The sequence below is a fragment of the Uloborus diversus genome, chromosome 5 (assembly GCF_026930045.1).
Source record: "Uloborus diversus isolate 005 chromosome 5, Udiv.v.3.1, whole genome shotgun sequence".
NCBI lineage: Eukaryota > Metazoa > Arthropoda > Arachnida > Araneae > Uloboridae > Uloborus > Uloborus diversus.
This window is the reverse complement of record NC_072735.1, coordinates 167717828-167789916: the sequence shown is the minus strand read 5'-3', so window position 1 is coordinate 167789916 and position 72089 is coordinate 167717828.

Sequence of the window (72089 nt, the reverse complement as noted above, 5' to 3'; positions counted from 1 at the left end):
AGCACATTATTGGGTATTAATTTCAGCAAAGCTAATGCATTCCTTAAAGATTGAGATTGAAAAATAAAATGCTTAGTTATGAGAAAACTGAAATATTTTCAGTTTTCGAAACTCGGTTAAAAGTTAACTGTATGAACTTTGAAAATTTTACTGATATCAGATTAATTACCCTACTCCATAGATTGCAACAACATATAACTTTTATGTTTTAATTAAATAGTTAATAAGATACAAGCCTTCAAAAATGCAACATTTAGCATTAATAAGAATGCTGTTCAATTTGACCAATTTTCAATCGCATGTAACTATTCAAATAAAAAATATTAAGCAAAAATATTTTAGATATTTTTATGTAGGCATAAAAGGAACCTGTATACCAAATTTCATAAAAATCTGTTACCATGCGACCACCACTTTTTTGTGAATTTTGCTCATTTCGTATGAAATGACCCATAACAAAATAATTTGTCTTTTTCTACTTAGGTCAACAAAGAAAAATATTGTTTTTGTTACATTTTATTAAATAATTAAAGTTAATAAAGATATGTATATACAAATAGAAAATCACAATATCAAGTGGCAAAAAATATTAAATTTAATTAATAAATTAATATTTCAAAAAACTGTATTGACATCAAGTGTCATCTACTACACGTTTAAAATGATGAAAAACACGTTGATGAAATAAAAGTATTTTATTAACGATTAAAAATTTGAACAAGGTTTATAAATATACTAGCAAAAATACCCGGCGTTGCCTGGGTCAGTAATAAATATGAGAAACAATCGTTTCTTGCCCTTGTTTTCTGTTTTAAGCGAAAGAATTTAAAACATACCTTTTTGACGTGATTAAAAATCGAGCTTCTTCCTTACTCATTAAACTAAAAAAACTATAAGTATAAAGAACAAAATAGTATTCAATTAGAAACGAAAGCACGACATTTAAGCATATACAAATTTGAAGAATTTCCGAAACATGAAATTAAACTTTACATGTTTAAAAAGATTTATCTGTTAGTACTTTTTTTTTAAATCTAAAACCTTCTCTGTATGGCTATTGATGTTCGAACTGTTTTTAAAAATGTAGCCGCCCTTACACTTGCTTTAGTTATTTTGGGAAATTTCAATTTTTGTGAGCACTTGGTGCGGTTTAAAATCTTACCAAATTTGCGAGAATCATTTTGGGACACTTACGATAATACTCCTCCTCTTTACTAATTTTTATTATAGAAATATTGTTGCCAGATGCTGAGATACTTTTGGTCAAAAAAAAAATGGCGCTAAACGGTTTCATCCGAAATGTTTCTAAAATAAGTAGTAAAATTTGGCGATTGTTTGAAATCGTGCAAAAAGAAAAATTAATGGAAGTTTTTGTGCGGTTTATGGATTTGCCTAATTTAGTTGTTGAATTATTTTACACAGTATTTTTTTTTTTAAGTATCTTTTATTGGCGATATTTTGTTTATATGGTGAAAGCTGAGAAACATTATTACGTAGTCTTTGGGCTCAGAAACAGCGACAGTGGAAAAAAACTGCCAAATGCATCAGCTACTGAAATCTTTCTGAAAAAATGGCGATATTTCTGCTGGTTGGTTGGATATAGTGAGCAAGTGTCCAATCAGCATAAATAATAATAATAAACCATTAATTGCATAAGTTCCGTTTAAAAGTAAAATGATCAGCCAAATCCATTTATTTTTAGCCAATCTTGTGGAAAAACGTTACTTTAAGATTTGACTTGAGAAAAGCCTCAAAAAGTCAGACGAAACGCAAAAATATTCGACAATACAACAATTCTTGGGAGTTGAGATGACACACTAAATAATGACTTGGGTTGATGAAAGCCTTCGAACAGGGAACAAAAAAGCTCATAACTCGTTTTTTATACAACTTAGAAACTTCGAACAGATGCTATCTTCAGCAGAAAAATTGGCGCTTTCGATGGACATATAATGTTAATATGTGCACGTTTTTTTCCACCCCCATACTATTGCATTTATGCAAAAATTGGGACTAAAATGGGAATAAAAAGGGAACTATCAATCGGATTTTTTTCGAACTGGTCTACAAACCTCCCCAGTACCAAAAAGAACAAACGGTGAAAGTTTCAGCCGAATCTGCCGGGTAGTTTCTGAGATCTTAGGGAACAAATTTACCAAAGTCCATTTTTATATATATAGATATAGATGAGTGCAAGCTAACAGTAGGAATTGGGTTATTTCTGAAACTTAAAAAGTATTTTTTTCCAAAAGAGCATGCTTAAAAACATAGGACTTCCCCATTTTTAAAATAATTTGACAAAGATTAATATTTTTTAACAATTATTTTAATCGGTGCGCAGATTCAGTTTCATTTTTTACGCTTCTGCACATGATATCAAAAGTGATAAAATGCCATTCACTGGTGCAATTAGTGCAGAGCACAATATTTTGGCATTAGATAAAAAATAATTATTGGCATTAGAAAAAGATAAAAATAATATAGCGCAATGTTAGTAATAAATTGTATGTTTGCTTCAGAAAAGCCTTGTTTAAAATTATCATTATGGTTGCTATTGATATTACTGTTTAATAGAATTTTTTTAACAATGCGTTAACATTCAGCGGGCCAATGGAGTAGCGCGCCAAAGTACATCACTTGTGACTTCATTCAAATCACGCCCAAATTTCCAAATTTGGACATAAAAAATGAATAAAAAGTAACTGTTGAGAAAATAAAAGTTCTTTCTGGCTCCATGTTTTTTTATTTGTTTATTCTATTAATTTTAGTGACTATTAGTAGTACTTTTGACTAAAGGAAACAACCGCATTGAAAAAGAGGTAGAGATTTACGTACGCGTGCTACATGAATGAAGAGGCTATGCTAAAACCTCAAAAACGAATTGTACCTTGAAATATTATACGAAACAGGCACGATAACTTTTCCGGGATGTATGTCAAGTTTCAATGTAAACATCGAAGTTTGCTGAAGAGAAAGTCAATTTTTACCTTTGCGGTTATGACAGAAATCCCATTTTTCAACCTCCATGTATGAAGCGATAAAAATCTGTTAAGAGCTGTATCGTTCCAACGACAAATTACAAATGATCGAGAGATTAGGTTTGTTCCATTCAGATAAAATAGACGGAATCCTACACCTTCTAAGCTAACTTACGAGGCTTCGTTACAATTTCGATCACGGGGAAACAAGTTCCACCGAGAATTCTTAGATCGTCTGATGAGAAGATCGTTTTTCATTGCTGCCCGTAAATGTCATTCCCCAGAATTAAAAGTGTTCGTGGTTGAAGCGCGTCAAGGAGGTCAAATCAATCTAAATTTGCCAAACAAGATTTGGCAGTTACATGCATCTAAATACTTCCGGGTATGCATATCTAATTTTTTGCAGCTAATATGTCTTTGTGTCTTTTTTTTAACAATAGCATAGCATAAACCACTGCTTCTTAATTTCATTTACTAGCGAAACCTTTTTCAATGCCCAGGTTTCTCTGGGAACCTTTGGTTTCTCTTCAGCTGTCAAGTTGAATGAAATCTGAAAATGGTTTACGTACGATAAAACCAAAATTTATCTTCAGAATATAACTCTAAGAAATCGCACAACATTTCTTAAAATAACTTTAAACAATTGGTACAAGCAAGATTTTAAGATCTGAATTTTAGTGAGATTACTTTTTCTTATTTTACTATCGTAAACATACTTAATGTAAGCTTTTGAAGGGAAGTAAAATTTTAATGTAAAGCTTAGCATATCAAGTCTATTGCGGTGATTATTTTTGTCAACACATAAGTAGGGAATCCTGTTTTTTACATACAATAGTTACAAAAGGTAAAAGTGCCAACACAGCTTTTCGTAACAGTTGAGAATATGCATCTTTTAAATTACATCAAAACTCCAGTAATGACATTACTTTTTAATTTCTGTTGCAAAGATAAATCAGATATTCATTAAAAGTTTCATTTTTGTACCGACATAATCGAATTTTGTAATCACCAACAATAAATTGGTTTTTAGTCTAAAAATCATTTAGATTTTTTCTGATGTTTAGTGGGGTGATATTAATTTAAAACTTCATTCAAATCTTATTTCTACTGATTTTTTTTAGGAAATAATATGAAATAAAAGTGAAAAAAGTTTCGTGGAACCCTTCAGTGATCTTTATAGAGCCCTGGGATTTCGTGGAACAGAATTTAAGAAACGCTGAAATGGCATATATTGTTTAATGTTCAATGCGACTTTTAACAGTTCGAAATGTTCTATCGAACTTTTCGAACAAATTCAGTAAAAAAAAAAAAAAGGACAGTCGCTGAACTGATTGATAGCAGTGCCTGATTACCGCACAGGTAGACTAAGGCCCCATCTTCCTAAGGGGCTCCAAATTGCTTAAAGAGATATGCATTGCAACTATACTAAAAATACATGTATTTTTGAACTTATAATAAAAATTATGACTTGCTAATTAGAAAAAAAAAATCCTGTAAGGAAAATTTTATTAATTCTGCAAGTAATGCATTAACCGTGTCACAATTGTGAGGGGACCCGAGGGGAATTCATTAATGTACATGATAAATGATTTATATATAAGTTCTGTGATAGACAAGGATGCCCCCCAAAAAAGCATTCTGGCGGGCCCCGATCCTGTAAATCAACCACTGCATTCACTTTTAGTTAGTCGGGATAGAAGTTATGCTTTTACTAAGAGTCATTGAATAACATACGGATAATAGCAGCTGATAATCTCAGTGCATTTCATTACAAAAAGAAGAGGAAAGACTCCAACACTTTTCTATAACTCTGGAAATCCAGAAGATTAGTTTTCTTTTTAAAGCTCTTAATTTGTTTTTCCAAATGAGCACGGAAATTGATTTTCCTCACAGGGAACAAGCGAATTCGTTCGAGTTAAAAAAAAAAAAAAATATCAGCAGGATCAATAAATTCCGTAAGTCACTGGGAATTGTGCAAAGCGCTGAAAATGGCTACGGATGTTGACATACTTTGCGCTCCAGTTGAAAAATCTTCAATTGTTCTGGAAGTTCATATTGCCTGGTTAAATTGCTACAGATCAAGATTAGCGGTTGGTACTTACCACGTGGCGACTGAGTAAAAAAGTGGCGACTCAAAACATTACTTTCATTTCAAACTCAGTCGCCACTCTCCCCAACCCCACCTGTGTTATTATTACTTCCTTTAACTCTAGAAATTTCAATTCAATAACATATTTTCATCACGAGAAGCATACTACATATTTATGATATACGGCATGATTGTCAGAGCTAGAAGGTCAAAAACTGTGAATAACAATTTTAAGTTGTAAAAAAAAAAATTTTTTTTTGAAATGAAACACCTGTTTGCATAATGAACGTGAATATGCAATAAAGTTTAACTAGAGGACCTGTGCGAAGCATTCGCGCTAAAAATTAATAGTCCTGCTATAAAAATACCATGTGAAATGTCATATACTCTTTACCGTATTAAAATGAATGTTTTATTATTTCCCTATTTGAAAAATAATGGAAATGTAGAAAATAATCTTCTGCAGTTAGTTTTCTCTAGATGTTGACCGAAAATTTGGAGTGAAATTCTGATGAAGAAATTAAGTCTTGAAAGGACATTTCTTGATCCCTGGATTCGAGCCGATGATATTCACGAATATCAGCATGACGCTCTAACGACCAACGAGCTTCCATTCCAGGAAGTAATGCATGAAAGCATTGCGTAACAAAAAACGAAATAAATCGATTTTTTAGGAAAAACACACAAAATGCAAATTGTTTATTCCACCGAAAGCGGGTGAAAATATCTTCAAAATAATTCCTTACTTGAGAAGTTTGATGAGATATTAAGGAAGTTATATAGCGTCCTCACTAAGGTGGTTCAAAAATACATGTAAAAAAAAGTTTATCCTAAATAACGGGACACCCCTCAATATTTTTAGACTTGTTGATAGTTGGAAGAATTTTAGCTTCATATTTCAAGTGAAAGAGGGTGCTCAACCCGCCCCCCACTTTATAGGTATGGGGAGGGGAGGTTGAAAAATACATTGAACTGAAAAAACACAAATTATAATATACACCAGTAATATGCATATAAATTGCAATAAAATAATTATTTACAAAAAAAAAAAAAAAAAAAAAAAAAACAGCTGGGGAAATTAAATGTTTCTATATTTGTGGAAATTTCTATGTTACGACTAATGTTAAGTTAAACAAAGGGGTCATTGAGCACCCTCTTAAAATTTGAGTAAGAAGCTAAAAATTTTACATCATAATACTATTAGTAAGTCTTAAAAAAAAATTAAAAAAAAAAATAAACGGGGGTTGTCCTGGACTCTAGCTGAAAAAAAAGTTTTTTTTGAACCACCCTAGTTCCCACAAAAGAACACTTTTGAGAAATAATACATATGATGACATTAAGTAGTTAGATTAACCCTTCCTTTAAACTGATTTTTTAAAAAATGTTTTAATTATAATTTAAAGCTTGTTTGTTGTTTTGTTATTTTTTGATTAACAAAAAAAGTGCAACTAAAAAAGAGTGGCGACTTATAAATTTGCTCTTACTCTCAACTGGCGCGATCAGAAAAATTAACATAACTTGATCTTTATAAAACGCTTCCTGTGGAGAGTCGTCAAAATTTTAGTGTAGAAGGAAAGAGAGATTTATGTTGACACCTCATTCCCTCACACATAAATCTTTTCTTACGATCGTCACGTCCAACCGGGACGAAGCTTGACAAATTCGACCAATTTTATAGTTTCATTAATATTATTTTATAGTCTGATCGTATTTTTTTTTTTTTTTTTTTTTTTTGCCACAAGAATATACTAATAAGTTTTTTCCCTTCTCACAGCTGCGCAATTTTACTCGTCAGAGTCGAATTGAAATTGGTTGAGAGAAAAAAAAATTAAGGTGTGTGTGCCAGAAAAAGTCATGTAAACCAATATGACTATCTATGGAGAATAGCAAAAAAATTGCTAGATGTTGATTTTACCGTCAACAGAAAGCCGAACTGATGATAAAGTGTTGACAACACTTATTTGAAAGAGAACCTTCTATAGGGGGGAGGGTGATCAAAAAATATTTTTCTGGAGGGTTTTTTTGCATCAAAATACATTCTGGAGGAGGGGGGGGGGTTGATGAAAAATATCTTCTGAATGATTTTTAAAAAAAATCAAAACAGCCCTTTCATGTGCATACACTACAATATTAGAATTTGCATTTATGTTAAAACCAATGGCTCTGGGGGGTGTTTTCACCCCCCCCTCGTTGTTCCACTGATCAACAAACCATTAGTAATCAACAGACAAAGTTGAAGCAACCGTTATTACAAAAGCGTCTTGTCAAAATTCCCTGATCTTATTTTACAGTAAATTTTCCTTCTTCATAGCTCACTTCATTGTAGTTTGCTATTATAAAACGAGCTGATGTGTGCCTCACATGACTTCCTTTTACTCCAATTTAATGTCATTTTCCCATTATTCGTAATTTTAAATGTGATTCAATAGTTTACTCTCTAAATATCACCAAAAGTGATTAAATTAAAACCAGGGTTTAAAAAAAATCGCCAAATTTGTCGCCAAGTTGGCGCCAAAACTTGGCGACCAAAATACTAAAGATATAACGCCAAGTGTCCGCCAAATTGTAACACCACTTGAGTTTATATCGAAATTAAGAATGATTCCCCTCCCCCCCAAAAAAGGGGCACAAGACCGCTTAAAAACACCCGAATGCAACCAAAAGGAGAGGTGCACAACTAGACCCCACTAGGAGTCTACGTACCAAATTTCAACTTTCTAGGACATACCGTTCTTGAGTTATGCGACATACCTACACACATCCGCATATCCGCACATACATACATACGTACATACAGACGTCACGAGAAAACTCGTTGTAAACTAACTAGAGAATCAAAATGGATATTTCGCGTGTCTATACGTTCTTAGGCACTTATCCACGTGTGGTCGAGTCGAAAAAAAAAAAAAAATTCAACATTCATTCGGGGGTGAGGAAAATGAAAATTAAGGTCGATTTTTGAATGAAAATTTTTTTGCGAATACAATACTTCCTTTTTTGTAAAAGGAAGTAAAAAGGTATTAAAGCAACCAGCTATTATTACCAAAAAACAAAATTAACAACTTATCAGAGCCTTAAATGCAGCGATTTATTTTCTACTTTCCATTGAAGTAAATATGGAATTTTTGATAATGTCTTGGAGTTTATCAAGTGTTGTTTAATAAGCTTTTATACAGCTCAGTCATTTCCAGCCGAGGACTGCAGTTTCGTGCTTTTTAGCACTCATCAGCCCGGCATAGGAAAGTTACTGAGCTGGAGATGGAAAACCTCTTAAGAAAGTCAAGAGTGCCAAACAAACTGGTAGCTAATATAGAATTAGCACAGACCAGACGAGTGACCGAAGCAGTGGTTCGGTTCAACTCGAAGATTGAAGGCAAGGCATGGTATATTCAGTAAATTACCGCCCATTAGCTAGGGCTAAAGCAGAAATACATGAAATACACCGCCAGCTCAGTCATTTCCAGCCGAGGACTGCAGTTTTGTGCTTTTTAGCACTCATCAGGTCGGCATAGGAAAGGGACTGAGCTGGAGGAAGCGAAGAAATGACTGAGCTGGCGGTGTATTTCACGTATTTCTGCTTTAGCCCTGGCTAATGGGCTGTAAGTTATTGAATATAGAAGTATCTTATTTGAAAATACGTAATAATACGTACATTTGTTTTCCATCATGTAAAGAAGAAAGAATACTTTGGTGTAAAAACTAGAATTTATACAAACTGTATTTTACGATAATTGATTGTTTAAATTTTTTATCAGTTTTAGATGATTTTTAACTCGAGGACCACACTTTTTATGAATTTAGTTTGCAATCATACTCGGGCTCTCTTCAAACAAATGATTAAATCAGTATGAAATTTTGCACGATTTTTTTTTTCAATTATGACACGCAGGTCCAAGCTATAATTAGAAACTGTTCAATTAATATTCATCGTAATGATCTAATTAACGACTCAGCATTAAAACCTTTATCACTCCTTTAAAAATAATCTTATTAATCAGCATCACTTTTATAGGATTTCAGGTTTTATATTTTTTTTTCTTTTCAGAGATCACATTGCAAGCAATGTCGTACAGAAATATTTATTATTTTTTTCGGAACTATAGGAAAAAACAAAAACTTGACGTTATCCTTAAAAGATTGACTGATAAAATCGAAGCAACTCAAGCGAGCGACGATGATTTACGGATGCTGTTTTGAAACCCAAAGTACTCCCCCATCTCATCTCGTACATCTTTATTCTCTAAAAATAGCACAAAAGCTAAAAATTGTTCACCTGAAAAACTCTGAAAAAGGACATGACAAACTGATTTACGTAGAAAATCTTTAAAAGTGATCTATAAACCAATTACGATCAGAGGAGAGTAATGTACATCCACTTAAAAAAAAAAAATACTGAATGATATCTGAAGAAATATGTAACATTGTGTATTCCTGGCATTTAGTATTCTTGCGGAGAAATAGTTTTAAACAATTATCGGGCAGATCACATCGTTCGATAACTAAGAGTATTATTCTCTTTTCAAAAGGTTCAAACGGTGTTTCTTGGAAAGCTAATACGTGAGTTTTTTTGCGTGTAGCATATTGGAAGAAACTTGTCCTTCGAAGAAAAAAGAAAAAAAAAGTAGGGAAAATTCTTGGCGTGCTTTCACACAAAAGATTTCCTTGTAAGAATTTTCCAGATTACATTAAATTTTACAAATTCGTTGTGCTATGGAAATACTCTGTGTGAAAAGAAAAGAGAAACAGTTTTTTTTTGCATGTTGCACTATAAATATAAATGGACAACTTTTTGCAACTAAAGAGAATTTTTTCTGTAGGAAAAAAAATATATTGCAAATCAGGATATTTTTCTTAGATGACTTTTTTTTTCGTATTTAATTTCTATTTTATTCTGAGATTTTTTTTTTTTTGTTAAAAAAGACATTTAACGTTCTGACATAGATATTTACTGAAGCGAGATTATTTGCTGAAAATTCTCTACACCTTGTCCAGCCAAAAATGAAAAATCTGTTTCAACTATACACGCTAAATTCTGTATGTATTTTTTTATATATCGTTGCCTCAGAGCAACAGTAAGATATCTTATTAGCGTTATTTCTGGGATTAGATATCTTACTGTTGGCGACGATATGATCAAGAAATAGTCATGATTTGCATCCCTGCTTGCCCTGATTATATAAGGTCGGTGAACTAAATAAAGAAGTATAGTACAATAAAGCCACCCCTCTCGCTCTTCCCCAAATTTTTATGCTGGGGAATGTGGGGCAAAGTGAAATATTTAAGATAACTTGCCTTTTTTTCAAAATGAAAAAAATAAAAAAAAATTCTGAAAATTACGGTACATAAAGAAAGAGCAATACATTTTACAATAAAACTTGCATTGAAACTTTATTTTTTTATTTTTGTAAATATGTACTAAAAAAGGTGGAAATTTTGTACTTTTTTTTCATGGAGCAATGTAAAAAATAAAATATTTTCCTGCTGAAGTATTTTTTATTCGATTAAATAGATTTGATTAAAATTTCGATAATTCTAATTCGATCCATTATATCGAAATAATGAATGAATAAATGAAAAGAAAATGAAACAATAAAGAAATAAATAATTTAATGTATGGAAAAAAAAGAGTGAGTAAAATAGTGAATGGATGATAAAATAGGTGAATGGATGAATAAATAAAGGAATAATTAAATGAAGGAATGAAATGAAATAATTCATAAATTGAATAGGTTGAGGAATAATTTGAGGATTGAATAAGTTAAATGAAATGAGCTATTTCACTTTTCTCCATCTACTTTGCCCCACATGCAGTGGACTAATAGTAAAAAGCCTTAAAATACAAAATATTAAACAAATAAATACTGCACTAAATATTAGTAGTTCTCAATTATTATTTAAAACTTTAATAAAGAAAATTAATAATGTAATAATCACAAAAATATAATATTTAACTTACAACAAAATATTACTATTGAGAATAATTTTTTGAAAACTGCATATCATATTCTTTGATTTTCAGAGGTAACTTTTTCTTGACTGAAACAGATTACATGTGTCATTACATATTAAAATATTACCAGATTGATGGAGTTAAAAGCAGAGTTAATGTTTCACCATTTCACTTTGCCCCGCTATTTCATTTTGCCCCACATTTCCCTACTTACTCCCTGCTCATAGGGCTCGTTAATGTCTGACTGAAATTGCAAGGATGAAACAATTCAAACAGATATTCAAAAGAAGGCTCGGAAAATGTATTTAAATCAAGGCTAAAGTTCATTTTTCTGGTGCAACCTTTTTCTTTTCCCTACTATTGATTAATCTTATTCAATGGAATGCTTTATTAAAACGCGCTGATGTGTGCCTCACATGACTTCCTTTTACTCCAATTTAATGTCATTTTCCCATTATTGGTAATTTTAATGTTATTCAATAGTTTACTCTCTAAATGTCACCAACAGTGGCCAAATTGAAACCAGATTAAAAAAGAAAATGCCGAATATGTCGCCAAGTTGGTGACAAAACTTGGCGACCAAAAGATGGCGATATATCGCCAAGTGTCCGCCAAATTGTAACACCACTTGAGTTTACATCGAAATTAACAATGATTTCTCCCCAAAAAAGGCGCAAAAGACCCCCTAGAAACACCCGAATGAACCAAAAGGGGAGGTGCACAACTAGACCCCACTAGGAGTCTACGTACAAAATTTCATTTTTCTAGGACATACCGTTCTTGATTTATGCGACATACATCCGCACATCCGCATATACGCACATATACATACATACGTACATACAGACGTCACGAGAAAATTCGTTGTAATTAACTCGGGAATCGTCAAAATGAATATTTCGCGTGTCTATACGTTCTTAGGCACTTATCCACCTGTGGTCGAGTCGAAAAAAAAAACTCAACATTCATTCGGGGGTGAGCAAAATGGAAGCTAAGGTCGATTTTTGAGTGAAAATTTTTTCGCGAAAACAATACTTCCTTTTTTTTGTAAATGGAAATAAAAAATGAGCATTAAATTTTCAATTTCAGCACTTTCAATTTTGGCAACGTTTGACGAGGCACTGAGTGCGTTATTTTGACCAGTTTGAGGAAAAATGAAAAAAAAAAAAAAAAAAAGAGCAGTGACATACCTATACGGAAAAGTACCACCTTTATCCGCTCTTTTATGTGCTTATAAAATAGTACAAATTATTTTCCGCTGAAATTTATCCTTTCACCTTAAAACAATAACATTTGCAAAATCATAACCTCGGAAAGATTTATGTACTGTGCATTACGAATTTGAGTTTTAAAAGTTTTTTTAATAGCATTTTTTTCTGAAAGAGTATGCTAAAAAACATAGGATTCGACCAATTTTAAAATAAATTGATTAAGTTTAATTTTTTTTAACAATAATTTTAATCGGTGATCAAATTCAATTTCATTTTTTTTAAAGCTTTTGCATATGATATCACAAGTGATGAAAATGTCATTTACTGTTGCATAAGCTCAGAGTGCAATATTAAATTCGCTTCTTTACTCGCGTGTACTGGCAACGATATGGTCGATAGCAAGCGTGGAGCGCAATGTTTAATTCACTTTTGAATTATCATAATGTGTAAACGCGGTGGAGAGCAAGCTCGGTACGCATTCAGCTCGCTAGTGGAGCAGCGTGCCAAAGTTCATCACTTGTGACCACGCGTTGTTTGAAAAATCGGACATTTAAGAAATTAATTAAAAATCAAAAGTTTCGAAAACAAAAGTTTTTCCTTGCTCCATGATGTTATTATTATTATTATTATTATCTTTTTTTTTTTTTTGGTTCATTCTATCAACTTCAGTGGACTAAAAGTAGTTGATGGAAACATCCCCATTCCCCAGTAGTTATTTATCCAGTTCATTTCAAGTGACTACTGACAAACCTAGAGGTGGTTGTTTGTAATTTTTGATTTAAAAAAAGAAAAAATAAATAATTTGAATTTTAACCTCTTGAATTCAAATTATATTTTCGCAATCACGTGTGTGTGTAGGCATGTGTGTTTATGTGTGTGGGGGGGCAATGTGTGTTTGTGTGTAGGGGGTATGTGTGTGTAGGCATGTGTGTTTGTGTCTGTGTGCAGATATGAGTGTGTGGGTAGTTGTGTGTAGGTAGTGGCGTAGCTACGCTTTCTGCCGTCCTTTTGATGGGAAATAGTTCAGACATTAAAGAGTCAAAAGTGTTTTTTAGGGGACACTGGACGTTCAAAAAAAGAAATTTTTGTCAAATTTTTGGGCATTTTTTGAAATTTTTATTTTTTGAATTTATTTGAATATGAGGACAATTTTGTGAGTTTTGTTTTATTTATTATAGTATAGAGAATGACTTAAAATAAGTTTCAGTGTTGTGAAATCAAAATAATTACGCAAGGGACTTTTCAAAGTTTTGTTAATTATCGTTAAGGCTATTTACATTTTTTTAAATAATTGGTCTTCTAATTACAATTTTTAATGAAATTTTATAATTAAGCTTGTACTAGTGTTTTAAGTATATGGTTAAAATTTCGTGCAAATCCATCAATAATTAATATAGTTTGTTTTCAAGGTCCAGTGTCCCCTTAAAAGATTTTAAAAAAGAAAAAAAAAATATTTTTTTTCCTTCTTATTTTTCTTGCAGAAGAAAAAAAAAGGAATTCAGAACTCCACCGAAAAGCTCTAAAAGTGAAGTCAAAATTGTTAATTTAAGCAATTTTTGGTAATGGTTTATGGAAAAGAGACTTTGAGCTCCCTCCATATTTTTTTTTAAAAAATCAGTTTTGTGCTTTCTTTGGTGACGTTAGGGGGATTGGGAGTTCGCAAGGAAATTTTCCAAAATTGAAGTCTTAAAAAAGCAATTTTAGGCTATCTTTGGATACGTGAAGACATTGGGGAAGATTCAGCGACGCTGTCCGGAAAACTTTTCAACTGAACTGAAAAGCACGTAAATGTAGGCTGTATCTAGTGGTGTAAGGGTCTCCCCTAACTCCAACAAAGACTGGCATAAATTTCTGACGTTTTGAGAGAGAGAGAGAGAGAGAGAGAGGGAGGGAGAGGGGAGGGGAGAGAGAGAGAGAGAGGGGGGGGGGAGAGAGAGGAGAGAGAGAGAGAGGAGGCGGATCTTTTTGATCTTTTTCGAAATCTTTTTCGAAACAATTGCTTATTTTAAGCTTTCATCCCTGAGAAAAGGTTTTGCGGTCTTCCCGCAAGACTTTTTTTATCTACGTTAAAGGAAAGGTCAGGGCTTGACGCCCTCAGAAATTTGTTGGTATTGAACTTTTAAAACCTCAATATTAGGCTAAAAGATTAGATGTAAAGGGATGGGGGTGGGAGTTATCCTTTGGAAATGTTTCTTAAAACTCCACTTTTGAGCTTTTTGGTGACGTTAAGAGATAGGAAGGTTCTTCTGGTTGCTCTTCCCGAAAAATGTGACACCGCACTGTAGCTTCAGACGCAGGAAGAGAAAAAAACAAACAATATAATCCTGAGATGTCCACAAAAACCAACACGTGTGTTGTGTATTTGAGTAATTTTATTGTCCAAGTCGTACCACAACCTTAGACTTAAAAGAACTTTTTTTTGACTCCAAAAAAAAAAAAAGATCAAAAACATGATTGACTAATTGGGGAAACGCGTTAAATTTTTTCGCATCAAAAGTGTAAAATTGCCGCCCCCCCCAAAAGCCCCTCCCTAGTTACGCCACTGTGTGTAGGCATGAGTGTGATGAGTGTGTGGGTAGTTGTCTGTATGTATGTGTAAGTGTCTGTATGTATGCCTGTGTGTGTTTGTGTGTGTATGTGTTTGTGTATGTGTGTGTAGGTGTATGTATTTGTGTGTGCGCGTGTGTATGTGTGTGTAGGTGTATGTATTTGTGTGTGCACGTGTGTATGTGTGTAGGTGTATGTATCTGTGTGTGTGTTTGTGTGTGTGTGTAGTTGTGTATGTATGCGCGTGTGTGTGTAGGATATGGATGCAACCTGGAGACGGTTTTCGCTATAGGAGCAGCATCGTGAGGAACCGGTCGACGGTGGTGCTGACAGAGGGTGCTGGCGGGGAAATAAAATGATAGCACATCAAAACAGTCAAGTGAGAACAATAAGCAATCGTGATTGCTCAAAAAAAAAAAAAAAAAAAAAGAAGAAGAAGAAGAAGAAAACCTTTTTCGTTTTCCTTCACGAACGAATAAAAATGTCAAAAAAGTAGCATTAAATCTTAATGCAGGTAAAAAGTACGGTTCCTTTCACAATTAGTAAATAACACGTGGTTATGGGCCAATAAAATAGTTTGTCACATGAAAGTAATGACAATACTAAAGTAAATGAAAAGACTCGGTAATAGTATATTTTCTAACAGACTACTTATAACGTATCGTAAAGTAAGTGGAAACATTAACCCTAAAGATATTTCCGTGCTCAAAGCTATAAATTTACTACTTCGACTTCTAACTGTCATCGTGTTCGCAGTCACAAGCTTTTCGATCCTAAAATAGCCGATCATTAATCTTCGCTCAGAGCCAAAGAAAGGCAGTTCTGGAACTGCAAGACAAGTGGGCATGAAATGATTTTATGCATTTCTTTTGAAGATTTAAAAGCAAAAAATTTTAGACGTGAATGTTTGTGACCAGCGTTTTTCAACCTTTTGTAACCCACGGATCGGTAAACATTTCTAAGAAAAAAAAAGAAGACCGGTGAAAGGATTTTTTCATCATTTTTTTTCAGATTCAGAGATTTTTTTTCGTGATTTACTTATACAGTGAAATCTGTGTAAGTTGGCCACTCGCGGGTGCAGTACTTTGGCGGTCAACTTAGACAGGTGGTCAACTTATAAAGGGCGGTAATGATTTTTTTTTTTTTTTTTTTTTTTTGTCATTTCTTGCACCATGTATTCATTTTTTGACGAATTCACCCTTACTCTTTCTGTTTAACTTAAACACTAATTGAAAATACTAGTCAAATATTTTTGTCATTTTTTCCTTGTTTTTCGACCATATTAGACACTAATTCTGGAAATTCCATATGTGCCCAGCTAATTTCTTCTGGCTATCTCCCTTTTCAATTAATTTTCATATTTCATACTTTTTTATTAATCTCAAGTTCAGTTAACTTTCTTTTTGAAGCCTTTTTATATAAAACGTATAGCAAAAAAAGCAACAAGCTCGACTCTCTCAGTTAATAAAGGCAAAATTAAAATGTCCAATTTCTTAATCCCTTGCACCAGAAATATGTAACTTTACTATTTAGCAGGCCCACATCTGCGTACCCGCAGTGCGGGGGTCCACGTCCTTAAGGGGGCTAACGCCCTAGAAATTTAAAAAACTAGCACTAAGACTTGTTAACTTTACAAAAAGACACTGCAGGCTACTAGGGAGAGGCCCTACATATTTTGTTGCAGGGGGCCCAAAATGCATAGATCCGGGTCTGTTCCTTAGAACAATTCCAGTGTTGCCACAACATATTGCAACTGAAAAAAACTTGTACTTTTGTACTGACACCTATTTTCTTTGAACAGAGAGTGGGCTATCTTAAATAGAGAACTATGAATGAAAAACAAGTTGGAGAATAAAGAGCAGCATAAGCTTTATGTTTGCGGTTTTATTTAGTTAGTAAAATGTTAGTAAAAGCTAGTAAAATGCTAGTAAAAGCATTAAAAATTTTCTTGGAAAGCTATCAAAAAAAAAAAAAAAAGATAAATAAATAAATAATAAAATATAAAATAATTGCTGAAGAAAGTTTTCAAAAATAAACCAAGTGGTCAACTTACAAAGGGTTTTTTACAATCCTCCAAACCAAATTTGGTGTATATTAGTGGTCAAGATAGACAGGTGGTCAAGATAAAGAGGTGGTCAAGTTACAGAGGTTTTCTTTCAATATATAAGATAGGACTAATTCCGTTCCTTACAAAAGCGGTCAACATAGACAGGTGGTCAACTTACAAGGGTGGTCAACTTTACAGGTTTTACTGTAATAATCTTAATTTGCAAAGAAAAGTTATTATTGTAATTGGCAAATATAATTGAATAAACCTTTGATAAAAATTATAATTTGTTAAGTTAAAGAAAAATCGAAGTAAAAAAAAAGACCGCATACAAATGTATTATTTATTATTTTTTAAATTAATTTTTATTCATTTATTTCTTTGTCTTCTTCTTCTTATTATTTTTTTTTTTCGAGTTGGGAAAGGTTTTTTTTTAAAGGAACAGATAAAAATCTTCTGCGGACCGGCCAAATATTTTCGCGGATCGAGAATCACTGGGAAAGACCGACCTATTAATCTTAAAAATGAAAAAGTGAAAACTTGTGATCATAAACAGTAAAATTGATCTTACAATAATTATTTCTCACGGTGTAAAAATAATATACTGAAAGGAAGAAGAGAAAATATTTTTGTAAATCTTGACTCGATACAAGGGTACAGTTAGTAACAACATAGGCAAGAAATTTACAACATAGAAAGAAACAACATCCTGATCTAGAGCGGGCAGCGTTTTTTTTTAGGGGGGGGGGGGGCTATGCAACCTTATGAAAAAGTTAATCACTTGAATTCTAGATTGCTTAGCCCAGAAAACTACATTTTATTGTAAATATTGTGTTTTGTCGGTAAAATACTTAATAAATGCATATGTTTCATAAACAAACCCAAAACCCGAGAATTTCGAACAAAACCACATAAACTCAAGGTCTCTATTAAAAAACTAAGATCCTGGGGAAATTTCCAAGACCTAACAACCCTGCTGCCCATTCCTCTTAAAAGTTTTTTTTTATTAGAAATCTTATGATTTCTTCCTTAAAAATTAGGACGTCTTCATTCACTAGTCAGTCTAAGTTACTTTAATACTTCAGCAACCTTTTAAATATATTTTGTTTCGAACAAATTGGCATCGTTAAGAAGTTTTGCACCTCCAGCTCAGTCACTTCCTATGCCGGGCTGATGAGTGCTAATAAGCACGAAACTGCAGTCCTCGGCTGGAATGACTGAGTTGGCGGTGTATTTCATGTATCAGTATTTAGTTTAACCACGGTTGCAATAACGGCCGTACAGATCTCAATTTAGCTTTTTTTAACAATCTAAATTATTTCTATCAGTACGATATTTTTAAAATTTCCATCCACGTATAAGATATTTTCTACTCGATATCTATCTATTGTATTACTTATTATCTATTTGTATTTCTTGACAGATATATGTCCCTGACATACCCCTTATGCATTTATTAATTCATATTTCTTTTTTTTCCTGACAAATGATAATTTTATACAGTTTATCCTATTCCTTTTACATTTTTCAGTTTTCTTTTTATCTACAGTGAATTTACCACTTCTCTCTATAATTTTTACATTTATATTCACTTATAATCTTTGAATACTGGCACTTTATACCTCAGATAACGGTATACCACCCCCCCCCCCCCTTTTTGTCATACTCTTTGACCCCATTAACAAATTTGAGTCCCTTTGACATACTTATCAGCGTGTTTTGTGTTGTCATCTCATTTGCTTAATAAACACAGCTTTGAACTGGAAAGAGATACTTTGTTATAAATCTGAAATTGATGAAAATATCCCATTGACTTCCACATCATGTTCATGTAAATGAGATTTCTTGCAGCTGATGCCTCTTGGCATGCTGGCATCTGGCCGTGGAAGAATCGGTTGCAAGAGCACACCTGTATTAAGTGACGTAACGTTTCAAACCTCTCAGCAGGTATGGGTTGTCGGTAAACTGCTCGATTATGGCCATGAAATTAATTGTATACGTGATATGTTTTAGTTACTGAAATACGCTTCATGCGGTGCACTATACTTTAACAACAATAAGAAGCAATGAATTATTGTACATTTCTTTTTTAATTAAGCGAACAGTTACGAAAAACGAAGCATTTGTGTATTACAGCCTTTTTACTTCCTTGTTCGAAGTGAAAGGAAGTGTATTACATTCACGACCAAGTTTTCGCTCACATTCCGGACAGGGGAGGAAACAGACTAGCATTTTAGTGGGAGGAGGGGGGGTCATGCTGAAAAATATAGAGTTTTGTGGACTTTCTGGAAATGCTATGGTGGCAATCAAAAGGCCCAAATTAGCGAGGAGTAAGAAGCCTAGAAGGGTATAAACTTCAATAGTTAGTATCAGAAGCAATGAAAGGAAATATCTCAAATATTTACTTAAACAAATAATTAATAAACTAAAAGATCACAGCAAAGATTTCCATTTTATTCATAAATTATTTGAACACAATGATTACCACAACGATATTTGCATGATATTCTACATCCATTAATTTTCTATGCAATTATTAAATTGTGGTCACATACAATTCTGACAGATGATTAATCTTGTCGACGGTTTAGGGGGGGGGGAGGTCATGACCCTGCCTTTGTATCCGCCCCTGATTTCAACTTAAATTACAATTTATATCACGCCTATATGCATTTTAATTATTTTTTTTCTTGAAATCCGTTCTTACGTTTGTATGTAAGAACATACGGGTATCCGAATGATCCGTGATGACTATCCCCCAGAACATCTTTAACAAGCCTTGACGTGCCGCCTGTGCTTGTGCGTATCTCACGTACGTCGAAAACATCTATAGTTGAGGCAAACCTAACCTGACAGAATAGCGAAGGCAACTAAGATCCTAATTACAGCATTACGACCACTGAGAAGAGATAAAATGGAGGGAGTGAAGATTTTCATTCGTGAAGCCAAGACTCCCCAAGTCAATTGATAGATTTTAAAGCTAAGCATTGTGGAAGAAATCAGGTTTCTTTCACTAGCTTCAAGCAAAACATACCAACCATTCGTCGTTGCTGAGTCACATGACTTGGGGTCTTTGGGTCAGCTTTTGCTAAGCCAATGATTGGACTTGCTCCCTCCATTTACTAATTCCTGCTCTTAGCTTACGACGCTGCCAGGTTAGGTTTACACCAACTATAGTCGTAGAAAGTTGAAATTTCGTACAAGGATCTGAATAGTCGTGCACGTATATATCTGAATAGTCAAGCGCCGATGAATAAAGAACAAGAAGTGTTAAATTGTGGGCACAGGCAACTAAATATTCAAGTATAGTTCTGGGCGAAAAAATAAAAAAACATTCATTGCCATTAAAGTACGACACTTTATTTACAAAGCCATTTCATTGAAAATAGAGATATTCTGAAATTTCTGGTATACTGAAAAAGTTCATGAAAGAGGAAACCCACACATTTACGTATATAATAAAATCATTTTTCTGATTAACTTTGCATTCCGAAAAAAAAGGAAAGAAAAATAACGGATTTTGCGTCATGCATAAAATATACTTTCCGCGGCTACATTTATGTTTCATTTGAACAATAAATAAAGAACTATCAATGTGTTTACCAGTGTAATATACACAGAATCCATGCATTGAAAACGATGCAAAACTCGAAAAATCCATTCATACTTTTTGAATTCCAATATGGGAGAAATTTTCTGTTGATTATGCTTAAAAGGTATAACCTATCCATCTAAGCAAACCCATAGAAAGCTGAAAAGCCAATTTAGTTGCGAATTTACCAATCGCGTGCAGGTACGATTAGCTTACATTTATTCATGCACAGGAAACAACAATTTTGTACGTTAATTCTTTCACGCATTAACATTTCAAAGGGGGCTTTGTACTCGATATGACATAAAGAACACCAATTATCATAATGACAAGACCGAAAATATCGGAAAAAGCGGTTTGAATGAGAAGGGCCCTCGAATTGGAGTGCGTTTTTATGAGAAACATTTTACTTTTGAATGCACAGTTTAAATACAAGGTTTGTAAACGACGAGTACTATTGTATTTTTTTCAAACGATGAAGTGTTGCAATTAAGGTTAAGGCATAGATTACTCTTTTTTATCGAGGAGCAAATTCGGATAACCACTTAGCTGTCAATTTAAAATTAACTTAATTTTAAAAGCTCAAACTTTGTTATCTCTCTCTCTTTCTCTTTTTGCTTTTTGTTTTCAGTGCATTGTTTCATTAACTCTTTTTGCGACCCCATTTTTCAGTTTTTTTTTCTGAAGAAAACAATATAAAAAATGCACTTGGGGATTTTTTAATGGTTCAAAAAGTCATATTTCTATAAGTTCTGTATATATACAAAAACAACAACAACAACAACAACTGTTCATAACATTTATATATGAATTTTTATAACATATAATTAAATTACTTAATAAATATGTGCAATAACTTAATTTTTATGAAGCAAAAAATATTTCTGTAGTAGCGGAAATACAGTACAAGTTAATGTACGCAACTGTTGTCAGAGTTGGCCAAGACACCAGCTTTCTAAAATTACTTTTTCAAGAATTAAATTTGTTTGTAGCTAAAAACAATATACACGATTAAAGTTTAGCTTAAGGGGCCTTTTAAAAAGTGAAATTTGTAACTTTTTTTCCCTAAGAATCTACGTTTTTTGAAAATAAATAAATAACTGGAAACGCTTAACTCTCTCCCCCATTCTATATATATACCAGAAAGTCGCGCGTCAAGACGGGTAAAAATTGCTTCTACTCTTCTACATTCGAACGAAGCAATTGCTTGCTCGGTGATATTTTAATACTTGAAATTTTGAGCCCAACTTCAGTGGATTAACCCTAAACTCCAGTAAATAGCGTTCATTGTAAGCCACTTTCTCGTTTCTTCATTCTTCTAAAATGACAATCCTACCAGTAAAACAGTTAAGTAACCGGATCCAGTTCAGCCTTTTCAAAATAAAGCATTTCCCTGCCTGTCAAACATTACGAAAACATATTATCAAATTATCATGCCACAGCGAGTTTCATTGTTTATGACGTCAGGAGCGTTACTCGATCATTCGCTATTATATATATGAGGAAATGTTTTTAAAAATTAATTTCCTTTTGTTTCCTCAGTTTCCATGCTTAGATAAACACTTCGAAGAAGTACTGTCAAATTATTTAGAGCACTATAGATAGTTTTCAGCTGTCACACATTATTTCGAACGTTATTTTTTCCGACAGTAGGGAGAACGCAACAAACATCAACATTCACCATAAAAGAAATATAATCTCAATTTTATGCAAAAAAGTTCAATGGAGCTAATTCATTTACTTTCTATAAAAATTCTCGCACCACAAAATAAAACAAAAAATATCTTAAAACGAAATTTTAAAAGCATTTGCAGAAAAAAACTAACATGAGCAATTTTAGTACTACCTTTTTGTTGTTCGGGATTCTTTTAAATTTAATATTGCACCGTACGCTTTCATTACAATAAAGAGCTTTTTTAATTTGATATTTTTAAAGCGCAAACATAATTACAGACGAGAACTAGTATTAAAACAGATAAACTCCATGAACGTAGAGCTAAAAAATAAATCCTAGTCTTGGTGATTTTTGATTTTAGGTTTTGAAACTTTTATAGCATCATGGATTAATTTGCTGCGTGGCCCGGCGTTGCACGATCTACCTCGAAAATAAAAGTAATGTCAAGTGACGCGTGTTCAACGATCAGTGTTAAACAATATAAAAAAAAGTTTTCGAATATGGCCATAAGTCAGAATAATGGCTAGAGTTCCTAAAAATTCCCGATCAAGTTTGGACCTTTGTCGCAACACAGTCATTTTAATCAGCACAGTTTTCACTCCCCTAAAAATCAAAATACTTAATTGAATAAGGGGAAACATAGGTAAAAGGATCATTCGAACATAGGCAATAGTCCCACAATAGCGTCAACATACCCTTTGAATCATCAAGTTAATTAAAATTTGGACAACAACCCCTCCCCCTCCCACCCCCCTCCAAAGAAATTCCCAGTCCAATCCAGACATTATTTCCTAAAAATCATTTTTCGAATGAGGACAATAGTTCTTAAAGATCCCTTTTTGAGTAAGGGCAACCAGGGCCGACGAGAGGTCATGACAGTCCACTCGGAAACTCAGAGTCCGGTCCTTGTGAGGGCCCGGCTTGGAGTCCAAGTAGTATAAATTTTATTAGTTTTAATGGCGGAGGGGGGCTCGGGATCCGCAGTGACAAGGGGCCAACCTTGACTCTCCGCGGCCCTGAGGACAACAGCCCCTAAAAATTCTCATTAACAATCCCTACAAACTCCATTAGAAAAAGAAAAACATTCCTTAAAATTCCCTATCATGATAATTACAACTGTTTCTAAAAAATCCTGTTATAATAGGGGTTACAGTTTTCAAATTACGTCAGCAGTCCCTCTAAATATATCGATCTAGACAAAAAAAAAATAGTTCAAAAAAAAAAAAAAACTTTCAGACTGAGAAAAAAATTCCAAAATAACATCTCACATTTTCTTTTTTATTCTCATCGAATTGGAACAGTTCCCCTTCAAAAAATTACATTGCGAATAACTTCTCTAAAAGTCTCCATTAGAATAACGACGTTATTCCCTCAAAATTTAGAATAGCATCAACCGATCTGTGAAATAACGTTAATAGCAAATCTAAAAGTCTCGATTGCATTAAACGCAGCAGTAAAAGTCTCCATGAATACAGGTAAAATCTTTGATTATGTTCTGCCGGTAGAATAAAAAGAAATTAGTAAATCGGGGAAAAATAACCAAAAGGGGATTAAATTTTAAATCTCCCGCTTACAGGAAAAGCCGTAAAACAAAAGCAAGAATTTAACGAAGTAGCATATAACTATGCGTATACTTTTTTTTACATGAAAATAAAGTAAAATATGTGTTCTAAATTGATACAAATTACGCTTAGTATTACAAATTAACGAATAACAAGGTTCAAGGAGAAGTTCTACTTCACATTCTTTACACCAAATTCGAATTTCACCACGATTTGTTTCTTCCAGTTTCTTAGCAAGAAACAACACTTTTAGTAAAACGCTTCGTTTTTTAAATTAGGAGGTATGTGGCTTGGACGAGTGGTCAGTGTAAATACTTCGGAAAATGCATCACTGACATTTAAACTATATGCGGAATCAAATTATGCCATGCACCTACAGTGTCTTCCAAAAGTGTTCGTACACCTTGAAATTTCGTAGTAATATCAAAATAACGCGAAACTAAATTCGAATATGAAGTCCAATTTTTTTCCACACCATTTCTATGCCATTCTGATTAAAACCCAGTATTTTTTTTCAAAATATTGCCAGATTTTATTTTTGAATTTCGTCAAAAGACGGAGAGGCGGAGAAAAAATACGCCATAAAAGTCATCGTACACTGAAATATTTTCGAATAAGTTCATTATTAAAATTATCATATGTCGTTTTTTTATTATTTTTGCATTGTGATGACACTGTAAAGTCATTTGGCTTTAATTTTTTGTTTATTTATGCCCTAATATTCTGCTTATTATTTTAAAATGGCAGCTATGCGTACAAACCGAAAACACGATTCGAAATTTGTTTTTTTTTTCTCTCTCTCAGTAACCGTAAATTGGTTTGAAATGTCTCTAAATTAGTTAATTTAAACCATTCTAGAGTGAAGTACTTGATAAAATGCTTTAAAGACAAGAATCGGATCGAAAACAAGGAAAGAAAAGGTCAAATGGCAAAGTTAACAAAGCGTGATCGGAGATTTACAGTTACAAAAATTATGAAAAATACACATTTGAATGCTGAAAAAGTTTCTGCAGAATTGAATGAAGCATTTTACGTTTAATTTTCACCGAAAATTGTTCGCCAAGTTCTCTGATTAGCTGGATTAAATAGGACCTCCTCCGGCAGAAATTTTCTTGTTCGTGCGAAAAACAGAAAGCTTACGATTTCCGTCGTACAATCAATGATGAATAAGCTCAAAACGATTTGGAATTACGTGTTACTTACAGATGAAAATAAATTCAACATTTTGGGTTAAATTGTTGCATAGTTGTAAATAGAAAAAAAAAAGAGAAAATAAATCTAAAGATCTCAATTGGATCAGTTAATCAGGACGATGAAGGTGCGAGGGTGCGTATCAGCACCAGGACTTGGTAGTTTGGAATTTTTTGATGAAATAATGAATCATGCTGTTCGTTTAAATATTTTAAGAAACAATTTTAAACTCTTAGCCCAAAATTTGGTTATCGGAAATAACTTTGTTTTTTATCAAGATAACGACAAGAAGCACACGTTTGCGTTTGGTACCTCAAATATTGTCCTTAAGCTTAGAAATATCTCCTCAATCGCCAAGTTTAAACTTAATGGAGCATATTTGGACATATCTGGTGGCTATATTACGAAAATACACCATTGAAATGAAAAGCGAACTAGAAACAGTAAGTCACGAAGTGCGGCTGAACACTTACTCAGAAATTGCACAAAAAAAAAAAAAAAAAAAAAAAAAAAAGAACAGTGAAATCTATTCCCAGACTTTTAAAAGCTCTTGTTGATACTGCATGATATTCTACTAAATAATGACTTAGTAAAAAGTTATATTATTTACTAATTTTTTAACATTTTTTCAAAGTGTACAAAGAATTTTGTAAAGTCAAGTTTCTGGCATTTTTTGATTATTGATTTCTTAAAAATCAAGTTTTATTATGTTATTAAAAATGTTCATGTAGTTTCGTTGAAAATAGATCATAGATTTTATAACTAAATACCCATTCCAAAATATTAATTTTAACGAATGGATAATGGCGTATTTCATTGAAAATAGTAAGTGTACGAACATTTTTGGGAGCCACTGTAGAAATCATTTTGAACTGCAGAACAAATTTTGTTATTTCTGTGTTGCCTGTGGAAATAGCGAAATGAACAATTTTGTTATTTCTACGTTACCCGTCGAAATCACAGGATACGCAGCGAGAGGGTTAATTCATCTCAATAATCAAGTAACCTTGTAAAAATAAATTTTTAAAACTTGCATTTTGCAATTATTTTCTAGCTAAAACTTTTTTTCCCTTTAAAGCCATTTTTGTAGCCGAACACTTTAAAACTGCAATCTGAATCTTTCCCTTCTTTTGGCGACTGAGGCTTTCTTTCTGACTCAATCGGTCATCAATAGTCGAACGTGTTACACATGCAAATGTAGTTTATTGACGTTTTAAATACGTTATCCATTTCCTCATTTCCTCTTTAGTCATTTGGATTTTCCATTCGGTTATTAGACATTTTCCTTTGTCGTTATATTAAGATCTTTGTTCTTGGGATTACCTTAAAAAAAATATTGAACATTGCTCAATCATCTGCACAGGTGTGACATTTTTACTTATATATTTGCACTTAAATCCCAGAATTTGAAAATTTGGCTTTTAATTTCGATATACTATACGGAACCCCTAGATGACCCGTGCGAAACATTCGCGCTCCTCAGTATGAATTCAAAAAGCCGATATTTTAAGCGTATTTTTTCGAATAATATCCAAAATGCGATTTGTTTGCTTATTTTTCGCTGATAACAGGGATTTTATAAAAAATCTTACACACACAAAAAAAAAATAAAAAAATAAAAAAAAATAAAAAAGAAAGAAAGAAAAAAAAAATTGAGAAATAAATGCTGCGATTTACCAAGTTAAAATAAACATTTGCTTTTCTGATTTTAACGGAATAACAGAACTGTTGTTCAGATTTCTGTCTCCAGTGAGTTAAGATTATACATTCATGAAGACTTTTGATCAAAATTCAGCTGGAAAAAAAACCGTTCAAAAACTATATTTTCTGACTTACGAAAGGATCGATCCCACGACCATTATGTTATTAGTACGACACTCTTTCCGAGCTAACTAGCCTCCATTTCGGGATGATTACTCTGAAGCAAAGGCAAGTAGTCAAGTAGAAAAAAAAATGAAATCCATAATTCTATTTTGTAATCACATTCTTAAAAAGTTATACTGCAATTTATTATTAATCACAGAATCCAGCAATGAGTTTAGACTACATATTCATGGAAATGTTTATCATTTTTATTGCTCATAGTTTTCAGAAGTTCTACTTTTGTAAAAGGGCATATCTCTTACATTTTACATTGAAGTGGAAATGTGAACGCAAAAATAGATGGTTGGTAAAATAACGAAACTGATTACAGCAAAAATTAGAAAGATGGAGATAAAATCTTCATGCCTGTGAGAAAAATAAAACCCATTTTAATGAATGAAAAATTCTGAGAATTAAAGAAACCGCCTGATTAACCACGTGAGAAATTGAAAATTCCCTCTGACTACGCAAAAGTCTAATGGTAACACACACACATACGAAAAAATACCCCGTAAAAGGAAAAAACTTCAGGACTGAAAAAAAATAATTAATTAATCAATTTGAATTTTGTCATCTTGAATTCAAATTATGTTTTTCGCAATCACGAGTGTGTGCGTGTATGTAAGCGTGTGTGTTTGTGTATGGGGTATGTGTGTTTGTGTGTAGGGGGTATGTGTGTGTGTAGGCATGTGTGTTTGTGTCTGTGTGCAGTCATGAGTGTTGGTAGTTGTGTGTATGAGTGTTTGTGTGCGTGGGGGCGGGGTATGTGTATGTGTGTGTAGCCATATGTGTTTGTGTCTGTGTGCAGGCAGGAATGTGTGGGTAGTTATGTGTGTGTAGGTGTATGTATTTGTGTGTAGGTGTTTGTGTGTGTGTACGTGCGTGTATGTATGCGTGTAAGTGTAGGATATGGACGTAACCTGGAGACGGTTTTCGCTATAGGAGCAGCTTCGTGAAGAGCCGGTCGACGGTGATGCTGCAGAGGGTGCTGGCGGGAAAATAAAATGATAGCACACCAAAACAGTCAAATCAAAGCAATAAGCAATCGTGATTGCTCAAAAAAAAAAAAAAAGAAGAAGAAGAAAAAGAAAAACATATCTGGTGGTTGAAGTTGCATTACGACGGCGGCAAAGATTAGAAAGGGTACACACTTGTTGGCAAAAGGAATATTATTCTCGTAACAGCCGCATTCTGACTTTATAAAGTACATTAATGACTCAACATGCAAAATACCGGCAGCGCGTTTATGACATCCAGAGGCCGCAGTATCGTCTTAGTTATGTACTTATCAGTCCGGAATACAGTAAGATCTCGATTGTCTGCAGGGCTGATTATCCGCGAGCGTCTCTAGAAAAAAATAATGTTTTCAATTTACTGAAAAATTAAGTAATCGCCAGAAAAGCAATAAGGAAAAGAGAAGAGTAAAGTGAAATTGAAGAAGAGCCCCGCTCCCCCCAACGCACCAGCGCCAATAACTCGTGAAACGACTTTATAACACGTTAACGATATACTACAGTATTTAGAGAGGCAAGATGGGGCTCAGTCGGCTGAAAAACTGTTATTTAAAGTGTGCAGTCAAGAATTAAAAAATGTTTTCGCAGTAATCAACGAGCTGATGTGTGCATCACATGACTTCCTTTTACGCCAATTTAATGATAATAGCGCTTTGGAGTAAATAAGAAAACATTAAATATTTTTACCCCTAGTTTCTTGCGAACCGAAGCAAAAAAACGCTTTACACAGATTTATTTCCCCATCATTGGCAATTTTAATGTGATTCAGGGGTTAACTCTTTAAATATCACCAACATTGACCAAATTAAAGCCAGATTTAAAAATTAAAAAAAAAAAAATCGCCAGATTTTTCGCCAAGTTGGCGATAAAAACAGCGGGCAAAAACTTGGCGATATATCGCTAAGTTTTTGACAAATTATAACACCATTTGAGTTTGCATTGAAATTAACAATGATTTCCCCCCAAAAAGGTGTAAAAGACTCCCTTAGGAACATCCGAATGGAACCAAAAGGAAAGGAGCACAACTAGACCCCACTAGGAGTCTACGTACCAAATTTCACCTTTCTAGGACATACCGTTTTTGAGTTATGCGAGATACATACACACATACATACGGACGTCACGAGAAAACTCGTTGTAATTAACTCGGGGATCGTGAAGATAGATATTTAGGTTGTCTATACGTTCCTAAGCATATATCCACGTGTGGTCGGGTCGAAAAAAAATCTCAAGGTTCATTTGGGGGTGAGCAAAATGGAAATTAAGGCCGATTTTTGAGTGAAAATTTTTTTGCGAATACAATACTTCCTTTTTTGTAAAAGGAAGTAAAAAGAACAAATGTCTAATTTTTCCAAAAACTCGTAAATTTTAAAGTTTGTTGCTTTTGTTTTACATATTGTATAGCAGAGTGAGGTGTAATTTTGAGGATATATTAGCTTACCTGAGTATTATCGTGAGTACTTTTTCTTTATTGTTTTATGTGCTTTGGTGCATAAAATACAATGAATTTTGAATGTACGAGCACTGCATATATTTTCACTGTTTGTATCACGTTTTATGTCCAATTCAATCGTTTTGAAACAAGGACAATTTTTTTCTTATTTGCCCACATTTTAAGCGCTTTCTGGATTATCCATGAACAGCGATTTTCATTATCCGCGGTACTCGTGCCACCTAACTCCGTGGATAATCGGGAGTGTACTAAACAATAGCAGAGCTGAAGATAGATGTCATAACCAGGTTGTCGGTACTTGCATGTAACTCTGCCTTCGTCCTGATTTAAGGGCAGTAACTTATTGCTTAATGTATAGGAGTTCATTAGATCGATGGATAAATAGAAAAATACGGCGAAACATTACATATAAAATTCAAATTACTTTTAAAAAATTGTTTTTAATTACATAAATATCATCATTAAGAAAGTTCATGCTCGTATGGCTCGAAGCCAAGAAATCGGAGGGTGTTTAACCTTAATTCCAACGTCCCTTGCTCTAGTTGGGCCCCCGGCTTTAGGACTTACTAGTGCTACATTCAAAAATCGCAATTTTAGAATTAGGCACGGGACCTCTCCGCCGCAACGTGCGAAATGGAGTGGGGCCCGAAAGACTTTCTAAGATCCATAATAAGCCTTCTACGCATTAGTAGAGCATAAACAAGCGATATATGACTGAGTCATCTCCTTTTTTCCGCTGCAAAAGAGGTTAAACTTTTTTCTAAAATTTACGAGCAGCTAATCGGATTTAAAATGCAATTTACCTACTACAGTCAAAATGTGATTTTTTGTAAGCATTTTAAGTTTATAACTTTGTCGTAAATTTTGTGAACTTAGAGTACTTTCAACATTATTGTTTATGTGTTTGGTCTCGTTGCAACAATCATTTTTGCAATATGCTCTATAAAACGACATGACTCAAGACAAGAATTTAAAGTATAAAAGTTCGACTGTCAATCTATCTAGCTAGAAAGTATTATATTAACAAATTAAAACACTTGGCAGAGCCGGTTTCTTGCTATGTTAAGCAAATTTGTTGTTAATTGCTATGCATTTTAGTTCACGACTAAGGATTGCGCTTATGGTTTTCTTTGCACCTTGAGGTTCGTTTCACTCCTTTTTCAATACCAGACGATTTTTACCACGCAAGACGAATCAAATTCATGATAGTTTAAATTACCAAGAAAAAACATGTTTCTCTGTTTGGCAATGCACATAATCGTCTGCTTTTCTGCATAAAAAAATGTCGTGTTTTTTCTTTTCTTGTTTCCGTCTCTCCTTCTTTCTCTTTTTTACTTCCTTTTACAAAAAAGGAAGTATTGTATTCGCGAAAAAATTTTCACTCAAAAATCGCCCTTAATTTCCATTTTGCTCACCCCCAAATGAATGTTGAGTTTTTTTTTTTCGATTCGACCACATGCGGAAAAGTGCCTAAGAATGTATAGACACGCGAAATATCCATTTTGACCATCACCGAGGTAATTACAACGACTTTTCTCGTGACGTCTGTATGTATGTGCGTATGTGTGTATGTGCGTATGTGCGTATGTGCGTATGTATCTCGCATAACTCAAAAATGGTATGTCCTAGAAAGTTGAAATTTGGTACATAGACTCGTAGTGGGGTCTAGTTGTGCACCTCCCCTTTTGGTTGCTTTCGGATGTTCCTAAGGGGGTCTTTTGCACCTTTTTGGCGGGAAATCATTGTTAATTTCGATGTAAACTCAAGTGGCGTTATAATTTGTCGGACACTTGGCGATATATCGCTAGTCTTTTGGTCGCCAAGTTTTGTCGCCAACTTGGCGACAAATTTGGCGGAGTTTTTTTTTTTTTTTTTGGTTTCAATTTGGCCATTGTTGGTGATATTTAGAGAATAAATATTGAATCACATTAAAATAGCGAATAATGGGGAAATGACATTAAATTGGAGTAAAAGGAAGTCATGTGATGCACACATCAGCTCGTTTTTCTTTTATTTTCTTCCCTTTTTCAATGAATCGGGGAGGGGGTGGGAGGAATTTCTTAGTTTCTCTCCGGTTGCATATCTTTCTTGCACCTGTTTTTACTTCTGTAAAGTTTTGGAATACTTCATCACCTTAAACGCTATAAAAATTTCGAATGACTACTTTCTAAATCATATCACACTTCAGAAATTATTTTTACAAAATTCATTTGTATAATTAAATTTTCATTTGAATCAATTATATCAGAAAGACATAAGTCCAACAAATGCAACTTTTCAGGATTCAACAAAAAGTGTTAATTTCATTTATAAATGAACTAATTTCCACCAGAATTTTTGTGACTAATCTAATCTAGACATAAGTAGGAATATTACCTCTCCTTAAATTACGTTTCATTTCGTCGCTGAAATTGATTAAAATTTTTAAAAACATTTAGATTTATGCCTTTTCTGTAATCATTAACCTGAAAATCTAGTTTAGAATGATGAAAATGTAAATCAAGTATAACAGATTTATTTTAAACTGATTTATTATAAATAAAATTAATATAATAAAGTTGCAAAAAACATTAGTGAAGTCCGTGTACTTAAAATCATTATGTTAAGAAAATACTTCTTGTAACTTCCTTTTCCTCTCGTCTTGTTTTTGTGAAATAATAAAGTCTAGTATATATATATATATATATATATATATATATATATATATATATATATATATATATATATATATATATATATATATATATATATATATTATTCAGTTTCATATGCAGGGGCGTGCACGGAAATTTTGGGGCCCCTTCACAATTGACTTTTACGGGCCCTCATCCATATTGTTTTCCCCCTACATATATTTCACCCCTCGTTTAAAAGATCTCGGGGCCCCTCAGATTCGGGCCCGGCCTTCTCCCCCCCCCCCCCCCGCGTACACCCTGTTCACATGTGTATAAAACCATTCATATTCTTTAAATACATCTTCCATTGAAATCTTTTTCTATCTTTCGCTTGTCTAATTTTGTGGACCAAGTTCCATGTACATATTAATCAAAATTGCACTGAATAATCATCATAATATCGGCTATTTCCTCCTGCATTACGAAAGTTTTCCCTTTGTACTAAATATTGGCAAATTAGTTAGTTCATCATGTTACAATAAACTTCAGCTATACTGATACTTCTTTTAAACTTGCGTTTTTTTAGTTCATTTTTTACCCCTTTCAATATGTTAGTTAACAGACAGAAATAATAAGTTATACAAATGAATTACAGTGAAAAATTCCTTCAAAATAAAATTTCTAATTTCAATGACCAAAAAAAATAAATAAATAAATAAAATAAATGAATAAATAAATACAAAATATAAAAAACCATCAAATAAAGTTAAAAGGATTTTTGTACAATAAGTACTTGGCAAAGAAATATAATTTTAATGAAAAAGTATCTAAAAAAAAAGAACAACACTTTTTCGGCGATTTATTTTATTTTTCAACCGTTGCCAAAGCATAACAATCATAACGCAAAATTGAAACTTAGAAATAACATTAAAAAGAATTTTAGTTTTAGTCGTTGCCAAAAACAAAAATGAATTATGGTTTTTCCGTGGGCGCAAGTTTTAGGGCAGCTTTAGAATTATCTCAGTCGTTAAGAATTAGATTGTTAAAGAAAATTTAAAATTTCCTCTGTAAAATTTTTGATACCAATAACAAGCAGAAAAAAAAAACCAACTAAAAAATTGAGATTTTTTAAAAAAGTGCCTCGATGAGCACCAGCATCTTCTAAACGATTTATTGCCTAAAAGTGTCACGTGCGAAATAAGCATAGCATCGGATTATCGACGGCAGGAAATGAATAAAAAATTGAAAGAGATTTCAATCAACTAACTGCGGAGAAATTCTCAGAACTTCCTGAGATTTCACCAGATTGTATCTCTGTAACTGAAATAAATTGTTGAAGAGGCTCGAAAATGCTTGTTCGGTTCTTAAAGTTGCACTTAACGATTTTTAAAATATGAATACAGTTATCTTTTAATAACTTCAAGGGCAGTTCGGAGCCATTTCACTATTTGTGTTTTAAGTTCATTTAAGCACAAAGAGGATATAACTCTAATGATTTGAAGCAGAAAGTTTGATTTCAAAACGTATGTAATAATAAAGTAAGAAATAACAACGTTAAAAAACACAAATTGTAGATTACGGCAGACATGTGTTTCGGCGTTAAAAGGAACGCCTTTTTTTCAATTCAAAAAGTAATGAGCTTATGGATGAAAATATATAATAGTAATATTTACATAGTCAGCGTAAGTTTATTACGAGAATTTTTAAGCTTCTATTAAAGCTATTACTATTCTGCAAAAACACCTGAGGAACTGATTCAACATGGTTTATCATTTTAAATAATGTTGACGCACTTCTTACACATTTTATTTACAAAAAAAAAAAAAAAAGTATCTGTGTAGACTGACTGTATAGAAATGTTTCATACAGTATTCCCATAAAATTTTAAGATTCGTTTCATAAAGACTTTTACAAGTGTCGTCAAAATCTTTATAAATTAAAGGGCCTGGCCAGAGGGAATTGAGGTTTATTTATGGACCCATCACGAAATTCCAATCTACCAAAACTGAACTTCACAAAATTCTAATCAAATAATACGAACTTTTCACAAAATTACTTTTTACAAAATGTATTCTTATAAAATCAATGCAAGAGTAAAACCACTGACCGAGAATTATCAAGGACTTTTGCGATTCAGAAAAAAACTTTAAAATCTGGAATTCAAAAAAATATATAAAAGAAATGCAGAAGATTGTGTAAAAGGGCAATTCCATGAAACTAGAGACATCACAGTAAAAAAAAAAAAAACTTCATTGTATCAATAACCTTTTTCTTTCATATGAGGTCAAAAAGAATATTTTTATAAAACTATGCAAAAAAAGTTATAAACACATTTTTTGTAAGTTTTATAGGCAAATTTAAAAAAACACTACTCAGTGCCCACGTGTCGTTGTATAAGCGGCTCAAAAAGTTAATCCCTTTTTTCATTTAGAAAATTAATTGTTATGTCTACAATCTTATTTTTTATTGAAATTTAGTTTACATACGAAGAGATTAGACCAAACAAAGAAACTTTAAACTGTTATAATTGTGTTTTAACATTTTTTTAAACTAGGCCTCATACTCTCTAATGTAACATCAGTCACAAAATTGTATAAAAGTTTGCACTGCTTAAACAAAACAAACCCAAGTGTATAAAAAGTCATATTCTCTTCATTTATGATGATATCTTTAATATTAATCCCTTAAATATTTAGAAATAGTTGAATTTAATTATTTAAAACTTATTTAAAATATGTAACATCAGCAACATTTCTCTTTTCGGTAATAAACCTCAAACAAATTGCACAAATGCCATTAACTGCTGCAGAAAGGCAAAAAAGGAGGCGAGATAATTAAGAAATAAAGGAAAACATGAAAATTACAAAAAAGTAAAACAAAGTAGAAGCTAAAAAGAGCGGGCGATAAAAAATAAATAAAATAATTTTAAAAACCTAGCATAATTACCAAAGTTAGTTCAGAATAGAACTATAAAGAGAAATTAGATGATGAAGTAGAACAAGAGCAGAACAAATTTAAAGTATTGAAGTCACAGGTTTAAATAATTAACTGCATTACCCCTCTTTAAAATAATGAAACCTTGGTAAAATCTGTTAGTTATTAAAAGCGCTCTTTGTTATATTTTCACAAAGGAAAACTGCAGCTGTAAAAGAATTTTCCAACATGGAATTTGACAATCAGATACAACTAATTCTGATTTGAAAAAAAGTGCTATATCATCGATACAGAAATATTTCTGAATGTCACAGCTTCATGCAAATTTCAGAGCTATCGCCATCCGACTTGCAGTCATGTTATAAAGAGTTATATTTGAGTAATACTTTTTTTTAATTCATAAGCTGCAGCAGGTGTTTAGCAACAACACTTTTTTTGCAGTTAAGAAGGGAATCACTTCCAGTAGAGAGAACATGTTAACAACTAAGAATTATATCACGAGAAGTTAGATGTATCGAAAACTAAGAGTATTTAGTAACTATCAAGATTCTAACAGAAAAACATTGGAAATAGCCTGTCAATGTGAAATGAAATTTATTATTCACATGTGAAAAGAATAAAATAATTAGCGCACTAGATGTAATAAATGCAAGAGGACTTTTTATTTTATGAAATACATCAAAAATATAACTTTTAAAACTTTATAAATGTACTTTTTTTGTTATTTAAATACAATTTTAAACAAACCATGTGCTAATTTCATTTTTAAGGAGAAATAATTTATAATTGCAGTAATTTATTGTAAATGTAACATCAGTCCTAAAATCTTTGTAACATCAGTCACGGGGGTTAAATAATTTTTATATTTTCCGTTTTTAAGTTTTCCGAATAAAACAAAGTGTTTTCATCAAGTTTAAAATCTCTACTTTAAAGGGAAAAAAATCTGTTTAGATTTTACGTTATTAGTTTGAAGAGGATTTCAAATTGTATATAAGTCAATTTTCTCAATGTCTCTTCTGCGTAACATCAGTCACGTTTTTTTTATTCCCCTTAATTTCACATAAAAAAATTTCCTCAAGTGTGAAAACAAGTGTGGGGGCAGTAATGTACCATATTATGATATTTTAGATCAATTTCAGGAGAAAAAAAATTTAATTTCAAGACAGTGCTGAATTTGTAAGTTAAAAATAGAGTCAAATTGTAACGTCAGTCATCGTGGACAAATCCAAAACACAAAAACAAAGATGGGCAACTGTTTCTACTTTTTTTGAAATGTTCCAGTTTTATATCGGGCAATAGTTTATGCAATGCTAAAAAATTCTAACGTCCTTCATAAAAGACTAGTTGGAAAGAGGGGGAGGGGTGTATGGGGATGGGAAATACAATGTTTTCGCTTCATCAATATGATTGCGAACAAACGCTCCTCTTGCAAAGAGCGTAATTTAGGCATGTCCGAATGTTTTCGATATTGAATTCTTTAACAGGTTCAGGCTGGCTTTGACGTTCTAAAGATAAGGAAGAGGGGAGTTCAGTGACCCCTTTCAGAAACATTTCCTAAAATAGTGCCGTAAAATGGTAATAGTACGCCAATTTTGAAATTAGGAGAGGGAGTTCTGTGTCTCGACTTCGAAACGTTTATAAGCTAAAGTCATAAAACGTTTAGACTGAACTTAGTGATGGGACACAACCACTATTTAATCATGAATACGTATAATTTTTATGTAAAATGAATTCAAATCTAATGTAATCATTGCATACCCAATAACGCATCTAATTCAAAGATTTCACTTTGATGTACATTTATACAGATAATCGAATACTGTGTCCTTACATAAGAAGGGCTAAGTGAGTTCAATTAGGGGGCTAAGGGAGTTCAATTAGGCCTTAAAATGTTTCTCTTTGACGTAAAGGATCGTCCACGAATGATTTTTTGTGAGGCGATTCATGAAGATGCGACATTTTGTGATAAGGGGAAGGGGGTAACAAGAAGGGGAAAATCACACATTTTGATTAAAACAAAAACATTTAACAGCAGTTGATGAAATATTATTATGTATTTTTTCATACTACGCTTATTTTTAAAATATAAAAAGGCAAATATTTTTCAAATAATTTTGCTTTGTATTCTCACTAATTTCATTTCTTAGTAAAAAATAAGCATGCACATAAAGGTTTAACTTAAAACAGAGGTAAATGTCTAAACACAATATTTTTATAGTTATTTTGCGCTCATTGAGTAAACACACAGTATGTAAAGCAAAATATGTCAAATTATGTTTCAATTTCGAAATTATTTCTGTTTCAGTTGCTCTTTTATATTAATATTTATCTACTCGTGTTATCAGGGGCGTGCACAAAAATTTTGGGGCCCGTCACAGATGACTTTTACGGGCCCCCTTCAATATTGTTTTTACCCCTACGTCCCTACATGTATATTTCATTCCTCATTTTAAAAATCTCGCCCCCTCCACCCTTCAGAATCGGGCCCGGGCAAACAGGCACCCTTCTCCCTCCCCCCACCTGTGCATATTGTATGTAATAATACTTTTTGTAAACCTTGTCTCGTTTCACACGTTGGCACGTGAAAAGTGGAGTAAAATGACGCTTTATAAAACGATGGGGGAGCTAGTCAAATATGGGTAGAAAAGTCTGACACCATTTATGAACAGCCCAATAGACTCATTAACTGTGCACCAACAATATTGTTTTAAAAATATTAGATTTAAGTGGGTATTCTAGTCTAGAAATTAAAAAAAAATTATTTTTTTGCCTTCATATTCTCAAAGTTTGGATCTTTAAGAATAAATTTCTACGAGGATTTATGCAAGGTCAAATTTTTTTTGGAGTTATAGTTAATTTTGTTAAAATAAACTCTTTTGTTGAAATCAGACTGCAAACTTAAAACCCGTTTTTCTTGAAACTTGTATTTTCGATAAGGTTGACAAGATATCTCAAGTTCTAATGAACCCATTTACTTGAAATTTGGTAGAGACTTTCTCTTAGTACTATCAAAATTGTCTCCACGTTTGGGATTTTGTAATTTTTGATTTTTATGATTAAAAAAAAATACAACAATTAAAAAAAAAAAAAAACGCTATTTTGTGAAAAGAAAAAAAAATCAAATTGGCTACGTCCAGACAATTCTACATCCTTGTTTAATAAGAATTAACCTTAACTTTTTGTTTCAGATCACCTGGAGGATTGGAATATCGTCAACCAGGAGAACCCCTTTTTTTAGAGTCCCCACTTTGCCAGCCTCCATCAACTTCAATTTTGAACTTTTTTTTCAACTATTACGCATTTTTCATACTTTTAAAATATCATTAAAAAACTGATAAAAATTGATAGAGAAAATAGCTACTGTTTTTTTTTCTGTTATGCCCCTAAAATCACCTTAAAATCAAGCCTCTAGACTAGAATACCCCCTTAATTTGGCTAAGTAGGAGTACATAGTGTAAATATGAACAGTTTAGGATAAAATTGGATTGGGATAAAACAAGTACTTTAATGCTCACTGCCAAAAAAATTATGTTTTGAAATAAACGTTCTTGCTTGAAAGGACAGTATTACTTCAAGTTGATAAAATTCTCCCCGTGAAGAAGAACTAAAAACTGAATATGTACTAAAGTCACACAGATTTTTGAAATGTTTAGTTGATTTTATCTGCTCTAACATGTTTATTTATTTATTTGCTTGTTCAATTTATGTTTGACTTCCTTCCGTCACTGGTAGTGAATTTAATTTTTCTCTGTTTCTTCTTCAGTTTTAAACTAAGAGTTGTTTAAAACAGTTATTCATCCTTTTCCTTTAAATATTTAAATTTAAATTTTACATGGGAAATGCATTTTGAAACACATAAACGAATACTATACGTTGCAATTCTCAACAAGAATTTTCTATTTTATTACAATAAAGAACAAAAAAGGAAAAAAAAGTGTAATGTTAGAACACAAAAAGAATAATCAAGTTTAAATGGAAATATAAAAGAAAAAAAATTCTAAAAAAATTTTTCAAAGAAAAATTAAAGATTCCAGCAGAATAAAAGCTAGAGTTAACAGAATCAATAAGTCATTCACGCAGGTTAACATTTTCCTACAAATTTTCAATTTTAATTTACCCTACTCATATTTTTATCGAACCTGACATAAAACTGAAGAAAAATTCCTAAAGTAAGGTAAATAAGTACCAACAGTTACGACAATAATACATGAAAACCCATTTAAAACAGGGATGCCACTCAATTTTGGAAAAAAAAAAAAATTTCCTGTGTTTTCCCTGTATGAAAATAAAACATTACAAACGAGCGAGCACTGATTATTTGGAAAAGAACATTAATATCTTGATAATTTCACCACAGGGTAAAAAAACGAAACACAAATTTCTAATTAAATAAGGGAAAATAAATACGAATTCATAATAACTGAAACAATAGCATGGTGGTTGAATATATTCAACTTTTTATTCAAAAAAAAAAAAAAAAAAACTTCTCTTAGCCATGGACCTAAAAGTGTATAAGTGACAGAGAACAATGATTATTGACAGCTAATTTCATACACTCTAAATTATCATGAAATTCAAGATTCTATTTTTATGATAAATATTTTAATATTTACTTTAAAAAAAACTTTCAAGCAAAATTACCATTTTTTATTTTACTTTATTTCTGAAATTTATTAATATTCTCATTATAATTATTACTATTTATTTAATTTTTGGTAGTTTATATATTTGGGAATTGATTTTTGTAACCTTAATTTAGGAAGGAAAAAAAAATTCCCTGTATTTTCCAGGTTTTTGAGGAAATTTTCAAAATTCCCTGGATTTTCCCTGTTTTTTTTGTTGATTTTTGAATTCCCTGTATTTTCCCTGTTTCTTCAGGTTTCCCTGTGGCGTGGCAACCCTGTAAAAAAATGATTAATCCCGTTGGAAGTTATTCTGGCACGCAGGATTACTTTGAACCATATTATTCATGCCATGCAAAATGAATTATTTCCATAAAAATATCTCAATTTTGAAACGAAAAAATAAACTTTCCAAATGTTTGAAAACTCCTCAGTTTTATTTCGCAACACCACAAGATCTGCAGAGTTCATCAGATAGCATTGAATATTTCAATGTTGGACAAAAGCTTTCAACTACTCCAAATCAGCATTCAAGAGTAGCTTCCAATTAGTTCCTTCAGACAGATTGAAAGCTGTGTGTAGTGTTGCCAGCTCATTGTACAAAATAAAGCATAGAAAACTGAGCTTACAACTTCGCCAGTGCCTTCCTTCGAAGTCAAATATACTAAAAGTTATGAAGTGGCACAAAACGAAAAATGAAAAGTGCCACATTGTTCAAAACTTGCCTTAAATGACTGTAGAGGAACAAAAATCACCGAAATCTTATAGAAATAAAATTTGAGAGTCATCAAACTGAACTAAAATGGGAACTTAGGACAAATTTTTTCTTTGAATGCTGTACTTTACTGCTGTTTCTATGAGAAAACTATCGTTTTTTCAAGACTGGGTAAAATTTACATCATGCCATCTTTTTTAGTATATTTCACTTCAAAAGAAACTAGAATTACCCAACGCTGCACTCTGCTGTCAAAGTTATAATGTCCGGTTTCTAATTTTTGTTTTGCAAAATAAGCTGGTAACATAATGCACAGCTCGTATTATTCCATCCGAAGTATAATCCATTATTCTGAAGTTACTATTTAGAAGCTATTCTAGGAAGGTTGAAGAAATATTTCATCCTACATTGCAAGATAATATGCAATACAAAAATTGTGGAAATTTTGTGATTTCAGTGAAATAAAAACGGGGAACTCTCAAGCATTTAGAAACTTTTTTTAAAATTCAAACTATTACCACTTTTATTATCCTTTTCACGACTGTGCGAGCAGCCCCGAAAAAGTAAATATCGCTATGTGACAAGCGTGGATACAATGGAGTTGCTATGGGTGCGATTACTCCACTCCCTGGGAGGACTCTACTACAGTAATGTTTAAACTTCCTCCTGGAAACTTTTCGAAATTGAGTTACAAAAAGCCAATTTTAGACCATCTTTGGGGATGTTTGGAGGAGGAAAGGAGTGGAGATCTTCTCCTTTGGATAAAGTTTCGGATAATTTGAAGAGGTGATGGTTGACCATTTCAGGTAGCGTCAGGGGAAGGATTAGGATTCGAGGACTTTCCTGCGGAAATTTTTCGAAACGGAAGCTCCAAAAATGCAATATTTTCTGTGATGCATGGTAGAAGTGGGGAAGGGGAAACTTTCCTTCTGTATCATTATGAAACTGAAGTTCTAAAGACGCTATTTCAGAGTACCTTTGAAACTTTGGTAACAGAAAAGGGAAGACATATGGTTCAGGGACATCCTGCCTCCCTCTCCTTGGCTAAATCTATGCATTTTAGTCATTTTAAATAAAAATAATATAGAAGCCACCTCCTCATTTATATTCAAATCAAATAAGTAGTAGGAGGTACATAAAAATATCAATCGTGTCTTACTTTCTGTTTTCATTCAAAGAGGATCAAAAGGCACAAATAGAAAAACTTGTAAAAAAGTAAAGAATGCTTTTTTTTTTCAAGCTTTCCCGTGTTACAATTTTTAGTTTTTGCTTCACACCTTACTTTATTTTTCATTAAACTTGATATTTTATTGGCAAAAAAAGTATACATTAAAAAAAAAAAAAAAAAAAAAAAAAAAGAAGAAGAAGAAGAAAAGAGAGAGAGAGAGAGAGAGGAAGAAGCAAAAAAGGAAATGTGGTGCACTGAAGCGGTGAAATTACGGTATTTTCTTTCATGGTACAATAACGAATATAGAAAAGTTTGTAAAAAAGCAAGCGATGCTATTTCCTCTCTCGTTACGAGTTTTGCATTGCTAGTTTATCCTTCGTTTTATTACCAATAGTTAAGTACTTCAATATTTCATCGACAGAAAAATATACATTTGAAAAAAAAGAAAGAAAGAAAGAAAAAAAAAAACCTTTAGACAAAACGTGAAATTCAGGTGTTTACTTTTATAGAGGAGCTTTTTCTAAAGGTGCTCCCCTCCCCTAAAGATCAACGGCGCACCCCTTAAATACCATGAAGACCCCCCAAGAGCGAGAGTCCCCCTCAAAAACAAGAGAAAAATATCCCTTAAAACAACCCCTCTAAAAATTTCAGCACCTTCTGCGCCATGACCTCAGGTAGGCACCTCTGCTGGCGCAGACAAAAATGCTTGTAAAAGTGTAAGGAATGCTAATTTCTCATTAGCTACATGTATCACAACGGTAGTCTTTTTCTCGTTTTATTTTCTATCAAATATTTTGTCTTATTACTGTCACAACAACATAGACATCCAAAAAAGGAGGGGGGCGAAGGAGAGAAATGAAAAAGAAATAACTAAAACCTGTAAAGTTGACCACTGTTGTCAGATACAGAATCAGTCCTGGATCAGGCAGTATTTCGACCTCCATAAGTAGAACACTTGTCTTAGTTGATCACTAAACTTCTGCCCCATGGTCGATCAACTTAAACACGTTTCACTGATGTCATATTTAAAACGTTAAAATTTAGGTGTTACCTTTATAGAGGAGCAATAGCACAGGTAGAGAATCGTGTAAAAATGTAGGGAATGCGAATTTCTCCCTTGCTACACGTTTTACATTGCTAGTACATACCAAGTTCTATGGACTATCATTATGGAGAGTCATATGATGGAGAGTCACCTTGATATATTATCGACAGAAAAAAAGTATATTTTAAAACAAATGGGGAAATTCAAAAGAAATATATTATATTGAAAGCTTGAAATTTAGGTGATCTCTTTTATATCGGAGCAATAGCGCAAACAGCAAAACTTGCAAACATGTAGATAATGCTAATTTCTCTTTTGTTTCACATTATTCAATGCTAGCCCATACTTCATTTGATCACATAATTTTACATTTTTGAGGCAGGGAGAAAAGGGAGGGGGGGGGCAGAGGAATGGGTCTACTGAAAAAGTTTCCAAAAATTTCCTTACCTGCGAGGAAGGAGAATAGGTGTAACCAAACTGTGAGTACGACATGCCTTGGCCCCCACTGGAATGTGAAGATGGACGGAATGTGAAGAACGTGGAAACGATTGCGCTCTCGACGTCCTGCCGGTCAAGAGCTCCCCCCGGACATGATCACGTCTGGAGGGGGCATTTCTTCCTCCATGCCGGACGCCCGCCCGCATCGATGGAATATCCGGTGCCTCATCGCCGATATCCGGAGGACCGCGTATTCTCTCCGACGCACATTGCACAGCGGAAAACAGGTGTTGTCAACCACGGTACCGCTCTTTATCCGGAACAAAGAATGTTACAGCAGCCGCACCAGCTCGCGCGTTATCGTCTGCTAACCGGTAGCTCTGCCTCATGCCTCCTCCTCCACACTAATCCATCACCCACGTCCGCTGGCCACGCCCCACTCGTCATGATTGGCAACCACCACGCTCCGCCCCAGTCGCCTTGGATACAAGCGCGTGCTAACAACAATCGTTACGCGGCTGTTACGATAGCGGGCATTATGCAGACGGGAAAAAGTCGCGTGTGGAATCGGGGAGGGAGGGAAAGTCCCTTTTACCTTTTCTTCCTACCTCACCACACAAAAAAGAAAACAGTGCCTTTGAAGAAGGGCTATCGATTACTTCCAGCCCTCCCTTCTGACCATTAATCGGTTTCTCGATTAATAGCTCGATTGGGAACAGGTTTTTTCGGGATCGTTACATGCTTCTACAAAAGAGCAAACTCGATTTTCACGCAATTGGTAGGAGATGTGTTCTAAAGTGGTCGTTTCGCGAGCAATAACTGCAGAATCATTTGTGATCGCGAGAAATGAGTTGTTGCCTTATTTCATGGTACCGGATGCACTTAAATACCAACGACTCCTCCTACTGACACTAAATTTGTTATTCCTTTCCTCCTGCCGAGTCCAGCTGATAAAACGATGCGGAACGCTGTCATATACTTTACGCTTGTCCAGCAATTTTCATAAGCGTCATGAAGTGAAGGGAAAAAAAGAAATTTACGATAAATGCCCGCAGGAAATGTCCTTTCCCACAATTATGTGTGTTTGTGTGTACTTATTCACGCAAGAATACAATATAACACTATAAATATGGTATCACATTCATCATGTTCACAGTTCTCTCCTTCATAATGTCTTCGGCATTCACTGGTGCAAATGCATCGTTTAATTTCGTCATTTCCACACTTAAGACATATCAGTCACCACCTGGGGGGAGGGAAGTGGAGTAGCCTGATAAAATTTACTTGGGGGATATTTTTTGTTTCAGTCGTTTTCTATGGTCAAAAAAGAAAATTTTCGGGAGTGAGGGGATATCTTCCTCTTAGGGCCACTAAGAGCCAAGGTGGCCCCTTGTCAGTTTGGTGATCGGCTTCCCTTCTTTACTAATAATAAAGCTGAAAATCTCTCTGTATGTCTGGAGGATGTCTGGATCTCTGTGAGGCGCATAGCTCCTAGACCGTTCGGCTGAGTTTCATGAAATTTACACGAAGTTAGTTTGTAGCATGGAAGTGTGCACTTCGAAGCGATTTTTCGAAAATTCGATTCTGTTCTTTTTGTATTCCAATTTTAAGAAAAATTTCCCCAGCAAAATTATCATAAGATGGACGAGTAAATTACCAAGTTATCATAACGTGGAAACGTAACATGGGCAAGCCAATTGGCGAGAAATTCACCATACATTTTTTGTAAATATACAGACGAACCAAAAGACCTTTTAATTTTCTACTATAGGCAAAGCCGTGCGGGTACCACTAATCCCCAATTAAACTTGTCACACTTATACTACTCCGAATCCAAGCCGGATGCTCTCAAGGGAGTGGTCCCTAGTTTACGACTAGGCTGATATGGCCTCTCGTCGGCCCTGCCTCCTCTTGGATACGCAACTGGGATAGACTATAAGAGGTACAACAGCAATGGGACCCGAGTTGGAAAGAGCGAGATTAAAACTTATCTACAAGTAAGTATTTCCAACTTCAAAAGAAAATGAAAGGGCCTCCTGCATGTTCTGCCAGACGGCTCTGTAATAAATGTGTGGGACATGTTTTCTCTCAAGTATGCCTATAAAATGGATCTTCTAAACATTTGACTAAGTGAAAATAAAAGCTTACAAATGATGTGAGTAGCTGAGAGGGAAATAAATATTTTTTTACAAATAGAGTGTTAATTTCCCTCGTCTTGAAATTTTGGAAGGTACTTCTTCATAAAGAGAAGTAATAAAGCAAAATATAAAATAGCGGTTCAATAACATTAAACATTTATTTGAATCAAATTGTCACTCAATGTTTGAACAAATATTGCAATCGATGCATAAATTAAAGCATTTTTAAAAATTTTAATGCTATCTTCAATTAAGGGGTAAATTCAATCTAGCTGAATTCGATCGAATCGAATACGATCAATTGTATCTACCAATAACGTAGTCAGAAATTTGCTTTGTCCCTATCCAGAACAAATTTCTCGCTATGCTACTGGTAGATAGAATTAGATAGAATCAAGATAAACGAGCCCTTAAATTTTCGGATTCAGAGTGATTCTTGTGCCGGTCAAACTTTTTCGTTTCAGCTTCACCAATTTCATATCGAAATTGTCACGTGACCAAGTCGAAAACGATATCGAAGTTTATTCGAGGTGTGCGGGAATTGGGCTGACGGCTGATTGATACTTCCTCATAGAAGTGGAATTCTATCCCACCCCCCATTCACCAGTGAATTGGTGCTCCGTATTTTATATGTGTTTTGACAACATTTTGTTGCCTAGCTTCCGTAATATCCCTTTGCTCCTTCATTTTTGCTCAAAAATAAATATCTTGAGAATTTATCAGTTTGTAAAATTTTCAGTTATGTTCATGTGAGAGAGCAAAGTTAAACTGATCACAATAATTATCTTACAGGTGCAATTTCCGGGTAAATTATCCACTTCTTCTCAAGCGCGGATCCAGAGGGGGCGTCGCACAGTGGTTCAAGGGCGGAAAAAATAGCCATTTTTATGTTTTAAGATAAAAAATATTTCATGCCGTAATTACTTAGCCCTTGAGCTGTAGTAACTTACTCCACAAGGGTTTTTTGAAAAAAAAAAAATCCTTTTTCACAAAAGTAAGCCAAGATTGCTGAACAATTATGTTTTTACTTTTTTCGGACGTACGTCTTATACTTCAGTTTTAATTCATTCGTTCAATAAGGAGGACTAAAATTTAATAAAAGTCATTCCTGATTGGTTTTTCACACTTATAGGATACTTATTACATCGTAGTTAAAAATTAAAAATTCATGAAAATTGAAAACTACCTGAAATAAAAAAAACATTATTTTCTAGAAATTATAATGAAAAATATTGTGGAATATACTTTTATCGGCGGCTTCCGGTGGGCTAAAATTTACATATATCAATAGTTTAATCCTTCCTGTAAATAAACAACAACATTTTAGCTGCGACCACCTGCGACTACAGTCGTGGCAGATGTTTTGTTTGATTTTCGCTATTCACAAACGCCAATATAGTAAGCTAGAAAATAACCCGTAACGATGACGGGGCTAAATTGCTTTTTTTTATCAAAGAAATTGGTCATCAAACTTGACATGCTCCAGACTACATATGTCACAGTTTCACTACTTTGCAGGAGAGCCTAAAAACGTTTGTTTGCGGTTTCCGAAAGTTGGGGCTCTTGAAACATTCATCAATAAATATAGAGGATTTTTTAAACAAATTTACGTTGTTATGGTTGGTATTACGTTGTATTAATGCTCAATATGGAGCATTATTCTACAGCAATGCAATTGTAACTTGAAAAACACAATTTTCGGACCCGTTTCGTATGACTTTAAAGGAGATACATATAAGAAAGAAATTTTTAAAACTCATACAGAATTCTATATAAAAAGTTAAATAACCATTCTGTTCATAAAACAATGAAATTAGAAAATCATCAAACGCTTGAAATTTCTGATTTCCTTTTCGAAATCATTCTAGTATAAAGCTGTTCTCAGTTTGTCAACATTGCCAGAAAATATTGTTCGAGGGTATCAATTGCAATAAATAAATCTTGCGTGTGGCATACAACTGATTTAATTTATATTTTTCGCTAAAAACAAAAATGAATTTAGAACTATAGAGAAACCCCGATTTCACGTTTCTCAGTGTCCTAAATCAAACATAAAATACATAAAGTATGGGAAAACGTCAATTCAAATTAAAAAAAAAAAAAACATAAAATATGGGAACACGTAAAGTATCGGAAATGTATAGAAAGCAAAAATCAGATAAGGAAACAAAAATAATAAAAAAGGCTGCTACAATGACGCTTATAAAAATGTAAAAACCCGATATTTAACGAAAAGAACATTATTGTACATACCAATTTAGATCATTCTAACACATTAAGTTACGAATCCGGGCGTTTAGGTTGAAAATAGTCAGTAATAATGAGTCATTGAATTCATCCAGGATGGAAATACTTTGCAGTTTTTTCCTGGTCTTTATGATAAAGAAAATAGTTTTTCACTATTAGTAAGCTCTTAAATGCAGTATTGAAAGAAGAGACGAGTTATGTTTTCTCATCTTGTTCATCTTCATTGGCGGCCGAAGGGTCTACAAGGTTGGCTACGGATGGAGCAGTAGCATTTCTGTTTTCATGGATTAACTTTTTACAGACTGGATTATGTTTAAAAATGCACAGAAGGAAACACGTTGCTTAATTTTGAAAACTTTTTTTCTTTTTTTAACTGCCAAAGGAAAACGTATGCGGGAAATTCATAATCAATAAACTTTTCATCCGGGTTAAATTAATATTATTAGTACACGGAAAAACTGGGACCTGATGATAAAAATCGTAAAACGCGGGGAAAACGTTGATTCGGGGGACGTAAAATCGGGTTTTCGCAGTGAATACGATCAACCAGCAGGAAGATAAATATTACCATACAACAATTTTAACAATTTTCCATAGCTTTTTTTGAGAATATTCAAAGTTTTTGAATTTTTTCCGCTTTTTTGTCGTTTTGAACCACTGTGCGTCGTGGGGATCATATCCATACTTAGGTGCTCCAAAAGAGCTTAAAGCTGAGTTTTCGAAACTTATATTTCGAAAAATTCGCTCCAGATCCCTAATTATATCCAAAAAAGACTAATGAACCCCCCCCCCCCCCCCCCCCGGTCTGGAAATGACCTCCTCCAAAACCAGAATCACCCTTGCTCCCCACAAAATCCAAACTCCTGAGTTTGCAGATAATACCTAATAAGCTGCATTTTGGCGTGCTATTATAAGCGAGTTTGGGGCCACCGGAGACGTTTTTTGTAATCGGTTCCAGAGATCTTTTCAAAAGTAAAGTTATTAAACTCACACAATTCAGACCGAGCTCACTGAAAAAGATCTTTTAGAAGTAACAAAAGAGTCTTAACTAATAATAAAGCTCAAAGTTTGTTTGGATATCTGGATCTCTGTCGGGATATCTGTTCGGATCTCTGTGACGCGCATAGCACCTGAGCCGTTAGGCCAATTTTCATGAAATTTGGTACAAAATTAGTTTGTAGCATGAGGGTGTGAACATCTAAGTGATTTTTTGAAAATTCGATTTTATTCTTTTTCTATTCTAATTTTAAGAACATAGAGGATACCGCTAGAACGAAACAAAAGAGGATACCGCTACCGATGACACACAGCCAAAAATTTTCACATTGAAAATTTTGAGCCATTCCTTGATTATGGCAAATGATCTTTATGATTTTATAGGGAAGGGAAAATTTCATTATGGAAGTGACGCGAGGATCGTGGAAGCAAAAATACCCCACTAAGAACTACAGAGAAAAGCAATTAATGAACGGCATGATTCATTATTTCATCAAAAAATTCCAAATTTTCAAGTCCTGATGCTGAGATGCACCCTCACACAAGAACACCTTCTCCGTTCAGACTAACGATCCAACTAAGTTCTTAAGATTAAATTCCTCATTTTTTTCTTCCATTTACAATTATACAACAATATAACCCAAAATGTTGAATTTATTTTTATCTATAAGTAAGACGTTTTTCCAAAACGTTTTGAGCTTGTTTATCACCGATTTTACGACAGAAAGCGTAAGCTTACTGTTTTTCGCACGAACAAGAAAATTTCTGCGGGAAGAGGTCCCATTTAATCCAGCTAATCAGAGAACTTGGCGAACAATTTTAGGTGAAAATTAAACGTAAAATGTTTTATTCAATTCTGCTGAAACTTTTTCAGTTCTGAAATCTGCATTTTCAACATTTTTTTAACTGTAAACCTCCGATCACTCATTGTTAACTTTACCAGTTGACCTTTTCTTACCCAGTTTTCGATCCGATTCTTTTTTTTAAAGCATTTCATCAAGCACTTCACTATAGAATGGTATAAATTAACTAATGTAGAGACATTTCAAACCAATTTACCGCTAATTTGATGGGAAAAAATTCAAATTTCGAATGGTGTTCTGTTTTTTACGAATAAGAGCCATTTTAAAATAAATAAGCAGAATATTAGGGAATAAACAAAAAAAAATTAAAGTCAAATGACTTTACAGTGTCAACAAAATGCAAAAATAATAAGAAATCGACAGGTGATAATTTTAACTATGAATTTATACGAAAATATTTCAGTGTAAGACTTTTGTGGCGAATTTTTTCTCTGTCTCTTCGTTTTTTGACAAATTTCAAAAATAAAATCTGGCAATATTTTGAAAAAAACTACTGGGTTTTATTCAGAATGGCATAGGAGTGGTGTGAAAAAAAATTGGACTTCATATTCGAATTCAGTTTTATGTTATTTCGGTTTTACTACAAAATTTCAAGCTGTACGAACACTTTTGGGAGCCAATGTATATACAGTGGCTCCCAAAAGTCTTCGTACACCTACGACTTTCAACGAAATAGGCCCCAATTCATTGGTTAGAATTAATATTTCGGAATAGGTATTTAATTATAAGATCTATGATTAATTTTTAACAAAACTACATGAAAAGTTTTAAAAAAATATTAAAACTTAATTTTTTAAAAATCAAAAAACAAAAAGTGCCGGAAATTTTATCTCACAAAAGTCTTCGTACACTTTATAAAATGTCTATATATTATTGAATAATCTAACTTTTGATTAAGTTGTTAATTAGTAGAATATCATACAGTATTCATAACACCTTTTAAACCTCTGGGAATAAATTTCCTTCTTTTTCTTTCTTTTTTTTGCGTAATTTCTGAGTAAGTGTTGAACCACACTTCGAGACTTACTGTTTCTAGCTCTATTTTCGTTTTAAAGCCCTATTTTTGTAATCTAGCCACCAGACATCTCTAAATACGTTACATTAAGTTATAATCTGGAGATTGAGGGGGTATTTTATAAACTTTAGGACAATTTTCGAGGAACTAGACGCAAATGTTGGAAACCTTGTGCTTCTTATCGTTATCTTGATAAAAAACAAAGTTGTTTCCAATAACCAAATTTTTGGCTAATAATTCAAAATTGGTTTTTAAAATATTTAAAGGAACAGCATGATTCATTATTTTATTAAAAAATTACTAACTACCAAGTCCTAATGCTGATACGCACCCTCACACTAGAACACCTCCACCGTCCTAATTAACCGATCCAAATAAGTTCTTAAGATTAAGTTCCTATTTTTTTCTTCTACTTACAGTTATACAACAATTTAACCAAAAATGTTGAATTAATTTTTATCTGTAAGTAAGACATGATTCTAAACTGTTTTTAGCTTATTTATCATTGATTTTGCGACGAAAAGTGTAAGCTTTCTGTTTTTCGCACGACTAAGAAAACTTCTGCGGGAAGAGGTCCCATTTAAGCCAGCTAATCAGAGAACTTGGCGAACAATTTTAGGTGAAAATTAAATGTAAAATGTTTCATTTAACTCTGTAGAAACTTTTACAGCACTCAAATGTGTATTTTTCATAAATTTTTTAACTTTAAATCTCCGATCACGTTTTGTCAACTTTGCCGGTTGACCATTTCTTACCTTGTTCTCGGTCCGATTCCTTTCTTTAAAGCATTTTATCAAGCACTTTACTATACAAACAAATAAATTAACTAATTAAGAGTCATTTCGAACCAATTTACCACGACTGTGGGAAAAAAATTCAAATTTTGAATGGTGTTTGCGGTTTTTTACGAGTACCGGCCATTTTACAGTAATAAGCACAATATTAAGGAATAAATAAACAAAAAATTAAAGCCAAATGACTTATAAGGGTCAACACAATGCAAAAATATTGATAAAACGGCATATGATAATTTTAATCATGAATTTATTCGAAAATATTTGAGTGTACGATGACTTTTGTGGCGTGCTATTTCTCTGTCTCTTCGCTTTCTGACCCATTTCAAAAAGAATATCCGTCAATATTTTGAAAAAACCAATGGGTTGAATTTAGAATGACATAGAAATGCTGTGAAAAAATATTGGACTTTATATTCGAATTCAGTTTCGAGTTATTTTGATTTTACTAAAAAATTTCAAAGTGTACGAACACTTTTGGGAGCCACTGTATATATGGACAGCTCCTAATGCTTATATTTTGTATCGAAAATCTGTCGAAAAGGCAGCAACACAGGTTCAAAAAGTGCATAAATAACATTTAAAAGCATCTTTAAGTTGAAATGTACAATAATAGAAAAAATATCATACCATATACAAAAATACAGGAAAGGAAACGAACAAACAAACGAAAAATCCCTATTTATTATTTGAAACCAACATACCTGAAGCTAACTAATGTGTCTCTTTTGCATTTCGAACACCTAAAACCCCGAAACATTTTTTTTAGAAATGGTCAACTTTAAATACATTTTTAAATGGTTTTGTAAACTGTACTTGCAGTGTGCAGATAAAAGGCAGTAACTGCAAATTTTTCATTTTTCATTTTTTTGCATTTCTGTCATCTATTGTACGTGAGCTTTACTGTAGAACCTTGCCTATTTAATTTCCGCTTTAAAAAAGGAGCGAAAAAAGCGTCTATTTCCAACGTTTCCGTATGTTAGCATTGAATCCAAAACGCGTTTCTTCAAATATCTCAAAACCTCATTTCTATAGATACTGCCATTTACCTGCCCATAGCAGTGTACTAAACAGCCATTGCAACGCGAAATTCCTTTCAAAGCGTTTTGTCAACGAAAAAGAATAAAAATAAGTTTAAAAAAATCGGCTGCGCCTTACGTTACTCTTCTTCAAAATATTACTTTTAAATGCTGTCTTTCTTTTTTTTTATTTTTTTAAAAGAACATAAAAACGTTAAAAAAAATCATAGCATTGTATTTTTATACAATTGCAAACAATAGAATTACTAAAAAAACAAAATAAAATAACTAAAATGAAACTGATTTTGCAGTTATAAATAAAATTTACACATAACTAAAGAAGAAGAAGCATGTTTTAGCAAAAAGTGAAATTGTTAAATTTATCGTCTGCAGAATTTTAACGAATTTTATTTTTGAAAGGAAACGAATATTGGCTTGGAATAAAATTTGGGTTTATCACTGAATGCACAAATGGATGTTTTTATTTGTAGAACATTTTCCCTATGGGGGGGGGGGGGGGGTTTATATAAAAAAACTGAAATCATCAGAAATGGTGCTCTTGAGCTTAATAAAAGGAATTAAAGAGGTAAGAATTTTGCAATTGAAGCATTGAATATTTCTTAAAATATTAAATCATTTAAATTAAAAATAATTCAAAAATGCTTCGTATTAAAAAATGTAAAATTCGAAAGTAACACATTTTCAAAGAGCAAAAAATGTCAATGTTGTAAATGAAGTACAAATTAACTTTTGTATAGACAATTTGTGCATTAATTACGTTTCTTATCGTACCACTCCTATTAATCATTTCTTGACATTGTCAGACTATAAAATGAAACAAATACATGATTCAATATTTTCATAGTGTATTTTAAAAATCTTGCGTAATAACAAAAAATATAGAACTGTTATCCCTGTATATAGTAAGCAAATGTTATTATTTCTTACGTAGCGTTAAAGTAACACGACGTAAAGTTTAGTTTCAACTTTGTGAAGAATTAATATCGCAAATAGCATTTTCTATTTGTTACTCTGTTTAAAAATAAATTATAAATCCCTGTTGTAAAAGATTACAATACTGTTATTTTTGAAAGTGGTTTACGAAAATATTTTTCGCATTCAAACGGTCAGTAGCATTTAAATATATCAAATTTCTCCCTAAGGTTAATAAAAAGATCTTCTCACATTATAATAAATATATTTATTCATGTAACAATGCACGTTGGGGCTTTAATTCATTTTTCTTTTGTCTTACTTATAAGTTCAATTCAATGATATGTTTGTCGGGGAAAAGGTAGCACACGTGAGCAAGTTTTTTTTCGTTTCCTTAAAAAAAATAAATAAAAAAAAAAATAATAATTTGAATTTTTGGCATCTTGAATTCAAATTATGTTTTTCGCAATCACGAGCGTGTGTGTTTGTGTAGGCGCATGTGTGTGGGTGCGTGGGTGCGTAAGTGTATGTATGCATGTGTGTGAGTGAGTGTTGTGTACGTGCGTGTGCGTGTAGGTGTTCGTGTGTGTGTGTGTAGGCGTTCGTGTGTGTGTGTATGTGTAGGCGTTCGTGTGTGTGTGTGTAGGCGTTCGTGTGTATGTGTAAGCGTTCGTGTGTGTGTGTGTAGGCGTTCGTGTGTGTGTGCAGGCGTTCGTGTGTGTGTGTCTGTAGGCATGTGTTTGTGTCTGTGTGCAGGCATGTGTGTGTAGGACATGGACGCCACCGCCCAGCAAAAGTGGATTCCGGGGGACAGTGCTCAGGACCAGCCGCGCCGCCGCCGGTGGACGGTGGTGCTGCAGGCCTGGTCCAAGCTGAAAAAGGAACCGGAACATCAAGGACGGTCAAGTGAGAACAATAAGCAATCGTGATTGCTCAAAAACCTTGCATTTCTCAGAGCAGTCTTTTTTTTGTGTCATGGATTTTTTTGTGATTTTTTAAAAAATTATCTTTCTACTTTATGGTATTTAAGAAAAAAGGATTCAATTGTTCACATGTGCGGGTGCATCCCCCCCCCCCATAGGGCACGAGTGAAGACATTAAAAAAGTAAAAAGAAAGAAAAAAAAAGACACAGGCATGTTGTGTGCATGGACAGTTTGCGATGTGTATTGTTTTGTTTAGTTATGGTGATTCATCATTCATATCATCATCCTCACTATCATAAATATTAGGGTGGTTCGAAAAAAACGTTTTTTCGAATTTGGTATCCGATTACCCCTCAAAAGTTGCAGTTTTGTACCCTGAATTCGGGAAAAATAATAAAAAAATTCTAAATTATCATATATAGTTCGCGCATGTCGCCTAAAGTTACGAAAAAATGAATTTTTTTCAAAAATTTTCATAATGTTGAAAAAAAAATTCTAATTATGTTTTTTTTTTATCCAACACCAAAAAAACAACAGTATGTAACATACATTTGATTTTAAAAATGGTTTTATTGCTGTTTTAAAATAATTTTGGTTCGCAAAAAAAGTTATAAAATGGTAATAAATCGGTGAATTCGGACATTTTTGACTATAGTTAAATCACATCGTTGTACCAAAATTAATAGTTAAAAGGTTTTAACTACACTTAAAAATGAAAGTGTGATCGATGCATGTATGTGTGCAGCTCTTAGCTCGTCTCAAAGACATTGAAACTACCCAGAACTCACCACGGGGAGGTGGCTGCACTTCGAGTTCCACCCACTCCCTACCCAACCATCCAACCAAATGTAGGGGTGTTTTTTACAATATTTACATTCACCAATTCTTGGCTAGCATGATAGTGAATTTAAGTTTACTTATCATCTTTAGACATTGTCTTGAATTCACTTTTGAAGTTAAACGATGGCATGACTGATCTTGAGAGCAGTGTTGCTCTTATGAAACCATCTCTATTTTCTTCCCCGCAAACTTTTGTACAAGACTCAGTTACCAGTTTTACTATTCTTTCCACACTTTGAGTATGGCAAGGAAATTTCATCGGGTCAAACTCCGGCAAAACATTACTACCAATCAGTTGTTCTAAGCTCTCATTTGACACATGGTTCATTGCTGGAGGAGGTGAAAGTTTACACTGAGACCAGTCAATCAGTTCAATGTAATTTGAAGCAGCAAAATTGATGGTCGGAGGTTGAAATGTACGCATGGATTTCCCTTTGGGCTCTTGATTTCTAGCTTTTAGCAACCTTCGAAAAGCTAACTGCCGAACATGGATTCTTTCGTCTACTGCCATTGATATTAACATATTTTCCGGATGACAAAAGAAAGCATTCCTCTGCATCACAGGATCAATGATATGCTTTACACTATCGGGTAGCTGACGTGACGACTGAATAGCTTTGAAGATGTGCTTGGGTCCAAACTTCACTGATGGATGCCTTTTGATTTCAAACCAAACTGGGGCGTATACTTTCATAATGTAGTCTACAAGCATCTTAAGTCCTTCAGAGGGTGTCACTTCATATATGTATAGCCTTAGTGTCCTATTTGCACATGTCAAAACCACCTAGAATGACTAAGAGGACCAGGATCTTTCACAGCAAGATCTGCAGGACACTCTCCTGTCTTCACTGCTTGATATATGTCAAGTAAGTACTTTTGGTCCTTGCTCAAGTCAGTTTTTGTTATGTTTATATCTTCACCAGTGATTGTTTCAAAATTAACAACCGGGCATTTTTCACAGTTCAATAAAAGTCTGCCAATTGTTCCCGAGAAACTTGTTGGCCCTGAAGTCTCACCATCTACACTTTCAAACAAATGTCTCAGCGGCAGTTCATTGAAATGAAGCAAGCATATGAACCATTGCACTGGGCGGGCAAGTTTAATCTCAAGATTACGTATTGCACCGTTTTTCCAACCTGTATTTGTTGCTGTGCCGTCACATCCAACAGCAACAAGCTCATTATGGTCAAATTCCTTACTTTCTGAAAAACTCAAAATGGTTGATGCAATTTCGCTTCCTGTGCCACTTACTGGTGTCAAATGGCCTATGTACTTTCCACCAGGCTCTTGTACTAAACTTATGTGCTCTTCCTTTTTCAGTCTCCGATACATTTTATTACCAATTTTTTCTTGGAAATAAACATTGTCCTTCCTCCCATCAAAATATACCCCATATATCTTAGCACTGTTATTTTCGGTTTGTAAGGACTCTCGAACTTTATGTTTTTCACGTCTGATCTTGCTCTTGTCTATTACAAGCGATAAATCTCCTTCATTGATTAAGCCGATGTCTTGTAAAACACTTGAAGCGATAGCGGCAGTGGCTCTATCTGATATCCCGTATCTATCACTCATCAATGCAGTCGCAGGAAGTTTAATTCGCATTTGAGAGGTCGATGGTAAACTGTCACTGTCATCTCCGCAATTCTCGATTAGAATGTCATGTAAAGGTTCAATTGTAATATCTGTTTTACTGGCATTAACATCAGGTTCATCAATTTTAGGTTTCTTACAGATTTGTAATCGTTGATCTCTTTTAATTAACTTATTTGTCTCTACTCTGTCCAAGGAACCAATATACCTTAACCTCATATTTCGTTGGTCATAGATAAATTCTCTCTCAATAATAGGGATTTTCTTTTCCTTATCACACCTACAATCCATAACTATTTTACAATTACAAGAGTTTGGCCTCTTACCACATGAACACGTAAAATGCATAACACATTTGCAGAAAGCAATGTCAAAAAGTTTGTTATTGGCTTCACTGACAAACTCGTTAAGCTTTTTCTTAAAGTTAGGTTTTTGTTTATCACGATTGAATGATTTTTTCAAAGTAAAATACTTGTCATGCAAATCTTTAATTAATTTTACAACACGTTGATGACTTACAGTTGGTATAGAAGCTTTACTGTAAATTTTTTCTATTTGATTACCAACACAATGAGATATCTCGGAAAAGGGTACATTTTTCGCAGAATTTGATGTTTCCTCAATGCATGCTAACAAAACATCTTTGTGTGTGGGTAACACTTTCACTAAAAGGTTTTGACTTACCAAGAATTGGACAAAGACTCAAACGCTTAAAAGTTTTGGTAGACGCCATGTTGATTGTTTAGGACTGACTGACTGACTGTGAGGTGAGGAACGGGTGCGGTATGGTTTCATGTCAGCACAAGCTCGGCCAGTGTGCTGCATGTCGCGACAAGTAGGCGCCGTGCCTTGGCGGCTTAGTGCGTGGATCATGGCCTTGGCGAATAATTTAGTTTATTTTTGACTTTTATAGAAACATACATGCATCGATCACACTTTCATTTTTAAGTGTAGTTAAAGCCTTTTAACTATTAATTTTGGTACAACGATGTGATTTAAATATAGTCAAAAATGTCCGAATTCACCGATTTATTACCATTTTATAACTTTTTTTGCGAACCAAAATTATTTTAAAACAGCAATAAAACCATTTTTAAAATCAAATATATGTTACATACTGTTGTTTTTATGGTGTCGGATTAAAAAAATACATAATTAGAATTTTTTTTCAACATTATGAAACTTTTTGAAAAAAATTGATTTTTTTACGTAACTTTAGGCGACATGCGTGAACTATAAATGATAATTTAGAATTTTTTTATTAGTTTTCCCGAATTCAGGGTATAAAACTGCAACTTTTGAGGGGTAATCGGATACCAAATTCGAAAAAACGTTTTTTTCGAACCACCCTAATAAATATCTGCTAAAAAACTGAGTAAGGGTTTTTTTTCTTTTGTTTCGTTCTGACTAAATTTAAATAAATGTGAAATCTTTATCCAAGCTCGAAAGAAAGATTGAAAAACATTAGCTGAAGAATTAGGGCTTTCACCTTCACCTAATTCAAAAATAATTGATCTTACTATTATTATGACTACACATACGACAACGCGCAGAGACATCTAGCGGTAACCAATTGAAACTTTACAACTAACTCTTTTATTCAATCTCCACCAGAGATCTAGCTGTAAGACCAATATTCCCAAATCTGTAGCTTTAAGAAACCACACCATTCTTTTTGAACGACCCTAATTGGTGAACGATTAAAAATTTTCGTCGCGTTAGAGAAAGGAACGTCTAGTATGAAATGGGTAAAACAAATATTTTGTATTAATAATTTCTAATTGATTTGAATTATGAATCCACTTTCTATGAATATCCGCTATCTATCAATAGTCCGCTTTTAATGATCAAAAATATAAGAACAGTTTACAAAATTTAAAAATGATTAATAGCATATGAACACATTCTTATCACACCAAACAATGATCACAACTTACGCAGCAAATTTTTTCTACCACGTTTTATGCCGTGCGAAATGGCCATAAAAAGCAGACATTATACCACACTAACGTGACAGATTGCTAGGAGCCAGAATTTATTGCGCAGGTTTTTTTATTTCCCTTTTTCTTTTTGTTGCCATTACGATGCTCCAAAACATAGTCTCTAATTGTCTCAGCTAATTATGTTCGACAAACAATTTCGCTGAAAAGCAAAAGCTCCTTCGATTTAGTACCGTGTGAATAATTAATTGATCAGATAAGATTTGGAACTTTTTTCTTATTGTCTCGGAAAGCCATTTTGTTACTTACACACAAAAAACACAAAAGCATCATTGAATGTGATATTAATACTCATATTGTATGCATAATACGGTGCATAAATCACAAGTCCACCAAAGCGTAGCTGAACAAAAATTCTTAAAAGTACAATGAATAAATGTAATTAATTGTACTGAAAGCTATCCTTGAGTTTTTATTTCAAAGACTGAACGTGATCAGTGAATTTACCTACATCTTTTGTGAAGAAAAACAAATCAAACAATTGCACTTTTATAAAATCGTGCCTCACTCTTAGCAAGGTCATTTAAGTTCCAGAGACATTGGAACTTGAAATTTCAGTACATATCATATATTGTAACACTAGAATTACGTCGGTCATCGTATACCTAGAAACACGGCGGGCTGAAAGTAGCTACAGTGAGTGGAACCTCGATAATTCGACACCCCAAGGGAACATAAAAACTGGTCGACTTATGTGCAACATTCACCCTATGAAAATTATTTCCGGTAAATGAATAATCTTATTCTTTTCGTTTTCTTTTTAAAAAAGTACATAATAAAGTCACTAATATTGTTTGAATACTTTGCGAGGAATAAATCCACAATTTTTAAAAAGAGGTGAAATACTCTTGTCAGTCAGGTCTGTTAAAGATAAAAATACCAACTCACATTTGTTTGAAAAACATATCATGGTGCCGTCTTTCTCTAGAGGACTCCAAAAGGTACATTTAATCTACCTCTACCCTTTTCTAGCTTACTAGAATGGCGCTAATAGCACAACGTGTGGTGGCTGACTCCCCTGGATAAAAGATTAAATTCTCTAAAAGAGCTTTTCAGAAAAGGACTGACTGACCAAGAAACCGCAGCGTAAAAACTCTGAGAAAAGGTCCATGTGAAAGATTGTTGGTAGCAAAAATTGGACTGGAATTGGATTTGGAATTATAGGGGTTCCAGCAAATGTGTGTCAAGTTGGAGAGGTTTCGCAATTTACATTAGCATTGGACCAACCATAACAAAAAGTAATATCGAGTTACGGAGGCAGTCAAGTTATTTGCATGTCGAGTTACCGAAATTTCACTGTACATAAGAATTTGGGGGAAAAACTTTTTTATTTACGGCCAGTTTTACTGCAAATTCGTACTTGATGCAAGTCATGAACCATTGTTACATTAACTTTGCAGTAACTTTTTTTTCTCTGATTAATAAAGTTTATCGAGCATTTCTATACTGCCGACGAGCTGTACTTTTGATCCTCTTACTCTTAATTTTTAAGAGTGAGACTCTTAAAAATTAAGAAAAGCCAGTATCAATCTATATGTATATGTCGCTCAAATATAAATATTTTTTCAAGTTCAGAAAACAAAAATAGGCCATTGGTGTTTTTGAATATTTTTATTACAAACATATGCAGATGTTATAAACAAGAAGTTTGTCCAAAATTTCACGAGTCTACTTTTAAAAATGCCAACGTTGATTTTGCAAAAACAATTTCCCTCAGTTTGCTTTAGATTCAAATTATTTTCGAATAGCCACCTTCGGCGACTAGATGGTTCGCCTTTCTGAACAATTTGAGTTTTATATCTTTCTCTTTTTTACAGCGGCTGTTGAGAAAAATGTGACGACAGCATTATAACTATTTAAATCTATATCGTTTTCTATCGAACTAATATCGATCACCATATTTATCTGATAACTATTTTTTTCAATCTATTTCTATTTTTCTATATTCACCAATCCATATCTGTCAATGGATTTCTATCTATTTCCCTATTTATTTGTATATCTGTCTCTGTCCATATTTATCAATCTAGTACTTGAATATTGATTTTGACAATGCATTTTCAAAATCTGTCTGTATAACTATCATGTGTATTATATTTATATGTATATAATTATTTACCCCCCTTCTCTCTAATATATATATATATATATATATATATATATATATATATATATATATATATATATATATATATATATATATATATATATATATATATATATATATATATAAAACAAGAAAAACAATTTAAGACAATTTTAAATAGAAATTCAAAGAAATTGAAAAATCAACGACATTAAAAAAAACTGAAAGAATAAATACAAAAGTGTACCGTAATGCCAGCGCAAAGCTGCTAGAAACATAGTAATAGTACTCATAATATCAGTAAAAAACCTAACTTCTTTGATATGAACATCTCCTACAACTCCATGAAACTTCAATCACACATCACTTTTCTTGAAAATAGCTTCCTTAAAAATTTTTCTTGGATTCCACTAAAAAGCTTTTTGCATTCGCTTAATGATAAACAAAGTCTTTTTTGCAATAACAATTTGGATAACTTAGTCTTTTCAGACTTTCACTTTGAGCTTCTTTTTAAGGACATTTTGAAAAGTCGTGTTTCAAAAATATCTAAACAAAAAGTATGTAAGTTGTCTTATTTACTGATTAAATTTAAAAATCCTTGTTATGATCACCTTAAACTTAACAGTATTATTTTGAATTTGTCGCATTATTTTCCAATTAAAGATATTCAGGTTGAACCTTCTTTTAGTTATGATATCCCACTTGGGCGCAGAATTTTTAATTATAACACTTTTTGTAAAAATATCAATCTGATTCGGGATAAAGTGCAATGTTTTTGCCAAAAAGAAGTTTTTGCTCCATTTGTCAATCAAGACCATAACCATATCATTACAGGAGATCTGAAAATTATTGATAACATTTCCCTGCGCAATTTAATGAATAAAGGCACTAAATTCCGTCCTATTTTTTATTTCAGTAAAAAACACCTTTTAGGTTCATTTCTTGAAGACTTAGACTCTTACATTATAAAAACCTCGTTTACGTACAACATTCCTTTGGAAGTGTTTGCGGAATGGAAGTGGGGATTTTACAATCATTTCAAAACTTTTCTACATAAATATCAAATCAAAAATGTTCTCAAATTTACAGATTTTTCTCCCCATATCAAAGATCTTCAAGATTCTTTTATTAACGCCCCTATTGACAAAGCAGCCAACAACTTTTCAATTATTTGTACAAAATTATATCTCCAATTATTAGATGAAGAATTTAAGAACTCCTCCACATACAAAAAAGTTAACGCTTCGTATAACACCATTGCAAAAAAAGGTTATTTCCCTCAACAAAAAAGTTAATATTAAAAACTCTAAAATTATTTTTCCGTATATCACCATATATCCCAAATTTCATAAAAATCCTGTAAAATTCCGCTATATAACATGTGGTTCCAAATCTTATATGAATTCCCCAGGAAAATTTATTAACTTGTTAAACTCAATTTTTAATAAAATTCTGGATGACGGCTACACTTGGATCATTAAGAATGATAAACCTGTTCTTGAATTTCTGAAATATAATACAATCGAATGTATCTATTCCTTTGATTTCAAAGACCTTTTTACAAGTATTTCTATTTCTAGTTTAAAAGAAGTTCTTATGTCATACTTCTATGACTTTAGCAACACGCTGGACATTAATGAAAATGGATGGTCCGATTTAATTAATTACTGCTTGTTTAACAACTACATTTACAATGGTGAACATTGCTTTTTGCAAGTCAACGTTATTCCTCAGGGATCTAAGTTCTCTTCAGTATTAGCCAACCTGTACTTACACCACTTTGAAAAAAACTTTACCTTATCCATTCCTAGGGCTTTCAGATACGTCGATGACTTCATTATTTTCAATTATCACAACTTTTTTAATGATTCCAAAAGTATTTATGCTCCCGAATTAGAACTTATCCACACCAATAATAATATCAATCAATCTGATTTCCTGGATCTTAACATTTCTCTTTCGGATAATTCTGTGCATATTGATCTTTTTGATAAACGAATGTCCTTTCAATTCCATGTTAATCGTTTGATTTCATGGGATTCAAATATTTCTATTAAAGTTTTTCGTAATACCTTGATTAATGAAATTAACAGAATTAAAACTATATGCAACAGAAATGATTTTGTTTCTAAAAATCTTAATTTAATGAAAAGCACTTTAGACTATAATAAAGTCCCTCAATCTTTTTATTTAAGCTACATTAGAAAAGTAGGGAATTGCCTAGCAGAGTGAAGTACAGCGCAATTTGTATTATTGCAGTAAGGCCACCTAAGCTATGAAGGTCTGCAAGGAGCTATCCTGAATATTTCTGATGTAACTTCCGATCCAATTTCAACTCCAGGTTTTTTCAACTCCACGGTTTTCAATTCCATGTCCCGCTACTGCCGTGTCCTAACTGCATCTTTGCCTGGCACGTGCAGGTCAATTTTAAATTCATTGTGCTCATTCCGTTTGGATGCACTCCGGAACTTTCTTGTGCTCTTTTATCTTAAGGTATGTTCTCTGATTCCTTTCTCTTCTAAGGCTCTCGGGGAGGTTAGCAAGCTATTGGGACCTTCCCTCTTGCTAGACAGAAAGGGCCTTGTGAACTTTAGGACCAATCCCCCCCTTGATAAAGTGTTGGTCCTGGGTTCACCTTTTTCATTTTCCATTTTGATGTTCTCGCCTTTTTTATTTGCTTTTTTCATTTGCATTTTGACTGTTTGTGTGAAATATATATATATATATATGAATGAATGAAATGGGCAAGGAAAATTCTGATTTTGCAATGTTGTTCCATTTCTCCCCCTTGAATAGCTTCAAAAGACACGTATGCACTTTTACTGCAGCTACGTTGAACTGCAGTGGGCAGGTAAAGGACAGTAACTGCATTTTTTTTTTTTTGCATTTTTGTTATCTATTGTACGTTAGCTTACTGTACAATATTGCTTATTTGGTTTCCGCTGAAAAAAAAAAGCGCGAAAAAGAAGTCTATTTCCAAGATTTCCCTATTCTTAGTATTGAATCCAAAACGCATTTCTTCAAATACTTCAAAAACTCATTTCTGCAGATACTGCCGTTTACCTGCCCACGATAGTATAGGTTACATCTTAGCGTGTTACTGCCAGCAGAGCAAAGATAATCATCTCCAAATTGAAAGTACACCGGTTTCCTTGAAAAATATATTGCCATATAATTACGCCTTTCATCTAACATTCAGTTGAATGTTTTCCTACGTTTATCACATTAAAATAACAAGCAAATACTGAGCATAGCAATCATTTGGTACTTTTATTGTTACCCTTACAGCCGAAATAATTACTCATTCTTAAAGCGAACCTTCAAATCAGGCGTTAAAATATTACCTCCACGAACCACATCTAACTGCTGATTTTTCGTAAATTTCCTGCATCAAAAATGCGATATTAAAGTTCTCAATTTTCTCCAGAGATGCGAAGAATCTAAAAACACTACTCCATTACCTTCCACGTGATATTGCGTATCGATAACGATTAACCAAAATCATTTTAATCATCATCCGCATACTATTTACAATGTAATAACACTGAATCATCTGCCGGTCCTCGAAACCGTGCCCCAAAGTGGAGGGAGGGGGGTAATAATTACAGCATTTCAAATGGGAATAAATCGAAGCCATAACAGAGAACTATTAACGTAATCGTGATTCGTCTCTAAATGATTATTCGAAGAGCACTTCCTGACAGGTTACTGTTGATACATGATGCTAAACTGAACACAGTGAGCTAGACCTAACCTTTATTTTAGCCCCGAACTCACTTTTTTTGCTGTTGTTATTTCTTTAATGTCAATCGCAGTTGTATTTATTAATACTGGAGAAGATTCCTCTCTGAACTAGTGAATTCATTGGAGATGCGTCATTATGTTAATAAATAACACCCTTCCGTGTAGTTGTGTGTGTTACACTCACGCTACTGAGGCAGGGAGTTTCTGAATGAAAAAACTAATATGAAGTTTTATTTCGTCGATAAAATGCTTCTGATATAAACTGATTTCAATAGTAATCCTACGGCGTAAACTATAAAGCAAGTACATTACGTAAGTTATATAGCTCGGTGCTCAAAAAAGAGCTATTTTCTCATATGAGACAGTGAGAAGCAAAGGGATGTAAGTGAACATTTTGAAGTTTTGAGTAAAATGAGTTAAAAATCAATAAAAGCGTATCTAGGACGTAATCTTTGTTACGTCCTAGGTAGGCTTTCATTGAACTTTTTTCTAAATCATGCTGTACAGCAGCACCTACCTGGGCTACTAGTACTATCTCTTGCACCAAGACAGAGGAGGGATCACCTACCATTTGTACTGGTTATCTCCAAATTTTTAATTTTGCCACTTGCATCCTTTTGCTTCTCACTACCTCATATATAGTTCTTATTCACAATACGTACTTCCATTTTCACGTCATCTCGGCTACCGATTCTTTCTTTCGTAATAGAAAAGAACCTGCAATCCAAAGCGTACGTCGACTTCGATGCGCCCCCCCCTCACAGGATTTGTACTTAGACCATCTCAATGATCTAAGGATTTGTAAGTGCATCCCCTTATAAGAGAAATTGGTTTTCTGATTTTAGCATTGTTAATTTTGTAGAGCGTGCACCCGCATACCTCTTACGCCCCTCCCCGCGCCGCGGTGGTTACGCAGGTGCCATGTACGCCACTGCGGAAATCGTTTCTAACATCTATTCTTTTATTATGAATTTGTGAAGTTTCTACTTCTTTTGCTCTGTAGAGAGTGAAATTTCAGCATACAGTAGAAGTAATGATACGGAAGTGCCAGTAGAAATAACGACATAAATGGTTCATTATTAAATTAAACTACAGCTTTAACACAGAATCGCGACGTCTGGGTTAGAACCTGGGTTGTCCGCAAGCTATGTGAGATTGCTAACTAATGTACCACTGGTACTTTGTAAACACTAAGAGTATTAGTTTTATATTCAATGCAAATTATATAACAATTAATGTATTTGAAAAATAAAATTAAATTGGAAGACTAAATCAAAAATGACATTTTATGGTAAGTTTCCATTGATCACAAATTGATTACAAATTTCGGCAAGCATAAAAATTACATAAAACAAATAAATATTTTTCCTCGAATAACTGGATTTTGTTTCCCAAACAGACGAAGATGCAATAATTTGTTCCACTTTTCTGGAATTTTTTCATGATTTAAACATGATTACATGATTTGAAAGGTAAACTGGTCAAGTATCTTTCTGGAAATATTTCTTATTCAATCAGAATGTGTTGTAAGTGGTTCATTTAGTTACTCGATCTCTAAATAAAGCATTTTCAAGAGCGAAAGCATCAAAAAACATGCTCGTAAATTTCAATTTCAGTAACGCATAAAATCACATAGAAAGGAGATTCTTTTATCTTATTGCCGGAATATGCGAGAATTATAGCCTACCTATGCTATGTTTTTTTTCCTCAGCTCGGTAATATTTTTAACATGGATTCGTTGTAGTGCAAAATCAGTGAATGCATTTGAAAAAAAATAAAGTTAAATCGGGAAACTCGTGGAAAAATATTTTAATGTTTCTTTTCCATTATTTACTAACTCTAGCTAAAAACTAACTTCATAATATCCTACAATGCAGATCAGAACAACACATCCTGGTTTTTAGCTTAAACATTAATCCTGCAGTTACAATATCTTTCTTTTAGTACTATAAGCTATAGCTATCCCCCCGCAGAACATCTGCGCGCAACACTGGACATTTTGCACTTGAGGCAGTGAGAAGCAAAGGGATGTAAGTGGAAAAATTAAAAATTTGGAGATAACCAGTATACATGGTAGGTGAACCTGTCCTCCGTCTTGGGGCAAGAGAAAATACTAGTAGCCATAGTAGTTGCCGCTATACAGCATGATTTAGAAAAAAAATTTAATGAAAGCCTACCTAGGATGTCATCTTTAAACGTATTTTACTCAAAACTTGAAAATATTCACTTACATCCATTTGCTTCTCACTGCCTCACTTGATGACATTTCTAAAGTTTCCCAAGACGTTCACAACTAAACGTCTCCCACAGCAAAACTTTAATAAGTATTCCATGATGCTCACTTCAATTTGTGTGCTTACACGATTTGCCTTTCGCAGTTTTATATTGTTTTGATATTAATGCGAAGGTATTCCAGTTTTTCCAAGACTACACTGATACAACTGTAGGTTGCTTGTAACTTCTATGAATGATAAACATGGTAGCATCAGCGTCACCCCTTTAAGATTGCTATTTGGCCCTCTATGGTACTCTTAAGGGGACCAGGTGGAGCCAAAATGGCAATTTTAGAGATGCCGCAGGACGCCATACGCAGCCAACTGGCACCTTTAGCATAGGGGGGTACCATAATAGAGGCACCCATAGGGGTACGATGCCGCACTAGGTATTTTATTTTACTCAAGGCATTCAAAGCCAAACGAATACCCAAGGGATCTTTTGTAGCATAGTAATACATGACGCATAACCATGCAACAAGGGCGCTGATGATTTTCTGTTTCACAAAATTCCACAGACTGGCCGTCGTGTGTCAGAACTCTAGAAATTGAATCCACTACCTCCGGTATTCGAAGCGAAACTTCTATATCAGAGCCACGGAGGCCCCCGAGCGGTTTTGGTTTGATCATAAGTAAATCGTTACCACCCGACAAAAAAAGTAAGTAACCCCAATTTATAATTTTGTTGATGATTATGTTTCAAAGGCCATACATTAAAACAATACATCAAAAGGCAATACATTAAAACAGGAAATTTGACGGCAATACATTAAAAAAATCTTAATTTCTCCCAAATCTACTTTTTAAATCCAAAGGGCGATTCTCGAAAAATTGTCCCGTGCGTTAAGGTTATTTTTCTACTTTATTCAAGTAACTATTAATTAAATATGGGATTAACTGTTATGCTTTGATAGGTATATTAAAGCATGTATTAGACCCCAAAGACTTTTTTTTTTTTTTTTGAAGGCTTTGGTTAGCTGGAAAAAATAAAAAATTTAGTGTTACGCAAGGGACATTCTTTCTAGAATCGCCCAAATTTTACAATCCAATCATATGTTGAAAATGTAAGGAAAACAGATTAGTTTGCTTACATAACAGATTAGTTTAACTGACATAAATTTGCGACTTCATTACATGTGTACCTAAAAGCCCGTCAAAGATATGCGTGAGTTGAAACTCTTGTGCAAACAAACAGGGCTTCGTTTTTACGTCTGATTTATATAGAAGAAGAATACAGTATCTCCATTCGTTTTGCGTAAATTTACAACATGCTTTATTTTGAAAGCGTAATAGCAATATATCTATCAATATATTGATGTATCTATCAATATTTACTTCTTGAAAACTGCCAACGAATACGGCCCCATTAGAATAACGCAAGTCACGAAAGTCATTTTTTGTTGAATGAGGCAACTTTATGGAGAAAGTCTACAATATATTACAATCCGATGGCAAATTTCGTAGTGCTTTTGCGTGGAATAGCCTTCCAATTTTAAGACAAGCACCAAAAATCCAATCCATTAATAGGAGTTCATATACTAAATAATACACATTGATGGTATTGGAATTGCACAAAAAACAGCAAAATTGAAGCTTTTGGAGAAAAAGAGGCGCATTTAATGATGTTACTATTTTAGTACAACAAAGCCTAATGTGTGGTCTTAAAATTCGACTCGATTGAGCACAAATTTTATAGGCATGTTTAAAAGTTATAAATATAGTAAACATGCTTAAATGTCTGAATCAAAAACCTTGTTGCAAACAAGATTTGAAATGAGTGAAATGAGAATTTAAAAATTGAAATATCTGATTGAAAATTTCACATGAATATTAGGGACAAGGACGTACAAGGGAGTGGCGATGGATGTGATCGCTCTTCTCTTAAGGGACCCTGCACCGGCAAATTTTCCTGATTGATTTTCTTAAATGCAAGTGTAGTTCATCCTTGATGACGTTAAGGAAAGGAATGGAGCTCGAATCTCCATCTCGGAAACTTTTCGGAATTGAAGTTTCAAAAAGGCAATTTCAGACGATCTTTGGTGATGTTAGGAGAAGGAGTTTGCAGGTCTTTCCCCAAACATTTTGCAAAATTGAAATCTTAAAGACGCAATTGTAGACAGCTGAGATAGTGTAATTGAGGGGAAAAAAATGGGTTCAGAGTGATTTTTTTCGGTAATTTTTCCAAACTAAAGTTCCGAAAAATTGCAGTTTTATGCGATCTCCAATTATGTTCGGAAGATTCGGGATAGTTAATAAAACGTAATTTCGCTGTACTTCATATGGATATAATATGTATAAAGAAGTTGCACAAAGCCTCATATACTGGTCAAACACATATATAGGGGTACGAACAGCCCACACAATTAAATATGTGACTTTTGTCGTACTTAAATGTCGACTCCAAACTTTGAGCTCAATTGCCCTTTCATGTCGGACATTACTGCTCAATCAATGATGTAGTTAAATGAAGGATTTAAAAAACCTGAAACTTTTACGCAAATCAATTAATTGCACACTTATTTTAAAGCTTTGTAGTTATACTTCGGGGGAAAACACATAATTTTTTTTGTGTAAAATTTGACAACAGTTATTAATGTTTTCCCTCAAGTGCGCGGCATTCCTCGACCATCCCCTACACATTTCTTCAATGGCGGAGAGCTAGTACGAGATAAATGAAAAATTAACAAGAATGAGGGTAATCCAGAGCTTAACATAGAAATGGTGTTTCAACATTTGGGTTCCCGTTGCTGAAATATGTTTTTTTTCCCTCACTGTAATCGATATCGATTAGAGTATTCGATCATAATTTCTCGTATCCTTTCCTGCACACACATGCAAATATTTAGTACCTTCTCCTGCTTTTACTAAAACCAAACGCATCGAATCCGCTAGTTGTTTATTTCAAATTGAACGCTAAAATTAAAAAAAAAAGAAAGAAAGAAATCTGGTTTTACATTAGATAGTTCCTTTTACGCTTTTAAATAGTAGAGGAAAGTCGGGAAGGATTGCGTCGCACTACAGAGTGATCCGAAAGCGGAACTTACCTCCAATCCTCCATTTTTATTTTCAACATTATGTTAGTCATGGTTGAATGTTTGATATCCATAATTATCTTGAAGTCTTATGAGTCATAAACATCGGTAAAAGCACTATTCATTTTTTTCCTCTCTACGGTACATGTTTTCTGAAAATGAAAAAGGACTCGTTGACACCTGATAACCAAAACCTTGAGCAGTTACGAAACTTCTTCAAAATCGTGCAACAAAGAAATACAAAGGTGTTGGGAGGTCTGTGCCATTGACACTTTTCCCAATGAGTCGAAATATTTGCTTGACAATTAGATATTGGTTGAACAGTGCTTTGGGGAAAATATCTTGAAAAGAAATTCCAATTAAAATTAATATCCATTTGCACCATCAGAAATGTGAAAAAACAGCGCTCTTGAAGTTGTCCATTGCAACCAAAAAAAGAAGTTGCTCAATTTAGCGCTGAATTTAAAGTCTATAATGACTAACTGTTTTCGAGCATGTGAGATTGCATACATAAACTCATACATACTTCATACGCAGATGTCACGATTAAATTCGACCAAAATGGACAAGGTGAAGGTAAAAATAGGTATTTCAAATAACCGTGATTAAAATTTTGTGTTAAAATTCACTCTTTTAAAAATAAATGTTGTAATTCTGTACTGATAAAGTCCCTTCCAATCAAACGAAAAGCGTAGAATAACGCACTTTTAAGTATACCCCCAGGGCTACTGAAAGAACCTCTTCGGAACGATACAGGTTTAAATTAACGAAATAATTAAGATCAGAAATGAAAGAAAAGCTCGAAGTTTCTTCTTCTTTTTTTTTTTTTTTTTTTGATAAATAAATGATTAACGTTTTAATGATTTATAACCATACAACAACAGCTGCTTTAGACTCGTAAATTGAAATTAATATGATCTTGCAGCTGTGATCATTTACGAAATAATCTATTAAAGCGCTAACTAATTGCGAAGCAAAGTTTCTGGATGGTATTAAGTGTGTAAGCTTTTTATTATTAATCATCAAATTTACAACTAAAATTTAAAAATAAAGTTTTAAATGAGATTAATAGCAATGATTGACATGAAGAATCAATTGCCTTATTATCTTTACTTATATCTCCATTTGCAGTAAAAAGAAAATTCAAATTAAAAAGAAATTTATTGCTAAAATTTGTTAATGTAACGGCGATCAGCACAAAACAGCATGTTCACAAATTTGCAGGTATGAATTATACGTGCACGTGCTTCTGAGGCTTTAATCGGCGTTTCCATCAGAGGGTTTCTCAAAACAAGCTTACAACGGAGCGGAGGAGATCACTCAACGTGAGAATAGATAAGAATATGGATTAAAAATTAAAAACTTAACATGTGAAAACAAAAGAATCCTATTTCCACTAATATCCTTATAGCCAATGATCGAGTAACGCGCGTGTTTCAGCAATGAAACTCGCGCCTCGGCATGATAATTTGATAATATGTTGTAGTAATATTTGACATTCAGGGAAAGGCTTTATTGTGCCAAGGCTGAACTGGATCCGGTTATTTAACTGTTTTACTGGTATGACTGTGTCATTTCCAAGGAATGAAGAAATCAAAAAGGAGCCAAAGTGAACACTATCTAGTGCAATTTAGGGATAACCAACTGGAGTTAGGGTTAAAATTTCAGCTATCGAAATATCACCAAACAGACAATTGCATCATTCAAATGAAGAAGCAATTTTCACCCTTCATATCTTGACGGGCGATTTTCTAGTAGAAAAATAAAATTTTATTAGATAAAAGGAAAAAATATCACGCAAATTCACAAAAAATTGCAGAGAATTGCATACACGTGTTTCGGTGTTAAAAGGGAAATAATATTACAAATTTAAGTTTTCAATATATATATGAATCATTTTGATCATTTATTGAGACAGTGAGAAGTAAAGGGTTGCAAGTGCCGAACATGTTACGAAAACCTCTCCTCTCAATCTGTACATAGCTTACGAAAACCTCTCCTCTAAGTTGGTGCAAGGGGTGGTACTAGTATCCGTGGTAGGTGCTGTTTGCTGTACATCATATTTTAGGAAAAAAAACTAGTATGTTGTGGCCATCACGAAACTTTCTTCTATATTTTTCTTTTTCTTTTTTTTTTTTCTGATCCCTCCCCATGCTTGACGAGGAAGCAATATTCCCAACAAAAACAAAATTACACATGCAAAAACTTGACCCAATGTCTGAATTATTGCAAAAGCAAAGCAAAGAGCGAAAATTGAAAGTTATTTTAAAAGACTTGCTTGAATGAATTACAAATATTTTATTTGTTAACAAACATAAGATGGCAACAGTTAAAAATTTTAAATCATTGAGATAATATTTCCTATCATTTCCATACAATTAAAATCACGAGAAATACGCAGACGACAATCTATTACGATTTATCTTTCTTATTGTTGCATTAATAAAAATATTTTTATTCGCAAAAAAAAAAAAAAAATCAACACCTCTTGGAGCGATCGGCGTCAAAATAGAACCAAAGCCTGTTTACATATGGATTCACATATATTCCAAATTTCAACCAGAACGTAGCATTACTTCTTGAGATAGGGCACTCAAAATGGAAAAAAAGAACGGGTGATTGCGCTACCCCCTTTTTAGCTGTTGACACAAAAATAAAATCAGTTCTTATACGCACTAAGGGCTACTTGCCGATAAATTTTTCTTTCATTCCGTTCATTATTTCTTGAAATGCAGCAGTCACAATTGACGACAAAAAACGTTCTATAGCTCAACCCCCGTTTGAGTTATTGACACCAAAATTGAATCAACACCTGTTTCTGTTAATACCAACATATGGACCAAATTTTGTTTGATTCCGCCAGTAACTTCCTGAGGAATAGCAA